This window comes from Chlorocebus sabaeus, chromosome 15 (genome assembly GCF_047675955.1).
Source record: "Chlorocebus sabaeus isolate Y175 chromosome 15, mChlSab1.0.hap1, whole genome shotgun sequence".
NCBI classification, from domain to species: domain Eukaryota; kingdom Metazoa; phylum Chordata; class Mammalia; order Primates; family Cercopithecidae; genus Chlorocebus; species Chlorocebus sabaeus.
Window position 1 is genome coordinate 71,687,169 of NC_132918.1, and position 72,089 is coordinate 71,759,257.

The following is a 72,089-nucleotide window of genomic DNA, read 5'->3' on the forward strand; positions in this document are numbered from 1 at the left end:
TTTATGGCTGCATAGTATTCCATGGTGTATATGTGCTACATTTTCTTAATCCAGTCTATCATTGATGGACATTTGGGTTGGTTCCAAATCTTTGTTATTGTGAATAGTGCCGCAATAAACATATGGATGCATGTGTCTTTAAAGGAGTATGATTTATAATCTTTTGGGTATATAAAGCAATGGCAACAAGAGCCAAAATTGACAAATAGGATCTAAATGAACTAAAGAGCTTCTGCACAGCAAAAGAAACTAGCATCAGAGTGAACAGGCAACCTACAGAATGGGAGAAAATTTTTACAAGCTACCCATCTGACAAAGAGCTAATATCCAGAATCTACAAAGAACTTAAACAAGTTTACAAGAAAAAATCAAACAACCTCATCAAAAAATTGGCAAAGGATATGAGCAGACACTTCTCAAAAGAAGACATTTATGCAGCCAATAGACACATGAAAAAATGCTCATCATCACTGGCCATCAGAGAAATGCAAATCAAAACCACAATGAGATGCCATCTCACACCAGTTAGAGTGGCAATCATTAAAAAGTCAGGAAACAACAGGTGCTGGGGAGTATGTGGAGAAATAGGAACACTTTTACACTGTTGGTGGGACTGTAAACTAGTTCAACCATTGTGGAAGACAGTGTGGTGATTCCTCAGGGATCTAGAACTAGAAATACCATTTGACACAGAACACATTTTTATATAATCAAATGAACGTGCTCACTGGGGGTCATGAAGTAATGTGCTGTATTCTCAGAAGTTATTTTGTTTTATAAGAAAACTACCAGCAATTACTCAATTTTCCAGAGTTACATTTCAGGCTTAATGGGAAACAGGCTATTCTAAGATTGTTTGATTAATAATATTTTCTAAAATAAGATAGATAAAATGCCTTAAAGAAAGAGAAAGAAAACCCATGGTTTCCTGGAAGGTGATCTTTTAGGTCTTGTTGAATTTGCCTTCTATTTCCTGTCCCCCTTGCCAGCCTGTTGGGACTGTCAACTGAAGAATGACAGGGTTCATAAATTTGTAAAGGAGAGATTTATTTCCCTTAAAGGTTTGGAGTCTGTAGGGAGGCCATTCTGAAAGGCTGGGAAGCATAGCCTCCAGCAAGAAGCCAAAAACAGACTGGAAGGGCAATGAGAGCAGGAATTTATGCTGAGTGGGGGAGCTGAATATGCATTTTCAATAAACTATAGGAAGAGCCATGAATATTTATGAAAGGAGAAAGTATGCATATGCAATTAAGCTTCATGCCCCTTCATGGATCCAATGTTAAAAATAAATAGCAGTGTTAGCATGACCCAAGGGTGGAGTTTTCAGCCTTCTGATTTCCAAATGTGAAGCAGAGGACATGAAAATGTGTACTGTGCATCCTCTGTAGAGTGGCTAGAGCCATTCTATGGTTGGTGGTCTCTTTTATTTTGTTTTTATTATTATACTTTAAGTTCTGGGGTACATGTACAGAATGTGTAGGTTTGTTACATAGGTATACACGTGCCATGGTGGTTGGCTGCACCCATCAACCAATCATCTACATTAGGTATTTCTCCTAATGCTATACCTCCCCTTGCCCCTCATCCCCCAATAGGCCCCCTGTGATCTTCCCCTCCCTGTGTCCACGTATTCTCATTGTTCAACTCCCACTTATGAGTGAGAATATGCAGTGTTTGCTTTTCTGTTCTTGTGTTAGTTTGCTGAGAATGATGGTTTCCAGCTTCATCCATGTCCCTGCAAAGGACATGAACTCATCCTTTTTTATGGCTGCATAGTATTTCATGGTGTATATGTGCTACATTTTCCTTATCCAGTCTATCATTGATGGGCATTTGGGTTGGTTCCAAGTCTTTGCTATTGTGAACAGTACTGCAATAAATATATGTGTGCACGTGTCTATATAGTAGCATGATTTATAATCCTTTGGTTATATACCCATTAATGGGATTGCTGGGTCAAATTATATTTCAGGTTCTAGATCCTTGAAGAATAACCACACTGTCTTCCACAATGGTTGAACTAATTTACACTCCCACCAGCAGCATAAAAGTGTTCCTATTTTTCCACATCCTCTCCAGCATCTGTTGTTTCCTGACTTTTTAATGATCACCATTCTAACTGGTGTGAGATGGTATCTCATTGTGGTTTTGTTTTGCATTTCTCTAATGACCAGTGATGGTAAGCTTTTTTAAATATGTTTGTTGACTACATAAATGTCTTCTTTTGTGAAGTGTCTGTTCATATCCCTTGCCCACTTTTGGATGGGGTTGTTTGTTTTTTTCTTGTAGATTTGTTTAAGTTCTTTGTAAATTCTGGATATTAGACCTTTGTCAGAAGGATAGATTGTGAAAATTGTCTCCCATTCTGTAGGTTGCCTGTTCACTCTGATGATAGTTTCTTTTACTGTGAAGAAGTTCTTTAGTTTAATTACATCCCATCTGTCAATTTTGGCTTTTGCTACCATTGCTTTTGGTGTTTTAGTCATGAAGTATTTGCCCATACCTATGTCCTGAATGGTATTGCCCAGGCTTTCTTCTAGGGTTTTCATGATTTTAACTATTACATTTAAGTCTTTAATCCATGTTGAGTTCATTTTTGTATAAGATGTAAGGAAGGGATCCAGTTTCTGTTTTCTGCGTATGGCTAATTAGTTTTCCCAACACCATTTATTAAATAGGGAACCATTTCTCTATTGCTTGTTTTTGTCAGTTTTGTCAAAGATCAAATGGTTGTATATGTGTGGTGTTATTTCTGAGGCTCTGTTCTGTTCCATTAGTCCATATATCTGTTTTGGTACGAGTACCATGATGTTTTGGTAGCCTTGTAGTATACTTTGAAGTCAGGTAGCATGATGACTCCAGCTTTGTTTTATTATTATTTTTATTTATTATATAGTAATAATATATATTATTTTATTTATATATAAATATATATTATTTTAATATATAATATATTATATAAATATGTATTATTTTATTTTATTGTTTTTGCTTAGGATTGCCTTGGCTATGCAGGCTCTTTCTTGGTTCCATATGAAATTTAAAATAGTTTCTTCAGTTCCGTGAAGAAAGTCAATGGTAGCTTGATGGGGATAGCATTGAATCTATAAATTACTTTGGGCAGTATGGCCATGTTCACGATATTGATTCTTCCTATCCATGAGCATGGAATGTTCTTCCATTTGTGTCCTCTCTTATTTCCTGGAGCAGTGATGTGTAGTTCCCCTTGAAGAGGTCCTTCACATCCTTTGTAAGTTGGATTCCTAGGTATTTTACTCTCTTTGTAGCAATTGTGAATGGGAGTTCACTCATGATTTGGCTCTCTGTTTGTCTGTTATTGGTGTATGGGAATGCTTGTGATTTTTGCACATTGATTTTGTATCCTGAGACTTTGCTGAAGCTGCTTATCAGCTTAAGGAGATTTTGGGCTGAGATGATGGGATTTTCTAAATATACAATCATGTAATCTGCAAACAGAGACAATTTGATTTCCTCTTTACCTATTTGAATATCCTTTATTCCTTTCTCTTGTCTGATTGCCCTTGCCAGAACTTCCAATACTGTGTTGAATAGGAGTGGTGAGAGAGGGCATCCTTGTCTTGTGCTGGTTTTCAAAGGGAATGCTTCTAGTTTTTGCTCATTCAGTATGATATTGGCTGTGGGTTTGTCGTAAGTAGCTTTTATTATTTTGAGATATGTTCCATCAATACCTAGTTTATTGAGAGTTTTTAGCATCAAGGGCTGTTGAATTTTGTCAAAGGCCTTTTCTGCATCAATTAAGATAATCGTGGTTTTTGTCATTGGTTCTATTTATGTGTTGAATTATGTTTATTGATTTGTGTATGTTGAACCAGCCTTGCATCCCAGGGATGAAGCTGACTTGTTCGTAGTGGTTAAGCTTTTTGATGTGCTGCTGGATTCAGTTTGCCAGTATTTTATTGTGGATTTTTGCATTGATGTTCATCAGTGATATTGACCTTAAATTTTCTTTTTTTGTGTGTTTCTGCCATGTTTTGTTATCAGGATGATGCTGGCCTCATGAAAACGGTTAGGGAGGATTCTCCCTTTTTTATTGTTTGGAGTAGTTTCAGAAGGAATGGTACCAGCTCCTGTTTTGACCTCTGGTAGAATTTGGCTGTGAATCCATCTGGTCCTGGAATTTTTTGGTTGGTAGGCTATTAATTACTGCCTCAATTTCAGAACTTGTTATTGGTCTGTTTGGGGATTTGATTTCTTTCAGGTTTAGTCCTGGGAGGGTGTATGTGTCCAGGCATTTATCCCTTTCTTCTAGATTTTCTAGTTTATTTGCATAGATATATTTATAGTATTCTCTGATGGTAGTTTATATTTCTGTGGGATCAGTGGTGATATCCTTTTTATCATTTTTATTTGTATGTATTTGATTCTTCTCTCTTTTCTTCTTTATTAGTCTTGCTAGTGGTCTATCTATTTTATTGATATTTTCAAAAAGCCAGTTCCTAGATTTATTGATTTTCTGAAGGGATTTTTGTTCTCTATCTCCTTCAGTTCTGCTCTGATCTTAGTTATTTCTTGTCTTCTGCTAGCTTTTGAATTTGTTTACCTTGCTTCTCTAGATCTTTTAATTGTGATATCAGGGTGTGAATTTTAGATCTTTCCTGCTTTCTCTTGTGGGCATTTAGTGCTATAAATTTCCCTCTAAACACAGCTTTAAATGTCTTCCAGAGATACTGGTACATTGTTTCTTTGTTCTCATTGGTTTCAAAGAACATCTTTATTTCTGCCTTCATTTTGTTATTTACCCAATAGTCATTCAGTAGCAGGTTGTTCAGTTCCCATGCATGTGTGTGGTTTTGAGTGAGTTTCTTAATCCTGAGTTCTAATTTGATTGCACTGTGATCTGAGAGACTGTTTGTTATGGTTTCCATTCTTTTACATTTTCTGGGGAGTGTTTTACTTCCAATTATTTGGTCAAGTTTAGAATAAGTGCAATGTGGTGCTGAGAAGAATGTATAGTCTGTTGATTTTGGGTGGAGAGTTCTGTAGGTGTCTATTAGGTCTGCTTAGTCCAGAGCTGAGTTCAAGTTCTGAATATTCTTGTTAATTTTCTGTCTCGTTTTTCTGTCTAATATTGATGATGGGTTGTTAACGTCTCCCACTATGACTGTGTGTGAGTCTCAGTCTCTTTGTAGGTCTCTAAGAACTTGCTTTATGAATCTAGATGCTCCTATATTGGGTGCATATATATTTAGGATAGTTAGATCTTCTTGTTGCATTGATCCCTTTACCATTATGGAGAGCCCTTCTTTTTCTCTTTTGATCTTTGTTGGTTTAAAGTCTGTTTTATGAGAGACTAGAATTGCAACCCCTGCTTTACTTTGTTTTCCATTTGCTCGATAAATATTCCTCCATCCGTTTATTTTGAGCCTATGTGTGTCTTTCACATGAGATGGGTCTCCTGAATACAGCACATCAATGAGTCTTGACTCTTTTTACAATTTGCCAGTCTGTGTCTTTTAATTGGGGGCATTTAGCCAGTTTACATTTAATGTTAGTATTGTTATGTGTAAATTTGATCCTGTCATTATGATGCCAGCTGGTTATTTTGTCTATTAGTTGATGCAGTTTCTTCACAGTGTTGTTAGTCTTTACAATTTGGTATGCTTTTGAAGTGGCTGATACTGGTTGTTTCTTTCTATCTTTGGTGCTTCCTTAAGGAGCTCTTGTAAGGCAGGCCCAGTGGTGACAAAATCTCTTAGCATTTGCTTGTTTGTAAAGGATTTTACTTCTTTGCTTATAAAGCTTACTTTGGCTGGATATGAAATTCTGGGTTGAAAAATCTTTTCTTTAAAAATGTTGAATATTGGCTCCTGCTCTCTTCTGGCTTGTAGGGTTTCTGCAGAGATCTGCTGTTAGTGTGATGGGCTTCCCTTTGTGGGTAACCCAACCTTTCTCTCTGGCTGACCTTAACATTTTATCCTTCATTTCCACCTTGGTGAATCTGACGATTATGCATCTTCTGGTTGCTCTTCTCGAGGAGTATCTTTGTTGTGTTCTCTGTGTTTTCTGAATTTGTATGTTGGCCTCTCTTGCTAGGTTGGGGAAGTTCTCCTGGATAATATCCTGAAGAGTGTTTTTCAGCTTGGGTCTTTTCTCCCCGTCGATGTCAGGTACACCAATCAAATGTAGATTTCTTCTTTTCACATAGTCCCATATTTCTTGGAAGCTTTGTTTGTTCTTTTATATTCTTTTCTTTTCTCTAATTTGTCTTCTTGCTTTATTTCATTAAGTTGATCTTCAATCTCTGATATACTTTCTTCCACTTGATTGATTTGGCTATTGATACTTGTGTATGATTCATGAAGTTCTCGTGCTATGTTTTTCAGCTCCATCAGGTCATTTATGTTCTTCTTTAAACTGGTTATTCCACTTAGCAATTAGTCTAACCTTTTTTCAAGGTTCTTAACTTCCTTACATTGGGTTAGAACATGCTCCTTTAGTTCGGAAGAGTTTGTTATTACCCACCATCTGAAACCTGTCAGGCCTCTGAGCCCAAGCTAAGCCATCATATCCCCAGTGGCCTACATGTATATATCCAGATGGCCTGAAGCAACTGAAGATCCACAAAGGAAGTGAAAATAGCCTTAACTGATGACATTTCACCATTGTGATTTGTTTCTGCCCCACCCTAACTAATCAATGTACTTTGTAATCTCCTCCACCCTTAAGAAGGTTATTTATGATCACCCTCACCCTTAAGAAGCTTCTTTGTAATTCTCCCCACCCTTGAGAATATACTTTGTGAGATCCACCCCCTGCTGCCAAAACATTGCTGTTAACTCCACTGCCTATCCCCAAACCTATAAGAACTAATGATAATCCTACCACCTTTTGCTGACTCCTTTTTTGGACTCAGTCCACATGCACCCAGGTGAAATAAATAGCCATGTTGCTCACACAAAGCCTGTTTGTTGGTCTCTTCACACGGGCACACATGAGATATTTGGTGCCAAAGACCCAGGTCAGTGGGACTCCTTTGGGAGACCAGTCCCCTGTCCTCACCCCCACTCCATGAAGAGATCCACCTATGACCTTGGGTCCTCAGACCAACCAGGCCAAGGAACATCTCACTGATTTTATATTGGGTAAATGGCCTCTTTTTACTCTCTTCTCCAGCCTCTCTCACTATCCCTCAACCTCTTTCTCCTTTCAATCTTGGCACCACTCTTCATTCTCTCCCTTCTCTTAATTTCAGTTCCTTTCATTTTCTGGTAGAGACAAAGGAGACACATTGTATCCATGGACCCAAAACTCCGGTGCGGGTCATGGACTTGGGAAGGCAGCCTTCCCTTGGTGTTTAATCACTGTGGGGATGCATGCCTCTCTGATAATTCACCCATGTTCCACTGGTGTCAGATCTCCACAGGGATGCCTGCCTTGCTCATTCACCCATATTCCCTTGGTGGCAAGTCAATTGCAGGGACGCCTGCTTTGGCTGCTCACCCATGTTGCAGCCCAGGGCTGCTCTCCACTCCGCTTCTCCGTGTCTCTACCTTTCTCTTTAAACTTGCCTCCTTCACTATGGGCAACCTTCCACCCTCCATTCCTCCGTCTTCTCCCTTAGCCTGTGTTCTCAAGAACTTAAAACGTCTTCAACTCTCACCTAACCTAAAATCTAAGCATCTTATTTTCTTCTGCAATACCGCTTGACCCCGATACAAACTCGACAATGGTTCTAAATGGCCAGAAAATAGAACTTTTAATTTCTCCCACCTATGAGATGTAGATAATTTTTGTTGAAAAATGGGCAGATGATCTGCGGTGTCTGATGTCCAGGTATTCTTTTACACATTGGTCCCTCCCCAGTCTCTGCTTCCAATGTGACTCATCCCAAACCTTTCTTCTTTCTCTCCTGTCTGTTCCTTCAGTCTCCACCCCAAGCTCTGAGTCCTTTGAATCATTCTTTTCTGCGGACTCAGCTGACCTCTCCCCTTCTCCCCCGGGCTGCTCCTCGCCAGGCTGAGCCAGGTCCCAATTCTTCCACAGTCTCTGCTCCCCAACCCTATAATCCTTTTATCAGCCCCTCCTCACACACAGTCCGGCTTACAGTTTCTTTCTGTGACTGGCCCTTCCCCACCTGCCCAACAATTTCCTCTTAAAGAGGGACTGGAGCTGAAGTCATAGCCAAGGTGAATGCTCCTTTTTCCTTTCCTTTTTTCTTTATCCGACCTCTCCCAAATCAGTTAGCATTTAGGCTCTTTTTCATCAAATATAAAAACCCAGTTCATGGCCCGTTTGGCAGCAACCCTTAGATGTTTTCCTATCCTAGACCCCAGAAGAAGGCCCCCAGAGGAAGGCTGTCTTATTCTCAATATGCATTTTATTGCCCAACTCACTCCTGACATTAGAAAAAGCTGCAAAAATTAGATTCCAGCCCTCAAATCTCACAACAGGACTTAATTAACCTCGCCTTCAAGGTGTACAGTAATAGAGTAGAGGCAGCCAAATAGCAATGTATTTCTGAGTTGCAATTCCTTACCTCCACTGTGAGACAAACCCCAGCCACATCTCCAGCACACAAGAACTTCCAAATGCCTGAACCAGAGCTGCCAGGGGTTCCTTCAGAACCTTCTCCCCCAGGGGCTTGCTACAAGTGCCGGAAATCTGGCCACTGGGCCAAGGAATGCCCACAGCCTGAGATTCCTCCTAAGCCATATCCCATCTGTGTGGGACTCCACTGAAAATTGGACTGTCCAACTCACCCAGCAGCCACTCCCAGAGCCGCTGGAACTCTGGCCCAAGGCTCTCTGACTGACTCCTTCCCAGATCTTCTCGGCTTAGTGGCTGAAGACTGATGCTGCCTGATCACCTTGGAAGCCTCCTAGACCATCACAGACGCTTTGGGTAACTCTTACAGTGGAGGGTAAGTCTGTGCCCTTATTAATCCTACGGAGGCTACCCACTCCACATTACCTTCTTTTCTAGGGCCTGTTTCCTTTGCCTCCATAACTGTTGTGGGTATTGACGGCCAGGCTTCTAAACCCCTTAAAACTCCCCAACTCTGGTTCCAACTAGGACAACACTCTTTTAAACATTCCTTTTTAGTTTTCCCCACCTGCCCAGTTCCCTTATTAGGTTGAGGCATTTTAACTAAATTATCTGCTTCCCTGACTATTCCTGGGCTACAACCACACCTCATTGCTGCCGTTTTCCCGCAGTTCAAAGCCTCCTTCGCATCCTTCCCTTGAATCTCCCTACCTTAACTCACAAGTATGGGATACCTCTACTCCCTTCTTGGCGACCGATCATGCACCCCTTACCATCTCATTAAAACCTAATCACCCTTACCCCACTCAATGCCAATATCCCATCCTGCAACACGCTTTAAGAGGATTAAAGCCTGTTATCACTCGCCTGTTACAGCTTGGCCTTTTAAAGCCTATAAGCTTTCCTTACAATTCCCCCATTTTACCTGTCCAAAAACCGGACAAGTCTTACAGGTTAGTTCAGGATCTGCGCCTTGTCAACCAAATTGTTTTGCCTATTCACCCTGTAGTGCCAAACCCATTTACTCTCCTATCCTAAATACCTCCCTCCACAACCCATTATTCTGTTCTGGATCTCAAACATGCCTTCTTTACTATTCCTTTGCACCCTTCATCCCAGCCTCTCTTTGCTTTCACTTAGACTGACCCTGACACTCATCAGGCTCAGCAAATTACCTAGGCTGTACTGCCGCAAGGCTTCACAGACAGCCCCCATTACTTCAGTCAAGCCCAAATTTCTTCCTCATCTGTTACCTATCCCGGCATAATTCTCATGAAAACATGCTTGCTCTCCCTGCTGATCATGTCCAGCTAATCTCCCAAACCACAATCCTTTCTACAAAGCAACAACTCCTTTCCTTCCTAGGCATGGTGAGGTACTTCCACCTTTGGATACCTAGTGTTACCATCCTGACTAAACCATTATATAAACTCACAAAAGCAAACCTAACTGACCCCACAGATCCTAAATCCTTTCACCACTACTTTCCATTCCTTAAAAACAGCTCTAGAAGCTTCCCTGACACTAGCTCTCCCTAACTCATCACAACCCTTTTTCATCACACGCAGCTAAAGTACAGGACTGTGTGGTTGGGATTGTTATACAAGAGCCAGGACTGTGCCCTGTAGCCTTTCTGTCCAAACAACTTGATCTTACTGTTTCAGCCTGGCCCCCACATTATTCCTGATACCACACCTGACCTCCTTGACTGTATCTCTCTGATCCACCTGACATTCACTCTATTTCCCCATATTTCCTTCTTTCCTGTTCCGCACCCTGATCACATTTGGTTTATTGATGGCAGTTCCACCAGGCCCAATTGCCACTCACCAGCAAAGGCAGGCTATGCTATAGTAGCTTCCACATCTATTATTGAGGCTACCACTCTGCCCCCCTCCTGTACCCCTCAGCAAGCTGAACTCATTGCCTTAATGCGAGCCCTCGCTCTTGCAAAGGGACTACACTTCAATATTTATACGGACTCTATCCTGCACCACCATGCTGTTATATGGGCTGAAAAAGGTTTCCTCACTATGCAAGGAATCATTAATGCCTCTTTAATAAAAACTCTTCTCAAGGCTGTTTTACTTCCAAATGAAGCTAGAGTCATTCACTGCAAGGGCCATCAAAAGGCATCGGATCCCATTGCTCAGGGCAACGCTGATGATGATAAGGTAGCTAAAGAAGCAGCAGTGTTCCAACTTCTGTCCCTCATGGCCAGTTTTTCTCCTTCTCATTGGTCACTCCTATTTACTCTCCTACTGAAGTTTCCACCTATCAGTCTCATCCCACACAAGGCAAATGGTCCTTGGACCAAGGACAATATCTCCTTCCAGCCTCACAGGCCCATTCTATTCTGTCATCATTTCATAATCTCTTTCATGTAGGTTACAAGCCACTAGCCCACCTCTTAGAACCTCTCATTTCCTTTCCATCATGGAAATCTATCCTCAAGGAAATCACTTCTTAGTTGTTCCATCTGCTATTCTACTACTGCTCAGAGATTGTTCAGGCCCCTTCCCTTCCCTACACATCAAGCTTGGGGATTTGCCCCCACCCAGGACTGGCAAATTGACTTTACTCACATGCCTCAAGTCAGGAAACTAAAATACCTCTTGGTCTGGGTAGACACTTTCAATGGGTTGGTAGAGGCCTTTCCCACAGGGTCAGAGAAGGCCACCACGGTCATTCGTTCCCTTCTATCAGACATAATTCCTCAGTTTGGCCTTCCCACCTCTATAGTCTGATAACGGACTGGCCTTTATTAGTCAAATCACCCAAGCAGTTTCTCAGGCTCTTGGTGTTTAGTGACTACTGGCTTTACCTCAAGTTGCCACCCTTAAGTCTCTCTTGAAGTGGATAGAAGATCTTCAGTGGCAAGGTACCCTCCAATACTTTCACCCTGATGAAGTCCTATTCTTTTATACTCACTCTTATTCTGGTTCCCATTCGTATGACACCCTCTTCCTCTCCCTAGCTATTTCCACCACACTATCAATGATCTCACTCTCTCCTAGGCATTTCTAATCCTTCTTTAACAAACAGTTGCTGGCTTTGCATTTCTCTTTCCTCCAAAATTGCCACAGCCTCGACTTACTCACTGCTAAAAAAAAAAAAAAAAAGGGGGGGGGGGCTCTGTATATTTTTAAGTGAAGAGTGTTGTTTTTACCTAAATCAATCTGGCCTGGTATATGACAACATAAAAAAACTCAAGGATAGAATCCAAAAACTCACCAACCAAGCAAACAATAATGTTTAAACCCCTTGGACACTCGCTAATTGGATGTCCTGAGTACTCCCAATTCTTAGTCCTTTAATACCTGTTTTTCTCCTTCTCTCATTCGACCTTCTCTTATTTGGACCTTAGTCTTCCTTTTAGTTTCTCAATTGATACAAAACTGCATCCAGGCCATCATCAATCATTCTATATGAAAAATGCTCCTTCTAAGAATCCCACAATATCATCCCTTACCCCAAAATCTTTCCTCAGTTGAATCTCTCCCACCGTAAGTTCCCATGCCACCCCAATCCTGCTCAAAGCAGCCCTGAGAAACGCCGCCCATGATCTCTCCATACCACCCCCCAAAATTTTTGCCACCCCAACACTTTACCACTAGTTTGTTTTATTTTTCTTATTAATATAAGAAGACAGGAATGTCAGGCCCCTGAACCCAAGCTAAGCCATCATATCCCCAGTGCCCTGCACATATACATCCAGATGGCCTGAAGCAACTGAAGATCCACAAAAGAAGTGAAAATAGCCTTAACTGAAACATTTCACCACTGTGATTTGTTTCTGCCCCACCCTAACTGATCAATGTACTTTGTAATCTCCTCCACCCTTAAGAAGGTTCTTTGTAATTCTCTCCACCCTTAAGAATATACTTTGTGAGATCCACCCCCTGCTACCAAAACATTGCTTTTAACTCCACCGCCTATCCCAAAACCTGTAAGAACTAATGATAATCCCACCACCCTTTGCTGACTCCTTTTTTGGACTCAGCCCACATGCACCCCGGTGAAACAATCAGCCATGTTGCTCACACAAAGCCTGTTTGATGGTCTCTTCACACGGACACATGTGAGACAAAGCCTACTTCTGTCAATTCTTCAAAATCATTCTCCATCCAGTTTTGTTCCCTTGCTGGTAAGGAGTTGTGATCCTTTGGAGGAGAAGAGTTGTTCTGGTTTTGGAATTTTCAGCCTTTTTTGTTGGTTTCTCCCTATCTTCGTGGATTTATTTACCTTTGGTCTTGGATATTCGTGACCTTCACCTTGGGTCTCTGAGTGGATATCCTTTTTGTTGATGTTGATGCTATTCCTTTCTGTTTGTTAGTTTTTCTTCTAACAGTCAGGCCACTCTGCTGCAGGTCTGCTGGAGTTTGTTTGCTCCACTCCAGAACCTGTTTGCCTGGGTATCACCAGTGGAGGCTGCAGAACAGCAAAGATTGCTGCCTGTTCCTTCCTCTGGAACCTTCATCCCAGAGGGGCATCCGCCAGATGTCAGCTAGTACTCTCCTGTATGAAGTGTCTGTCGGCCCCTACTGGAAGGTATCTCCCAGTCAGGAGACACGTGGCAGGGAGGGGTTAGGGACCCACCTGAGGAGGCAGTCTGACCCTTAGCTGAGCTCAAATGCTGTGCTGGGAGATCTGCTGCTCTCTTCAGAGCCATCAGACAGGGACTTTTAAGTCTGCTGAAGCTGCACCCATAGCCACCTGTTCCCCCAGGTGCTCTGTCCCAGGGAGATGGGGGTTTTATCTATAAGTCCTTAATTTGGGCTTCTGCACTGATGCCTTTTTTTCAGAGACGCCCTGCTCAGAGAGGAGGAATCCAGAGAGGCAGTCTGGCCACAGTGGCCTTGCTGAGCTGTGGTGGGTTCTGCCCAGTTTGAACTTCCCAGTGACTTTGTTTACACGTGAGGGTAAAACCTCCTACTCAAGCCTCAGCAATGGTGGACGCCCCTCCCCCCACCAAGCTTGAGCGAGCATCCCAGGTTGACTTCAGACTGCTGTGCTGGCAGCGAGAATTTCAAGCCAGTGCATCTTAGCTTGCTGGGCTTTGTGGAAGTGGGACCCGCTAAGCCAGACCACTTGGTTCCCTGGCTTTAGCCCCCTTTCCAGGGGAGTGAATAGTTCTATATCACTGGTGTTCCAGGTGCCACTGGTGTATGAAAAGAAAAACTCCTGCAGTTAACTGGGTGTCTGCCCAAATGGCACTCAGTTTTGTGTTGAAGCCCAGGGCCCTGGTGGTATAGGCACCAGAGGGAATCTCCTGGTCTGCAGGTTGTGAAGACTGTGGGAAAAGTCCAGTATCTGGACTGGAGTGCTCTTTTCATCATGGCACAGTCCCCCACAGTTTCCCTTGGTCAGGGAAGGGAAATCCCCTGACCCCTTATGCTTCTCAGGTGAGACCGACGCCCCATCCTACTTTGGCTTGCACTCCTTGGGCTGCACCCACTGTCCAACCAGTTCCAATGAGAAGAACCAGGTACTTCAGCTGGAAGTGCAGAAATCAAACACCTTCTGTGTTGATCTCACTGGGAGCTGCAGGCCAGAGCTGTTCCTATTTGGCCATCTTGCCAGCCAACTCCCTGGTTGGTAGTCTTTTATCAGGAAGAAATGCTGGTTGGTAGTTTTGCTGAAACTGCAAAAGAGAGGGGCAGCAGTCACGCGGTTGGTTGATATTAGTGGTGGAAGGGCTGAGTTCTGTTTATCCCTTAGAGAAGAAAACGTAAGAACAGTTAGGGAGGGGTATCATGAGGGGTGTCTGACCTCTTATCCCAGCATGGCCGATAACTCAGTTTTCAAAGTTACTCTGGGGTCTCCTTGGCCAAGAGGAGTTCTGTTCAGTCAGTTGGGTGCTTAGGATTTCATTTTTATTTCTCAGGCTTCACATCATTTGTTTTTTAATCAATTTCTTATTTTATTTAATTTGCCTTTCATACCGTTCATTCTCAAACTTCTTTGGGATCTAGAATCTTAGAAAGGTCTCCAAGTTGAAGGTATCTGATGACTTTCTCCTCACTCTCAAGAATGTGTTTAGAATTAGTCACAGTAGCCTTGCTGGAGATGAGCTCAGCAAGCCTGGCAATTTGCCCCTCTGTAGTCCTGCAAATATTATTTTCATTGAGTATGGAATACACCTCAAATACAGGATTGACTTCTAAGTTAATCAGAGAAGTTCTAGAAGTAGCAGAAGGGGGCTCTTCAGAAGCAAATGTAGACTCTGAAAGTGAGAATACTGCAAATTAGTTGCCTTATGACCTGGGCCTTCCTGCCAGTTATAAACAGCAAATCCTCCAGTTTTTTTTTAACCCTTTAAACATCATCTACTGATAGAGAGAAATTCTGTCTGTAGTTAAGCCATCAATTAGAGTTGGGACTAAATGTGGTATGAGTAAAATGGCTTGCATCTTCTTGGAGGCAGATAATACTTACAGATTGTGTCTTTTAAAAAATATATAACTGCTTCTTTTTATCACATTTGGATACTTCATATTGCCAGACCATTTTATAAAAACCATCTATAAATAGATAAAAAGTCAGACAGCTAACTGTATACATCAGTAAACAGACAAATGGGTAAAGCCAAATTCCATAGGCAGTAGTTTTTAAAGATAAATAGGATAAGTTGGTACTCTTAACTCAGAACAAGGGAAATTTGGCTTTAGAAAAATGGTAAGTTTTGTTTTTCTCCAAGATGGAGGATTAGAAGCTTTTAGCATGCCTCAGCAACTTGAAAAGAACAAAATAATGTATAAAGACTAACTCTGAGACCTTTAATTCAAGAAGGAAAATGGGAACTCACTGGAATAGTGAAGGACTATTCAGACCCTGGGATGGAGAAGGTGAGTAAGCAGCCTCTGGGACAGCATTTAGCTGATAATTTTGAGTGAAGCCCATGAAAGGAACACACAGTTTCCTTCTATGACTCACCTTTTCACTACGGATCTGTGCAACCCAGGTCAAGGGAAAACACTCTGTTTCTCCCAACCCCTGGAGCTAACTTGGGGAGAAGCTGAGAGATGGAGAGAAGGAAAGACACCAGGAAAAGCTGCAGGCATTTTCTCAGACCTGGGACTGAGGGAAGGATGCCGTTTTTTATTCTAGGCTCATACAAAGTCAGACATTGATGACCGTGTAGTAGTGGCCACAACAGGCATTTTAGTCTCAGACTAGAGATTGCAGTATTTGCTGTGGAGCAAGGGAAGGGACCCCACAACTAGAATTGAGTTTTGAGTGCCCCAGTAACAGGCAAAGGAATTAAGCTTTATCCCATCACAAGACTGGAGGTTCTCTCCCGCTCTAGAACTGCTATGAGAGAAAGCTACTTAAGCCAAGGTTTCCCCCGGACACTGAAACTTGCAGCCAGGAATAGTTTTGTGACCTGGAACCAGTCTGCCTGTGTCATTTATGGACACCATAACCTACTCCCTCAGTCACTTGGGGAACAGTGCCCCATCAGCTATAAAGAGCAGAAGGGAGGTGAATCCCAGACCCCTGGAGATCTAACTCTCAGAATGATCTGCCCCTAGGGAAGAGGGAAACACAGCCTACCAAAGCTCTATCTGGGTCAAAAGAAACATGAACGTGGGACCAGCTGCCAAAGGTGGCACCACCAAACCCTGGTGGGAATGGATGTGGAGAAGGGGTCATCTATTGTCCCCTGGCCCCTTCTCAAGGCACTGTTACAGAGTTGGCAGTAGCTCTTCCCATCAGCCCTAGGGGGCATGGACTGAAAGAGACCACTTCTTGGCTTCTACAGTGGTTTCACTCCCACTAAAGGTGAACTGTGTGCTGATGGAGGGTGTTTTTCATGCTTTTCCATTGCCTCCATGCCCACCCCTACCTTTCAGCTCTTGCTCTTAGGTGCCATTTACTGGAATGCAGCCTGTATTACACCACCAAATAAAAATGTATTGCTGCAGGCAATGTCTGAAAAAGCCACTGCACAAACTTATCTACAACCAAAGAAACTGTACAGAGCCCCAGCACCCTGAGAGCACACAGAAACAAAAATAACAGACCATACACAATATACACCACAATCATACTCCAAGGGAAAACAAAATTAAAAAATCAAGAAGCTCCATCCAATAGTAAATTAAGAAAAAAAAAAAAAGCATCAGATTCCTCAGATGAGAAGGAACCACACAAGAACTCTGGAAATACAAAAAATCAGCATGTTTCATTCCCTCCAAAAGATTTCACTATCTCTCAAGCAATGGATACTAACCAGAATAAAATATTGGAAATGACAGATACAGACTTCAGAATATGGATGTCAAAGAAAATGAGATCCAAGAGAAAGTGAAAATGCAACACAAAGAAGTCAGAAAAGCAATCCAAGATTTGAAGAATGACACATCTATATTTAAAAAGAACCAACCAGAACTCCTGGAATTGAAAAAATTCACTACAGGAATTTGAAATACGATTGGAAGCCTTAATAACAGATTATATCAAACAGAAAAAAGAATTTCAGAGCACAAAAATCAATCCTTTAAATCAGCCCACTCAGACAAATTAAAGAAAAATGAATTAAAGAGAGAAAAGCCTTCAAGCTACATAAATTGGTCAAATCTATGACTTACTGGCATTCTTAAGAGAGAAGAGAAAGTAAGCAACTTAGAAAACACATTTGATAATATAATTCAGAAAAATTTCCCCAAGCTTGCTAGACAGATGAATATATAGATACCAGAAATCCAGAGGATTCCTGCAAGATACTATAAAAGATGACTATCCTCAAGGCACATGGTCATCATACTATCCAATTTCAATGTGAAAGAAAAAAAGTCTTAAAAGCAGCTAGAAAAAAAGGCTCATGTTATCTATAAAGTGAAATCCATCAACCTAATTGTGGACTTCTCAGCAGGAAACATGACAAGCCAGAAGAGATTTGGGGCCCATTTTTAGCATTCCTAAAGAAAAGAATGCCAGCTAAGAATTCTATATCCTACCAAACTAAGCTTCATAAATGAAGGAGAAAGAAAGTCTTTCTCAAGCAAGCAGTCATTAAAGGAATTTTTCACCATCCAACCAGCCCTACAAGAGATGCTTAAGGGAGTTCTAAACATGGAAATTAAAGAATACTTGCTTCCACAAAAGCACATATAAGTATGTAGCCCATAGACTGTAAAAAGCAAGTACACAACAGCCCTCTACAGAATACTACATCCAGAAATCACCAAATACACATTCTTCTCATCTGCACATGGAACATACTTTAAGAATTACCATATGCTTGGTCATAAAACAAGTCTCAATAAATTAAAAAACTTCAGAATCATACCACGCATCTTCCCAGACCACATTGGAATAAAAATAGAAATCAATAACAAGAAGAACTTGCCAAATCACACAAACACATGGAAATTAAACAACTTGCTCCTGTATGTTTTTGAGTAGGCAATGAAATTAAAGCAGAAATCAAAACATTCTTTGAAACATATAAAACTAGAGACATAACATACCCAAACCTCTGGGATATGACAAAAGTGGTGTTAAGAGGAATGTTTACAGTACTAAACACCTATATCAAAAAGATAGAAAGATCTCAAATTAACAACCTAATTTCAATCTATAAGAATTGTGAAAACAAGAACAAACTAAATCCATGGCTAGAAGAAGAAAAGAAATAACTAAAATCAAAGCAGAACTAAATAAAATTGAGACTTAAAAAACCATGCAAAGAATCAATGAAATGAAAAGTTAGAAGTCAGACAATAACAAATGCTAGTGAGAATGTGGAGAAAAGGGAACCCTCACACACTGTTGGTGGGAATGTAAATTAGTAAAACCACTATAGAGAACAACATGGAGTTTCCTCAAAAAACTAAAAATAGAGCTACCATACACTCCAACAATCATACTGCTGGGTATATACCCAAAGGAAAGGAAAATAGTGTGTTAAAGAGACATCTGCACTCTGATGTTTGTTGCAGCACTGTTCACAATAGCCAAGATTTGGAAGCAACATAAGTGTCCATCAGCAGATGAATGGATCAAGCAATGTGGCACTTATATTCAATGGAATACTATTCAGACATGAAAAAAATAAAATCATTGACAACAGCAGGGACGAAACTGGAGGTCATTATGGTTAGTGAAATAAGCCAGGCACGAAAGCACAAACATTGCTTGTTTTCACTTATTTGTAGTATCTAAAAATCAAAAGAATTGAACTCATGGAGATAGAGAATAGAAGGATGGTTACCAGAGGCTGGAAAGGATAGTGGGGTTGGGGGAAAAACAGGGGGAAGTAGAGCTTGTTAATGGATACCAAAATACAGTTAGAAAGAACGAGTAAGACCTACTGTTTAATAGCACCTACAAGGTGACTTTAATCTATAATAATTTAATTGTACATTTAAAAATAACTAAAAGTGTATATTTGGATTAATTGTAATGCAAAGAAAGGATAAATGCTTGACGGTATGTATGCCCAATTTTCCATGATGTGATTATTACATATTGCATGCCTGTAGCAAAATATCTCATGTATCCTATGAATATATACACTTACTGTGTACCCAGAAAATTGAAAAATAAAAAAATTGAAAAAATAATATGAAATGATATGACATGATTTGAAAGGATAAATAAGATTGATCGACCACTAGCTAGATTACAAAGAAAAGACAATATCCACATAAGTATAAACAGAAATGACAAAGGTTATATTACAAAGATGCCACAGAAATACAAAAGATCCTCAGAAATTACTGTGAACATCTTCATGCATACAAACTAGAAAATCGAGAGGAAATGGATAAATTCCTAAAAACACAACCTCCCAAAATTGAACCAGAAAGAAACAGGAATCCTGAACAGACCAATAACTAGTATTGACATTGAATCAGTAAAGAAAACCTACCAATCAGTAAAAGCCCTGAAAGAGATGGATTTATATCTGAATTCTACCAGACATACTAAGAAGAGTTGGTACCGATATTACTTAAACTATTCCAAAAAATCAGGGAGAAGAGACTCTTCCCTAACTCATTCTATGAAATTATTATCATCCTGATAGCAAAATCTTGTAAAGAAACAACAACAACAAAAAGTTACAAGTCAATATCCCTGATGAACATAAACACAAAATCCTCAACAAAACACTAGCAAACCAAATCCAGCAGCATATCAAGAAGTGAATTCATCATGATCAAGTGGGCTTTATTCCTGGGATGCAAGGTTGGTTCAACATATGCATATCAATAAATCATGTGCATTACCTAAACAGAACCTTAAACAAAAACCTCATGATGATCTCAATAGACACAGAAAAAACATTCGATAAAATCCAACATTCTTTCATGATAAAAACACTCAACACACTAGGCATCGAAGGAAAGCACCACAAAATAAAGCCATCCATGGCAAAGCCATGGCCAACATTATACTGAATGGACAAAAGCTGGAAGCATTTCACCTAAGAACTGAAACAAGACAAGTTTGTCTAGTCTCTCATTTCTATTCAACAAAGTACTACAAGTTCTAGCCAGAGCAATTAGGCAAGAGAAAGAAAGAAAATGCATCCAAATAGGAAAAGAGGAAGTCAAATTATATCTCTTCACTAACAATATGATTTTAAACCAATCCTCTGCCAAAAGATTCTGCCACAAGACTCCTAGACATGATAAAGTGCTTCAGTGAAGTATCAAGATACAATATCAATGTACATAAATCAGTAGCATTTGTATACACCAGTAACATTCAAGCTGAGAACCAATTCAGGAATGCAATATCACTTACAATAGTCACACACATAACAATAAAATACCTAGGAAAACATCCAACCAGGGAGGTGAAAGATCTCTACAAGGAGAACTACAAAATACTGCTGAAAGAAATCATAGATAATGCAAACAAAATGAAAGGCATTTTATTCCCATGGGTTGGAAGAATCAATATCATTAAAATTTCCATACTGTTCAAAGCAATATGCAGCTTCAAAGCTATTCTTATCAAACTACCAATGTCATTTTTCATAGGATTAGAAAAAACTATTCTGAAATTTATATTGAACCAAAAAAGACCCTGAATAGCAAAGCAATCCTAAGCAAAAAGAAGAAGCTGGGGGCATCCCATTACTGGAGAGTAAATATACTACAAGGCTACAGTAACCAAAACAGCATGGTACTGGTACAAAAATAGACACGTAGATTGATGGAACAGAATAGAGAACCCAGAAATAAAGCCACATACATACAACCAACTGATATTTAACAAAGTTGACAAAAATAAGCAATGGGGTAAGGATACCCTATTCCATAATGGTGCTGGGAGAACTGTCTACACATATGCGGAAAAAATGAAACTGGACCAATACCTCTCACCGTATACAAAAATTAACTCAAAATGGACTAAACACTTAAATGTAAGACCTTAAACTATAAAAATCCTAGACAAAAAAGTAGGAAATACTCTTTTAGACGTTCACCTAGGCAAAGGATTTATGACCAAGTCCTCAAAAATCAAAAAGAGCCCAAAACTGACAATTTAAACCTAATTAAACTAAATATCTTCTGCACAACAACAGATATCATCAACAGATTAAACAGGCCACCTACAGAATGGGAGAAAATGTTTTCAACTTATGCATCTGATAAAAAAACTGTAATATCTGTAAGGAACTTAAACAAATCAACAAAGAAACCCCCATTAAAAAGTGGATAAAAAGCATAAACAGATAATTCTAAAAAGAAGACATACAAGTGGCCGAAAAACTTAAGAAAAATGCTTAATATCAGTAATCATGATAGAGAAGCAAATCAAAACCACAATGAGACACTATCTTACACCAGTCAGAATGGCTATTACTAAAAAGCCAAAAAATTAGAGATGTTAATGAGATTGTGGAGAAAAGAGAATGCTTATACATTCTTGGTTGGAATGCAAATTAGTTCATCCCCTGTGGAAAGCAGTTTGGAGATTCTTCAAAGAACTAAAAGTAGAATTACCATTTGACCCAGCAGTCCCATTACTGGGTATATACCCAAAGGAAAATAAATTGTTCTACCAAATAGACACCTGACTAATATGTTTCTCAGAACACTATTCACAATAGCAAAGACATGGAATCAACACAGATGCCCATCAGTAGTGGACTGGATAAAGAAAATGTGGTACATGTATACCATGTGATACTATGCAACCATTAAAAAGAAAGCATGTCCCTTTTAGCAACATGGTTGCAGATGCAGACCATTATCCTAAGCAAATTAACACATAAATAGAAAATCAAATACCGTATGTTCTCACTTATAATGTTGAAGCTAAACATTAGGTACACATGGACACAAAGATGAGAACAATAGACACTGGAGATACCAAGAGGGGAGGGAGAGAGCAGGGCAAGTGTTAAAAAACTACTTATTGGTTACTATGTTCACTGTTTGGGTAACAGATCATTAGAAGCCCAAATCTCAACATTATACGGTATAACCATGTAACAAACCTGCACATGCACTCCCTAAATCTAAAATCTTTTTAAAATGAAAAATGGGTGGTAGGATGAAAATAGAAGAGCATATCAGAATGAACTAAAATTAGGAATTTGTGATATACAAAGTTACACATTAAAACTGAAGCTTGGTGAATAATAAAATGTCCCTGATGCTTAAGGCCAAAAAAAAAAAAAAAAAAAAAAAAAAAAAGAAAAGCCAAAATAACAAGAAAGAATAAAACTCTCTATATAGTAAGAAGAAGGGGAATGTGGTGGCAATTATCAATCTGGGAATAAACCAAAATAAATAAATAAGTATAGAGTAGCTCCTGGAGGTAGAGCCTGTATCTTATAGTTCCTTGTCTTTTGTAACCTCTTCGCCTATAGTGGTAGATTGATAAACATTCATTCTTTAAATAAAATATGGAGATGGCAAAGATGATATATACCAATGAAGATGGAAACTGGATGGTCTAACTATAATTATAGTCAAAGATATTACCAGAAAAAGGAAAAGCAGGTTTTTATAGGAAACTGGCTGGATACAATAAGAAACTAAAATATGGTTGAATCAAATCATTCAGTAGTACATGAGAGAAAGAAAAGGGATTTTGAGTAGGGTCTGGGTGAAAACAGGTAAAAGAACTATAAGTGAGCAAGGAAATTGTTCTCCCAAAAATGTGCTTTTGTTTACTGAGGTGATTACTGTCCTGAAGGCAAATCTTGCATTGGCCAATTGGTAAGAACGCCTTTTTCAACATAGGCATGGATAATATGAGTGCATTTGTAAATATTTCATGAAGAATAGCTGCATGAGTGAAATATAGGGAGAGAAGATGGTTGCCCCACCAAGTAACTCAAGGCTAAGAATATTTCTGAAAATTACACTAGCACAGTCTGAAAGTGAAAGAGACTACTTCAGTAAAATAAAAGATTCATCATCACTAGGGATATTGGTAGTTATTGATGGAATTCAGGCATCTGGTGTGGACTGGGTTACTGAGCCATTGGTTTCCCTCTTGACCCTAAAAGCCTATAGCTTGCTACTCATCAGTGAGGACTCATTGTTTAGGAGCTCCTAGGTTCCCACCACTCATTTTCAGCAGCAGTGTACAGTCCCCTTCCTCAACTAGTACAGTAGACACTGCAGCCAATTTAACAACTGTATCACCCCCAGTGATTAAAATAGTCTCAATTTGTAGCATTTGCTGATTTCTGTGATATAAATACTGCCATCATGGCCAGTTTCAAGATACCAATGTGATATCACTGAACATGCAGTAAGAAAGAGATGCTCACAATTGCCTTGCACAGACCTGTACAAGCTGGCTCCAGCATTTCTCTGAGTACCTTGCTCCAGAATCCATTATATTTTTTAGAAAATTGTGGCCAGTTTCTAAGTTGTTGGTGGCTTCCAGGTGACTCAGGCAGGCAGACCATGGGGGATGAGAAGAACTCAATCCACTTGTTCTGTCAAACAAACAGTTCATATGCTCCATACCTTTCTGCCACTGCTACAACCATCAGTTCAAAATGGTGGAGTTATTGATATAGTTTGCTTGTGTCCTCACCCAAATTTCATCTTGAATTGTAGCTCCCATAATCCCCACACATTGTAGGAGAGACCTGGTGGGAGGTAATTGAGTCATGGGGCTGGGTTTTCTGTGCTGCTCTCTTGATAGTGAATAAGTTTCATGAGATCTGATGGTTTTATAAAGGGTAACTCCCCTGCACATGCTCTCTTGTCTGCTGCCATGTAAGACGTGCCTTTGCTCCTCCGTTGCCTTCTGCCATGATTTTAAGGCCTCCCTAGCAATGTTGAACTGTGACTCATTAAACCCCCTTTTCTCTATAAATTACCCAGGCTCTAGTATTTCTTCATAGTAGTATGACAACGGACTACTACATTACCTCTTCTCATTTCCACACTCAATTTTTAGACTCATCTTTGATGAATTTCCCCTTGGTGTGTGTTTTAAAAGATGTAAGTGAAAACGTGTATGATATCCTTGGTGCAGGTTCTCTCCACTCCTCTTTGAAATTGATCTCTGCTTTCCCTAATTCTCTGGACTTTCTTAGAAAAATTTTAATGTAACTTGTTGAGTTTATTGCCACTGTCCCCTTTGTCTTCTTTGTGCCTTCCATGTGGTCTTCTGTGCTGCTCCCTCTCTCTCCTGCACAGTTACAGAAATTAATTCTTACTGAATGCTTATCATGAGCCAAACACTCCTCTGAATAGTTTATTTCTATTAACTCCTCAAATCCTCCTAACCATTGAATGAGGGTGTATTACTATAATTCACAGATTAATATACATGATATACAGATGAGAGAAATGGGGCACTGAGAAGATAAATACCTTGCTCTAGGTCACACAGTCCCTTAGTGTCACAGCTGGGATTTGAACCCAAATAGGCTGGCTCCAGAGTTTTGACTGTCAGTGGGAAATAATGGGAGGTTTTCTCAACAATGCTTTGAGTTCTCTGGAGAATAGTGTGTAGGAATCTGACAAATTGTAAGGAAAGTACTTCCCTGATAGATAAAGTAGAAAAAGTGAGTTGCTAGAAGAATGGGCCAGATTTAGGGACAACTTTGCCTCTGCTTTGAGGAAGATTGTAGGTCAAACAGCTCATATGACTAGAATCTCATGGAAATGAAATGATTTGCTCCTGATCACTTACTTCATTTTATCACCTAAACCCTCACCTGGGCATTGGATGCAGCCTGCCTGATTCACTTCTTGTATTTAATAGGCTAAACTGAGGCTCTGAATTTTAATGGTTAGATATCTTTCCAAATTTAAATACATGTGTAAGTGATCAATTTGTCTTATTATTTAATAATAAAACATAAATTATTATGAGGAATATCAGTAATCATTGTGGCAGTTGAAAATATCTAGACTTGAAAACTCAACCAATATCAGTTTTTTTGTGGGGAACAATTGCTAAGTTCACTGGACAATTTAGACCAGATCAGAGACTCAGGAATTAATCCATCACTGATGGCTTCTTACTGAAAACCCGTCTACTTACACAGTAATAGAACAAAGAGTAAAATCTCATTTATGTATAACTTAGCTCCCTAGCAATGGGACTTATTGAGAGATAAAACCAGTGTTTTCAGTTAAAATTAGGATCAACTGAATATAAAAGAAAACAACATGATCATGACTTAAACCTACAAGGTTTCATGTTTATTTCACATAACTAAGTCTGAAGGTATGCAGTTTCATATTGGTACAAGAGGTCCGTAATTACCAATATCCTGGCCTCCATCTCATTTTCTGCCACATCATCCTTAGCACATGGTCATCTCAAGGTTCAATCCATTGAACATTTAGATGTCGTGTTGGTCCTGTTGCCATCATATCCAAATACCAGGATGAGCTAAGTAGCTGGAGAAAAAGCAAAAAGGCACACTCTGGCCACCCATCCCCTTTCTGAGAACTCTTCCACAAAGACTCCTCTAACACATCTCCATCTCGTTGGCCAGAATGTAGTCACATGGCCTCACCTAAATAAAAGGCAGACTAAGAAATGTGATACTTTAGCTGGGCACAGTATTCCCTTAAAAAAGATTAAGGTGCTTTGCTTTGGAAAGAGCAGAGAATGGATAGTGGGTAGAGAGCAGGCAACTATATGACATCAGAAATTTCTGAGCTGCTGTAATTAATGTGACATGATTGGTGCATTTTCCTGATGAAAGAAACTCTGAGGATATCCTCCAGAAATGATTTACTCCTTCTTTCATTGAGCTCCATCCACTTTGGCATGTACATATTATTAAGGTACTAACTTTCCACTTGCTAGGGTGAAACTAATGCAGGTTCTTTTCCTTCTAAATGAGAGATAACAGACTCACAAAATGCAATAAAAAATAAAAGCAAACTTTGGTGCTACCACCCAACTTTCCCAAGGCCCAGTGAAGAAGAAAGGGGAGGAACCTCTAGACCAAAGGAGTGGACAGAGGGTGATGAAGTTAAGCCACAAAAAAAGAGAGTGGACCTTATTTCCATGAACTGCAGGTTCCCCGGGTAACTGGATCTTGCTTCAGGCCATCAGAGACTGAACACAAATTGTCCTGTGAGTATATATCAGGGCAAGGGCAGGGGAAGCTTGGTACCTTATGATCAAGCTGTCCTGGAGGGAAAGACCATAGAGCTTTCACTTGATGGGACTAGCTGGTATAATCTTGGATCTTATCCAGCATTACCTAATAAGCAACCTCCCAAACTTCTTTGTTTTTCGCTTTTATATTATTTTTTAATTGACACATAATTATACATATTTAAGAGGCACAATGTAATACTTTGATATATATTTATGATGTATAACGATCAAGTCAGAGTAATCAGCATATCTATCACCTCAAACATTTATCATTTCTTTGTGTTGAGAACATTCAAAATCTTTTCTATTTGAAAATACATAATAAATTGTTAATTATAGTCACCTTAGAGTGCTACAGAACACTAGATTTATTCCTGCTATCAAGCTGTACTTTGTGTCCATTAACTAACCTTTGTCTGGTTAATAGACACAAAAGTACCCCCATTACATTCCCCTATCACTAGAAACCACTGTTCTACTCTACTTCCACGAGATCAACAATTTTAGCTTCTGCATATGAATGAGAACATGTGACATTTATATTTCTGTGCCTGGTTTATTTCACTTAATATAATTCCTCTAAATTTATCCATGTTTCAGCAAATTACACTATTTTATTCTTTATCATGTCTGAATAATATTTCATTGTGCACACATAACACATTTCTTTCTCCATTTATTTACTGATGGACACTGTGATGGGTACTATTAAGTGTCAACTTGATTGGCTTGAAGGATGTAAAGTATTGTTCCTGGATGTGTCTGTGAGGGTATTGCCAAAGGAGCTTAACATTTAAGTTAGTAGACTGGGAGAGACAGACCCACCCTCAATTGAGGTGGACATCATCTAATCAGCTGCCAGCGCAGCTAGAATAAAGCATTTAGAAGAAAGTGGAGTGAACAGACCTGCTGAGACTGTTGACCTTCATCTTTCTCCCATGCTGGGTGTTCCCTGCCCTCCAACATCAGACGCCAAGTTCTTCAGCTTTTGTGTCCTTTGACTTACACCAGTGATTTGCCAGGGGCTCTCAGGCCTTTGGCCATAGACGGAAGGCTGCACTGTTGGTTTTCCTGGTTTTGAGGTTTTGGGACTCAGAATGGTTTCCTTGCTCCTCAGTTTGCAGACAGCCTATTGTGGGACTTCACTCTGTGATCATATGAGTCAATTCTCCTAAAAAACTCCCCTTCAATATGCACATATCCTATCAGTTCTGTCTCTTTAGAGAACCCCAACTAAGACAGACATTAGGTTGATTCCATATCTTGATGGTTATGACGAGTGCTGCAATAAACATGGAAATGCAGATAATGCAGATATTTCTTTGACAAACTGATTTCCTTCCCTTTGGATAAATACTCAATAGTGGGATTGATGCATCATATGGTAGTTCTAGTTTTAGATTTTTGAGGAACCTTTCCATTATTTTCCATAATGGCTGTACTGACTCACATTTCTACTGACAATGTATAAAGGACTCTGATATGGTTTGGATGTTGTGTCCCCTCCAAATCTCATGTTAAAATATGACCCTCAGTGTTGGAAGGGGTCTAGTGAGAAGTGTTTGGGTCATAGGAATGGTTCCCTTATGAGTGGCTTACTGCTTTCCCTCATGGTAATGAGCTCATGGCAGTCTCATTGTTTAAAGAGCTTGGCAACCTCCCTCTCTTTCTCTTTCACTCCTCTTGCCATGTGGCATATCAGCTTCACCTTCACCTTCAGCCATGATTGTAAACTTCCTGAGGCCCCACCACGAACAGATGCTGGTGCCTTGCTTGTATAGTTTGCAGAACCATGAGCCAAATGAAACTCTGGCCTTTGTAAATTACCCAGCCTCGGGCATTCCTTTACAGCAATGCAAACAGACTAACACAGATTCTGCTTTTGCTGCATCCTTGCTAGCATTTGTTATTTTTTTTTTTTTGTCATTTTTGATAATAGCTATTCTAACTTGGGTAAAATGATATCTCATTGTGGTTTTTATTTGATTTCCCTAATGATTAATAATATTGAACCTTTTTCCATATGTCCATTGGTCATCTGTATGTCTTCTTTTGAGGGATGTCTATTCAGCTCATTTGCCCATTTTTAGATAGGATTATTTTATTTTTTGCTTTTGAGTTGTTTGAGCTTTCTAAATATCCTGGATATTAATCCCTTGTTGTAGAAATAGTTTGCAAATATGTTCTCCCATTATTCAGGTTGTCTCTTCACTATTGATTATTTCCTTTCCTGTGCATAAGCTTTTTAGTTTGATATAATCTCATTTATCTATTTTTGCTTTTGTTGCCTATGCTTTTGAGATCCTCTTCATAAAATCTTTGCCCAGATAAATGTCCTAAAGCATTTCACTAATGTTTTATTCTAGTATTTTCATAGTTTGGGGTCTAGGATTTTAATGCTTTAATCCATTTTGAATTGCTTTTTGTCTATAGTGAGAGACAGGGGTCTAGTTTTATTTTTCTGTATATGGTTATCCAGTTTCACAGCATCATTTATTGAAGAGACTATCCCTTTCCCATTGAGTGTTTTTTGAATCTTTGTCAAAAGTCACTTGGCTGTAAATACATGGATTTACTTCTGATTCTGTACTCTGTTCTATTGGTCTATATGACTGTTTTTAGGAAAGTACCATGCTGTTTTGGTTACTATAGCTTTGTAGTATATTTTGAAGTCAGGCAGTGTGATGCCTCTAGCTTTGTTTTGCTCAGGATTGCTTTAGCTATTTGGCTACAGGATTTCTGTTTGGTTTCATTTAATGATTTCTATCTCTTTGTTCAATTTCATGTTCATATTGTGAATTGTTTTCCTGATTTCATTGGATTGTCAATGTGTATTTTACTGTATCACATTGAACTTCCTTAAGATCATTGTTTTAAATTTCTTTTTCTGGCAATTTATTGAATTCTTTTTTATTGGGGCCTGTCACTGGAAAGAGATTATGTTCCTTTAGTGATGTCATATTTCCTTGCTTTTTCGTTTCTTTGTGTGCTTGTGTTGATAATTCTACCTGTGGTGGAGCAATTACCTCGTCCAAACTTTCTAGAATGCTTGTATCGAGAAATGTTTTCATCTGCAGTTGGGAAGGGGGTGGTGACACTTTTCATGTAAGTGCAGTGGTATAGTTTCCATGTAGCTTCTTCAGCTGCATTCAGTGTCAGCAATAACTGTGAGCAGCCCAGGGGCTTAGGCTACAAAAGTTTGTGATAGTAACCATGATCGTTGTATTAATTCATTTTCACATTGTTATAAATAACTGAGACTGGATAATTTATAAAGAAAGAGGTTTCATTGACTCATAGTTCTATATATTGTACAGGAAGCATGGCTAGGGAGGCCTCAGGAAACTTACAATCATGGCAGAAGGTGAAGGGAAAGGAGTCATGTCTTACATGACTGAAGAAGAAGGAACAGGGAGAGAAGGGGGAAGTGCTACACCCTTTTATAAATGAGATCTCATGAGAACTCACTCAGTATTATGAGAACAGCAAGGGAGAAATCTGCCCCATGATCCAATCACCTCTCACCAGGCTCCTCTTCCAACATTGGGGATTATAATTTGACGTGAGATTTGGGTAGGGACACAGAACTAAACTATATCAACAGCAAAGGTTGGTCATATCTTTGATGTCAAAGGCTTTTGGAATTTTATCATCATTTTTTCCACAATTGAGAGACATAGCTCAAGTGATCTCTTTTGGTGTCAGGTCTGACAAAGCATACACACAGCTTTAGTAGCCCTGGGTTCCTGGTGCTAGCACTTGGAGGGCCCATGGGCTGGGGTCCTAGGCTCTGGGTTTCGTGAACCTAGTGTGGCACCTGGGTCTTGTGTAAGGTTCACTCTCTGTGGCAGGGTTAGATGTAGATTGCCCACAGAGCCACGGTCTGTGTCTCTGAGCCACCCCTAGCAGCTTGAGTCCAAGGAGCCAGGTTGTAGCTGTGATTCTAGTTTGGGAGAAGGGCACAGTACTCGCCTGACTCTGCAGAAGAAGAGGTGTTCTGGAGGATTGGGCTGGGGAGTGGGATACAGCTACCATTTTGGAACCTGCACAAATAGCACTCAGTGGCAACTTGGGTTTCAAGAGATAAGGTACCAAGTGATGAGGTGACTCTAGACCCTGGGATTGTGAGGCTCGGTAGTATCCCAGACTCTGTGAGGCCAAGTGCAGTGGCAGCAAGTACTCCAGAATGGTAAAGCACAGGTGTTATTTAAGCCCTAAGGGACAGGGAACAGCACAGCAATGACTTCACTCCCTAGGGAGAGGGGAGTCTCAGCATCTCAGACTCTACGGGAGTAGTCCAACTCCAAGGAAGCAGTGTAATACAGTAGTTTGGCTTGTAGGGCAGGGTGTCTCAGCTCAGCCTCTGCTCTGTTTATATAGCATGTGGAGTATTATTTCAGGTCAGCCCTGAGATGCGTAGCTGCTCAGCTCAGCCAGGGCACCAACTCCTCAGGGGATGATATGCCACTTTACTTCAGACCTGGAGATTATGACTATTCTGGGTGGCCCAAGCCCCATTTCCCCGAATACAGGACACCACTTCAGTTTAGGTACTGTGGTGCATGACCACGCTGGTAGTCAAGGAACCATTTCTTGGGATGCAGGGCACTGCTTCAACTTGGGCACAGGGAAAGTGTGACTGTTCTGAGTGGCCAAAGTACTGTGTTCCCAGGAGACAGGGTATTGCTTTAGCTTTGGCCTGAGGAGAGAGAAGAAAGGGTAGATTGAGTGACTCCACTTCCACTTAGTCCCATAAAAAAGGATGTAACAAGTGTTCAAAGCTTGGCTTAGAGAGGTTGGGCCACCAGGTAGGGGTGCTTTGGTAATGGCTTAACTTCAGGATTGAAGAGGTTCCATGGCTACTCACCCCTGAAGCAAGTCTCAATCCAGCCATAGTTCTGTATCCAAGATGACATAGTGTAGTAGCTGCTTGGGCCAAAGAAGGCAGAGTACAGTGTTGGCTTCTCTGGGGGAGCACAGCTATGAGGACTTTATGCCGCTCTCTAGGTGAGGTTACTGCCTATGAAGATTATAGGGGACCCCAGTGGTAAGGTCTGTAGGTGTTCAAGATATTGACGGGGGTTGTTGGGATCTTCTTCCTTACCTCCTCGCCATAGGGAAAGGTTATCCCTGGTTCTTAGTTCATAGAGTGGTAGAGGCCCAGTGTTTCCTTTCATTCTCGATGTGGCTATTCCGAGCTTCTGGGCTCACTAGAGTTTCTGTCATTCCTTTGATGCACTGTGGTGCTCTCCTTCAGTTATGTTCATTAAAATGTAGTTGTTTATTCTTTATTCTGTCTGTTATTGTGAAGGGGATGAGTGCTACAGGCTTCTAATGGCTCATCTTTTTGACATCACGCTCCCCTCCCAAATTTCTTATAAACTGCTTCGAAAAAGCTGTAATGTCCTTATATTTCAACTACATACTTGTTCATAAATTAAAATTGTACCATTATGTTAAGTTGAATCAGCCAATGTTTCCAATTAAGGCCTAGATTCTTTAATAAACTTGAGGCATACCATGATCACCAAAATCAATGGTTTGCCAACATGAGCATTTATTTAGAGGGGGCAGGGGCACCTAAAAGTATTTTCCTTGACACTTGTAGCATTACATATAGTTGACTTATTGTAAAATTTTGTTGCAGTACATTAAAGGAGAAAATAAAAAGTGGTATTGTTAGACTTAAGCACATCCAAAATGCAAATGTAAATACTGATAGCCTGCTATCAAAGAATGAGTGAAAAATACATATAAAATGGCAAATGCCTATATGTTTGAAAAAATCATGATATGCTTTTGGAAAAATTGGGCAGATTAAATGAAAATAAGTTTCAAGTTGGATCATGTAGCATTGGGGCAAACTGTCAGTAGACTGAATCATCATAACACAGATATTCAGCCAAAATCACTTTTATTGATAAACCACCAGGTTAAATTATATTCAAAACACATGACTAAATAAAGCAGAGAAGTATTTTGAGAAAAATTTCACCCCAAATTGTCAAAATTTATTTTATTGTTTAAAGAGGGTGATAAATTCAACCATTACTCATTCACTAAGAGCTTTAGTCTGATAAAACTCTACTGCAACATAGCAGTTACTTTTAAGCAGCTTTAAAACGTTACAATGCTGTTAAGTCACATTATGCACTTTGCAAACTTTCGATGAATGTGCTGTTAGGTAGCATCATACTTATTTGGTTGATAGAAACTATTGACCAAATTGTTTAAACAATTTCATTAAAATCACAGAACACCAACCATGGTGGTAGAACTAGAAATCACATCTGTTGAATGACACTTGGGTATGTCCTAAATTTTCTGACCAATTTACATCCAAATATATATGTCTATCTGTATCAACTTTAGAGAAAAAAAAAAAAACGCTTCTTTTTTTCTCTAAAATATGTGAAACCAAAGTCATTGTATCTCCCTATGTCTGTTCTTCACTCTGCCCAAGCTAGGAACCTCTCAGTTTTCCCAAACTCACCTCTACAACCCATATGTCAGTCACCTACTGCTACTACCTAATACTATAAATATGCCACCTGGACAGCTTCTGAACTGATCCCCTAGAGTCTTTCTCCAATACTTTATCTTCTCTAGCCTTGTCTGTGATTCTAACCTTAACTCCTCTTCAGGCTTTTTTCTCTCTTCACTCCATTTCCATTAGATATATCTATCTGTATCATTTTATCGTTAACATTATTTTCTCTAGATTCAAATCTAATTACTTTTACTCCCTCACTTGAAAACTTCCAGGGCTCCTTATTGCCTACAAGAAAAGGCCCAAATCTCTTAGTATGAGCTGAAAACTTTTCACCACATTGCAGCCTGCCTTCATCTCTGACTGTCCTCTGCCATTTTTTCACATGAATGCCCTACACCCTGTACTCTTATATGCTCCTTCCTGACTTTGTACTTGCTGTTCTGTCTGCCTGTCCATGCATCTGTTTTGTACTTTATATGCTCCTATTATTGCCTACAAGAAAAGGCCCAAATCTCTTAGTATGAGCTGAAAACTTTTCACCACATTGCAGCCTGCCTTCATCTCTGACTGTCCTCTGCCATTTTTTCACATGAATGCCTTACACCCTGTGCTCTTATATGCTCCTTCCTGACTTTGTACTTGCTGTTCTGTCTGCCTGTCCATGCATCTGTTTTGTACTTTATATGCTCCTATTATTCTTTTCCTTTGCTTAAATTTGATCCTGCTCAAGTGTATATTTATTTGTGTAGATTTACTGAAACCCTCCAGGGAAAATTAGTTGTTCTGAGTTCCTTGCCTTCAAAGTGTTTATCTACCTATTTTCTATTACATATTATAGCATATCCTACCTTTTACCCTCTATTTATGCATATTTCCCCTAGACTTAGACCTTTATTCAGCTCAGTATCTTCAGCACACTAGCACAGAAACTCGTACATAGTAGATTTTTAGTAAACATCTTAGGAGTGGATTTATCATTTTTTCAGTACTTTTGAATAGTAAAAGAAAATGCTTTCTCTCAGTGTTTGTCCCTATCTTATAGGGGACTTGATTCTCTTTTGAATCGTATGTTATAATTAAGAGTAAATGGCATCCATGTTTTTTCATTCTCAACTTCCTATTATCATCAAGCCAATGAAAGTGAGCTGATACCATTGCTCTATTATTAACTATGTTCCATAATTGGTCAGGAATTTCACATTTTATTAACACAAGTTGCTGTACCTTTCCCACTGGCATGAATTATTGAGTGTTCAGTATGCATGACTCACATGGCTAGGAAAATTATATTTGGCATGCCTGGAAAAGTCAGACTATGATCTTGAAGTAAGTTAGAATAGAATTAGAATTAGTGAGGGATATTAAAATATGTAAAATATCATAGTTCATTTTCCTGAAAGGAATCTAGAGACCCCCACATCTCAAGTTGTTCTAAATATGATGCCTGAAAGTGTTACTACTAGGTTTTTAAGTAGCAGGGCAAAATTAGGAACTGCAAATGTTTGACAGCAAATACTTCCTTTTTAAACACTCATCACAAATGAGCTAATTAGATTTACTCTAGGAAATTTCTGACATGGTTAAAGGCATGTGAAAAAGACCAAAGAGAAATCGGGCACATTTGCTAGATCTGGAGTAATACAAATAAAATACTAGCGTGTTAGATTAGGAAATTTCCATGGTATTGCTTTTAAAAATTTTTAATGGACTTTTAAATGTTCAGGGCATATACAGTTTACATCCAGGAACTTTGGATGTCTCCTTTTAATCTCTCATAGTATCAGTAAAGTGCATTTTTATGTAATTCCTGCTGATCTCTTGTAATGTTTATTCCTAGAATGATTAGATGGTTGGTTGGATGAATGGAGAGAGAGATGGATTTTAGATCTCTGATGCTGTTGTAAATGGGATCTTTTCTATTTTCAAATTGCTTGTAAAGGTGTAGTATATTCATAATTTTATTCACAGTATATTCACATGTACATAATATAGATTGAAAAATATTATAATTAATTTGATCTTCCTCAATAGCCCAGACTTATGTGAAAATAAAACTTCTAATTATTTACAATTTAAAAATTCATCTATTCTGTTAATTAAATAGTACTTTTAGTTTTTATTTTATATCTTTTTTAAACAAAAAATATTTTGAGATAATCATCAATTCACATATATTTCATATGCAAGAAATAATAACAAGAACTCTGTATACTCTTTCCCATTTTCCACAATGGTAACATCTTATAAAGCTGTGGTACAATATCCCAACTAAGATGCTGTCATTGATACAGTAAGATACAGAATACGACTATCACTGAAAGTATCACTCATGTTGCTCTTCTATAGCCAAATCCACTCCTCTCCCAGCTCCACCCCCTCTTTAGCCATCGGCAACAAAAAATCTGTTCTCCATTTGTATAGTTTTGTCATGTCAAGAATGTCATATAAATGGAACCATATACTGTGTGACATTTGGGGACTGACGTTCTTAGCATTATTATTTTTTTAAAAAAAAATTTTAATTTTTGTGGGTACGTAGTAGGTTGGTGTATATGTGTTTATGGGGTACATGAGCGGTTTTAATACAAGCATGCCATGTGTTATAAGCACATCATGAAGAATGGGGTGTCCATCCCCTCAAGCATTTATCTATTGAGTTGCAAACAATTCAATTACACTCTTGAATAGTTCTTTTCAATGACATTCGTAATTTCCAGATTTCTCTATCCTATCTTCTTTCTTTTTTTATCTTTTATTCTTATCTGAGATTTTATTATAAAAACATATGCTCATTGTAAACACTTCCAATAATACAGAAATAAACAATGAGAAACTGGAACTCTGGCAATGTCAGCTTGCCTTATGTATTCTTGTCAGCGCCTTATGTATTGCCACAGAAACATTTTTGAAAGGGCATTTGTATTCTTGTTGGGATGCCTGGGTCAGTTTCTGCAGGTCACTTCAGCAGTCCTACAGGCTGAATCCCATCTGCTCCCATTGTTACTGGGCAGCCCTCATTGTCCGCTTCTTGGACATTCACAAACCATGCTCCTGGGTGAGGATACCCTCAGTACGATGTGGACAAATGGAGTCTTGACCAAGAACATCTCCATCACTGAGAGAAGGCTATCCCCCATTACCCCCCAACAGCCAGGTCCTGCAACCCTGGCCCTTCCCACAGGGAGGGACTTTCACACTTCCCATTCCTGATATTTCCAGACTTTCTTCAGGAAGCCTGCTGTTCTTTGCTCATTTGTGTGTGTGTGTGTGTGTGTGTTGGAGGCTGCTACAAGGAGGGAGACAGGGAGCACATCTTGCAGGTGAGCACATGTTGGAAGGGCTCAGGGGGTGCATAGGACAGGCTCCGCTGGGTCAGACCAGGTACAGTCTCAGACCCTGGCTGCCCTCACTTTCCCTCACCAGGGAAGAGCAACCCTGAGAAGCTATTGAGTACAACTCTGACTCATGCATGCCCTGGCACTCACGGCCAGGCCCCTTCACCACTGTCTTGTAATTTTTCAGTGGGTGAAATGATTGTCTTTGTTTCCTCCTCTTTTCAGCTTTGGGGTCCTTATTAACAGGGATTCAAACCAGAAAGTTACAAACACAACTCCTTCATTGCCGTCAAATCCTTTCATGGTTTTCTTTTTTACATACAAAGCTTATAACCTTTATTTTTTCCAATTGGAAAGCCAGTTGTTCCAACACCTTTTCCTCAATAAATTATTCTTTTATCATATGCTGAAAGCCGTACACATAACAGTCTCACTTCTGGCTTTTGACTCTGTTCACTGACCCTTAACAGACCTTTTGATGATTTTATGTGAAGGGGGTGCCTTTAAAGCTTCTTCAATTATAAATTCTCCAGAATCTTCGGATGGGTCAAGGTTAGAGGTACCACCATGGATTGGTAGAAGGCACCACGCCAGTCACCGGCTGTGGCCGCCCTGATGTGAACAGGAACAGAGTCCTCCGGATAGGCACCAGTGCTATCAGCACATAAGGCGGGTGTGGGAAGGCATGGAGTCGGACGCACTTCTTCCAAAGGTATCCTCGGTCCCTGGTGGAGCACATGGGCCCCAGGAACCCATGGACAAGGCTGGTCCCAGCATGTGCACGCGGCTTCCAGGGTCCAGGAGGTGGTAGGTCAGAGGCTGGCTGCAGCACAAAGCCCATGCAGAAACCAGGGCGTCTTGTTCCACTTGACAGAGACCCCCGAAGGAGCCAAGGGGGCATCATTAGAGCCTCGGGCTCAGGAAGGGTAGACTAGAGCAGCTGTAGGCCATTGGCCAGGACAAAAGATTGTGAGTGGAAAACATGAGGCACATGGAGAGGCCCCAGAAGGCGTGTACAACTCGGAGTCCTGCGTTTGTCATTTGTGTTTCATTTGGTGATTCTGAAACCAGGTTTTGTTTTTATTTTTGTTTTGAGATGGAGTCTTGCTCTGTTGCCCAGGCTGGAGTGCAGTGACTCGATCTCGGCTCAATGCAACCTCCACCTTCTGGGTTCAAGTGATTCTCCTGCCTGAGACTCCCGAGTAGATGGGATTACAAGCATGCGCCACCACACCTGGCTAAGTTTTGTAGTTTTTAGTAGAGACTGGGTTTCACCATGTTGGTTAGGCTGGTCTCAAACTCCTGACCTCAGGTGATCCACCCGCCTGGGTCTCCCAAAGCCCTGGGATTACAGGCGTGAGCCACTGTGCCCAGCTGAAACCAGGTTTTTATCTGCATCTCTGAGAGTTGTATCTTCTTGGCCAGCTTCTTCCACTCCAGGTGGCCCAGGTACTGGTGGTGCTGGAAGATGCCCTCCGAGGTGTGGACCTGTCCTGTGAAGAAGGCTGTGCAGATGCGCAGGGCCCACCAGGGGTTTGGCTCCTTGCTCAACCCAGTCACCGGGTTGAGCACAGAAATATATGAGAACTTAACCTCCTTGATGCTGACGGTGTGAGGAAGGTCCCTTATGCTGGATGCCTGGCCTGTGCCATGGACGCTCCATGAGAGACTTTAGCAGGCCTGGAGGTATGGATCGGCCCTGAGCAGCTGCCTGAGAGAGCCAGTCCACTGAGCCAAAGCTGGAGGGCTGGTGTCAGCCATGGGGCAGGACAGAGGAGAGAGGCATGATGGTCAGGTGGACTCGCCAGGAATGGCCCGGTGGGGCTGGAAGGACACAGGATCTGCCCTGTCTTCTTTCTAAAATGACATGTGAACCTAGTGCATTGAGGGAAATGAAGCTTACGTAACTCTGTGAAGAGAATAGTGGAGATCCTCAAATGTGTTTTCCTAGGGCTTCATGGTTCTCAAAGGCGATGTCTCTGTTATTAGCTGATTACTGTTCGTCCTGCAGCCACTCCCTACTGAAGCTGACAGCTGGAATTTAGGATTTGTCTTTCTCAGATTGGTGAAGGAAATTGGTAACTCCCAGTTAGCGACCAGATCAGCCTTTGGCTTCTGCTGACTCCTAAGTCTGTGACATAGTCACCCCCAGCTTCTTTAAAGTCATCTCATCCCTCACCATGATTAGTGTCATAGCAACGATGGTGGCTTTCAACTTGGCCACCTTCCAATTCTCCCCAAGGGGCTGAAGGAAGTTCTGGATCCGATTGATGCAGCCCCTAAATGAGAAAAACATCAGGCTTTTGTCTGCCAAGTTTAGTTGATGGTTATAATAATGAGAGATACCACTATTGAAACAGGTTTCCTCATTTCTTTAGAGCTCATAGAATTCTGGGGCTGATGATAGAGACAAATCATCTACAAAATGCCTAGAAAGGAATGGTCTCATCACAGTAGCAAAGCTACGCTAAAAATCAGAGTGAATTGGCCCTCAGAGAATTTTGAAAGTAAGTTATAGATCATGGAATTCCTAAGACCAAAATAGAAGGTCAGTCCATTAAAATCTTTCTTGGTCTGAATAACTGGAAAAACACATCTGAAAAAGAATGACTCGCATTACCATCCTCAGAGCTGCTTAATAAAATGACAGTTGGGTCCCTTTGAAGAAGGACTGTGTTATAACATCTGAACTTGGTAATACAACTTTTCAGTCATCTGCAAGGACACCTGAGATCCTTTACTAATGTGACTGTGCCTTCAGGCAAGGGACATATTTAGACTTTGTGTGCAATACTATAGATTAATTTTATTTCTAAAAATGCTTAAAATGTTTGATTATTTTTGAATAACAAGCAAAAATGATACATATTTATAGTGTAAACATGATGTTTTGGTATTTATATACATTGTGTAGTGGCTCAATCAAGCTATTTAACATATGAATTACCTCATATACCTTTTACTTTTTTTTTTTTTCTTTTTTTTGAGCCAGAGCCTCACTCTTTGTTGCCCAGGCTGGAGTACAATTGCTCAATCTCAGCTCACTGCAACTTCTGCCTCCCGGGTTCAAGCGATTGTCTTGCCTCAGCCTCCTGAGTAGCTGAGATTACAGGCGCCCGCCACCACACCCGGCTAATTTTGTATTTTTGTAGAGATGGGGTTGTAGCAAGAACACTTTAAATCCACTCTTTTGGTAATTTTCAAATACCCAATATATTGTTGTTGACTGTAGTCACATGATATACAATAGATCTCTTTTGATTCCTCCTCAGTTGTTCCTCCTGTGTAACTGAAATTTTATGTCTTTTGACCAACATCTCCTGAATCTCTCTACTACTCAGTCTCTGGTCACCACTATTTTTTCTGACTTCAGCATTCATTTGGAATGAATGAGAATTCTTTGAGATTCCCAATGCTTCTGAGGTCCACTGGTCACTGGGAGGCTCATGAGGATCAGTTGATAAATGGAGTTTTGTTCCAAGTCTATCTCATGGTAGACTTAGCAGGGCCATTATCCAATATTAGATATTTTCCAAATTTCTGAATGCATACTTGGCAGGATCCCCATGATGGCTTTTTGACTTAGCAAGAAAAGGTTTTTATAGCACGAAGGATCAAATGGAACTCCCTGGAGTGTTCCTTCCCCATAAAAATTATACCACAAAGTGATACTGCATCTATGGGAGAGTCATAAAAATCAATGCAATTAATAAAGATTTGGAAGATAAAAAGTCATACTCTCTATCACATCCTCATTTAAAGTCCTTGATTAGCCTCTGCTGAAAGCAGATGGATTTTGAAGAATAGAAGACTACTGAGAACTCAATAGTGACTTTAATAATAGGGATTGTTCCAAATGCACTTTTTTTGTTTTCCTGGAACACATACCCTGGCACCTGTATGATAGTCTGAATGTTCTACTGATTTGTATTTCAATTAATGAATTCTTTCTTCTGCTGGGTCAAGCCTGTTGTAAAAAATCTACTGCATTTTGTATTTTTGTTGTTGTATTTTTAATTTCTAGGCTTATTTAGGTTTTTTCTGGTTTTGTTTTCTTTGAGACAGGGTCTTGCTCTGTGACCTAAACCAGAGTGCAGTGGCACAATAATGGCTCATCGCTTAATGTTTTTTTTGTTTGTTTGTTTTTTGAGACAGAATCTCCCTCTATCACCCAGGCTAGATTGCAGTGGCACCATCTTGGCTCACTGCAACCTCCATCTCCCGGGTTCAAGCGATTCTCCTGCCTCAGCCTCCTGAGTAGCTGGGACTACACCACACCTGGCTAATTTTTTGTATTTTTAGTAGAGACGGTGTTTCACCATGTTGTCCAGGCTGGTCTCGAACTCCCAACCTCAAGTGATCCACCTGCCTCCACCTCCCAAAGTGCTAGGATTACAGGCATGAGCCACTACATCCTGCCAATTAAAAAAATAAAATTTCATTTAGCTCATAAAGAACTCCGGAATGTATTAATCACAGTTATTTCCAAGTATGTACCTAATTACTTATAACTAGGTAACCTGTGGTTATAGTCGATTGTTTATTTTTGTTCTCTGGGTCTTATTTCATGATATGCCTTATTTATTTAACTCAGTACTTTGTGTATGAAAAATTGTGGATGCTCTGGATGATATTGAGGCAGATCAACTTAATCCAATCAAGGACAGAGCTGGCTCAGCCTAGGTTTTTGTAAGGCTTAGTCTATTTCTGATGTCCTTTTATTTTTAGAATATATCTCCCCAGGGTTTTCAACTGAGAGCCTAGGGACAATGCTACTTGGGAACTAAGTCTGGAATTTCAATTTTTAGCTCATTAGCACCATGAAACTGCCAGAAACATCTCTGTGCATTTCTTAGGCTTTGTGCATGGAATTGTAACCTCCCTGATTGAATGGCTTGATAATTCAGTAAATGTTTTTGGGGGAAACCAAAAAGTGTCACTATTCTGCACTATCTTTCTCTGGGGTCTTGGCTCCTCCATTCCTGACTACCTTTGTCAGTCCTGAATTCTATTTTTTTCTACCAATTCCTGAGAGATTGGCAAAGCCTTGCTGATTTTTCTGCCTCTTTTGAGTATTCATTTGCTTGTATCCCCAGGCTTTCCATTCCTGTTCCATGAGTCAGCAGGTGATCCAAAGAGAACAGCAATATACATAGCATCAGCTCACCTCTTAGGGCTTCTTTCTTTCTGGTATTTTGGTTTTCCAAGGCCTAAATGCCTTTGAAGCTCTACAGTTGCTTTACAAAGATGTACTTTGAATTGTAGCCTGAGTTCTAATTCTTGATGAGATCATCGTTTCTACATGCTCCTTCATCAAAGGTAGATGCAGTAATCCTGATTTAGTCTGCAATTGGGCATCACTCTTTTTAGAAACCCTAGATGATTTTCAAGTGAAATCCAAATTTACATAGTTTCTTTCTATTTCACAAAAAATTCTTTTTGTATTTTACTGTTTTTTTGTTACCATATCATCTGGGGTCAATTTACATTTTCACAGACTTTCAAATTAATGTATGTATGTAGAGTTGAATAAACCTATTCCTTACATTTAAATTTTTTTCTTTTATCTGCAATTATTTTTCCCATTCTTTCATTTTTAATATTTATATTTGTACCTTTATGGCTTGATAGCCATATGTTGGTTTATTTTGTTTTCTAAATATCAACTCTTTGATTATCTCTATTTGATATCAGCTCATATATTTTGTCTAGTTTTTTCTAGTTCATTATTTTTTGTTTTTTAACATTGTTAAATTGATTCTTCTGCCATAGTTTTATCTGCTTGTTTTCTATAATTGTTTTACCTGGATGTTAATTAATTTTATTTTTATTAATTAATATACATATTTAAGGCTATGAATTTTTCTCTGAATACACATGCAGCCACATCCCGTAGGTACTGATATATACTAGTTTCATTAGCATTATTTTCTGTAAATTTTGAACCTGTGGCTATTTAGCCCATAGTAACATGCTTCCAGTGGGTTTAAATTTTGAATAACATTGAATGTTTATGAAGAAGGTCTTATATTAATGGAGTTTTCAAACCATTTAAAAAGGAACAGTTTCCATAGTAATGTGAAACAGAAATTAGTCCAAGTTTTGAGTAGAAAAGGGATCTAATCACTGTTTAAAAAGATTCTGGGTTTTTATTTTAGGTATCCTTCGAAAACTTAGTGCAGTCCACCACTTAAAAATTACTTGTTTAGTTTTTGGCTTTACTTCCTCTTCTGAAATAGGAGGGCCAAGAACTAGTCATGGCTACGTAGCAGTTGGGTCCATCATAGTCAAGAGAAGTGAGCCTCAGTGTCTGCTGGAAGTCTCATAACTTTTGTCTTTAAAGAACTAGTAAAAATATGATTTGGGGTTGAAAGTCAGGTTTACTTCTCATTATTGTTTAGTCCTCATCCTTCAGTGACTTATAGATTCTTTGATGATGAATGTTAATTAAAATATATTTGCAAAAAGAAACACAGATTTTTTTTAAAGGAAGGAGTAGAGATTACAGAGGGATTTATAAGTGCCCAATACTTTGCTTTTCTTCCTATTGATTTGTCACCATATTTCTTCAATTTACTTTTTCCTACGAAACCTTTCCTTATATTTTTAATTGTTAGTATTTACTCAAAATGATATTGATTGATAATGTACTAAACAACATTACATTATATTTACAGTTGGCCCTTCTTATCCACAGGTTTTGCATTCTTAGATTCAACCAACCACAGATTAGAGATATTAAAATATAAATAAATGTTTATACTAATAATACAACTCTAACAATAATACAAGTAAAAATACATATAGCAACTATTTACATATCATTTATATTGTATTAGGTATTATAAATAACCTAGAGATGATTTGAAGTATATGTGAAAAGGTGCATAGGTTATATGCAAATACTACACCATTTTATAAAAGGAACCATGAACAACTGCATATTTGGGTATCCTTATGGGGGTCTTGACCCAGTCCCCCACAGATATTGAGGGAAAGCTGTACTACAAACTGAACTGAAATGGTACTTGACAGCTATAGAGGGTATGACACTGGGGATAAGGAAAAGGCAAAAGCCATTGCCAGAGAGGAAAATCAAAGGAGAAAATATATGAATAGCTTCTTACCTAGGAGGAGAACAAAAATAGTTACTGCTTTAATTTGATCTGAGGCAAATCCATAATTGACATTAGAGTGAAGGACGTTTGTGGCTTGTCCCAGGTGATTTCATTTCAGAAACATTTCAACTAGGGCAATAATTCATTACTTTCACTTTTTGAGCTGTAGTCAGAACTGTGGTCAATGATATCATAAAGAGTGATCCAGAAAACAGAGTCCTTGGAAAAACAAATCTCTCTCTCTGTCTGTCTTTTTTATTATTTTTTTTAAGCTCTTTGCACATTTAGATAGCCTATCTGTCATTGCACTAATTCCTGGGGAATCAAATAAGGCAACCACTCAATTGACTCTTTAATTTACTCATCAGGACACTCAGGAAGAGGCTGAAGGAGATCACTGGGTCTGCAGGGAACAGGAAATAACAGTATGAAGAAGCGAAGTTATTGTACTCACCAGGAAAGCTGTATTTGCTGGTTCAAGATCATGTATATAACAAAAAGGAACCTTGCTGTGAGTTTAAGATAGGTGTAAGATTCTATTGGCACAGGAGTCATTTCTGAGGGCCCTCAGACACCCAGCCACCAGCTGGATTGCTCTGCTTCCTTTCAATATCTTGGTAGGTCAATGCATATGAGATTATATAGCATGTATTAAGAAGCACATATAATTATATCAAGAGTAGAGGTGGTTGAATCTTCAAATTCTGTGAAAGTCTCCTCATTTAAACCTTGGTTTTTTCACTTTCTTCTCTGTCCTTGACATTATAGAATTTGACAGATTCCAGTGAAAGAGTGGTAAGGACAGAGGCGAAATATTTTAAGGTGAAAGGGTGAAAGCACATGGTTAAAAAGTGCTAACCCAGATCATTGGAAGGGAAATCTTTCCATTTTCAAGTAATAAAATTTGCTTCTTCTTTCCCCTCCTCCCTGTTTGCTGGAAAATCCTTTTTCCACATACGAAATTTCTAAAAGTAGATGATAAATTTCCATAAGGCATAGACTGAAGGACTGTATTCTTTCTTCAAATCTCTTCTCTTTCGTGTTATCCTCAGCTCTCCTTCCATGCACATTGACACCTAGTGTAAGGTATGAGAAAAAGTAAATCAATTGATTTTTCAAATAATCATATACCTTTTACATCCAGATTAGTGTTTCAACCTTCCATGTGACCCTGTGTGGTGCTATAGGTATTGCAGTAGTGATGCCCGTGTGAAACCATTCTGGATTCTGCCATTATGAACTGCCTTATGCTTGTGCAGCAGAGTTTATAAAATCCTTTTAGGTAGCAAAAATCTTCATTGACTCAATATGCGTTTTTAAATAATGTCTATTATATCTCTGCATCTATTGTAGCTCTGAAATATGCATAGAGACTCTATTACGAACTTGTACTTATGTGGAATGCAAATGTCACCTCCGTGGCTTGGGACCCTTCTGAAGAGTCTGTATCATGATTTTTCAATGCATCAGAACTTGTTTCTATACTGAAGTGGTAGTGTTTCCTCCCACATGCCTGTCATTACAACTTTAAAAACAAAAAGTTCTGTTAACATATTAATTAAGCTGTATTATTATGTAACATATATCAGTCATATGATAGATTATAGGTAAGAATGCCCAGGCAACCTCGATATTTTGAAAACACTTCCATTATTTTACTCTAACTTACTCTTGGCCCCATACTTTAGGATATGTGCAGTTTCATCTTGATTTTTCTAAGCTTGCCTATTTTGGTCTTTAAGACTTTTGTCAGTCATTATTTTACATACAGCCTTTGCCCACGCACTTCCTTGAGGTGGTACTGACAAACAGCACATGCGTGTTTTTGGAGATAGACAAAAACCAAAACAAAAAACCACTCAGATTCATTCTAGGCAAACCAACTGTATTAGTCAGCTCTCATTCTGCTAATAAAGACATATCCAAGACTGGGTAACTTATAAAGGAAAGAGGTTTAATGTACTCACAGATCCACATGTCTGGGGAGGCCTCACAATTATGGTGGAAGATGAAGGAGGAGCAAAGGTATGTCTTGCATGGCGGCAGGCAAGAGGGTGTGTGCAGCGGAACTGTACTTCATAAAACCATCAGATCTCTTGAAACTTATTCACTATCATGAGAACAGCACTGGAAAAACCCACTCCCATGATTCAGTTATCTCTCACTGGTTCCTTCTCACTACACTTGGAGATTATGGGAGCTGCAAGTCCAAATGAGATTTGAGTGGGGACACAGCCAGCCAAACCATATCACCAACGTTATCTGGACTTTCTGTAATAGTCACCATAGCCTTCCCGCCTTCTCTCCTCTCTCTCTCTCCCCCAATCCCCCACCACCCCCACCCCCACCCCACTGGAAAGCCAGTCAGAGCCCACAACATGGCTCTCCTCTGGAGTCAAGTCCAGTAATCTCTCCTCAGTTCTTCTGGGTTACACACACAAAAATTAATGAGACATGCTGTCTCCCAGAAAAACATGTCTTTCTATAATGGATTTGATTTTGAGAGAATCAAATGCCTTTCAAGACCAAGTCTAGAGAATAATTTAGATGATCAGGTTGAGGAATTTCATCATTTAATTGAGTTTTTAATGTTTAAAAAGCATTATTGTATTCCAGGCTAGGTATAGAGTAGTAAACAAGTAACATTACATCTATACATATGGAGTTTTTAATTAAAAGAATATACACTTGTCCCTCAGTGTCCATGGTGGGTTTGTTCCAGAAACCTTGCAGATAACAAAATCCACAAATGCTAAAGTCTTTTGTATAAAATGGTATAATATTTGCATCTAACCTACACACATCTTCCTATATATTTTAAATTTTGTCTAGGTTACTTGTAATGTGTAATACAGTGTAAATGCTATGTAAATAGTTGTTATAACATATTTTTAAATTTTTTATTATTATATTGTAATTTTTTACTTTTCTCAATATTTTCTATCTGTGTGTGGTTGAATCTGAAGATGCAGAATCTATGAATACAGAGAACTGACTTTACACATACCTAAAAGTTAGGACTTTCAATGGCTTCTGCTTTTCATCTGGCTAAAATAGTGTTCATGATGTCTTTGCTAACCAGTTGTTTACCAGACCAGCAGTTCTAACACCTTCCAATCACTTTGATTTGTTCACTTTCACTAGTTTTGAAGGATAATTAAAATAAAGCAGGGCTCTATTTAAATAGAACTGTTGCACTGGGGTTATAGCTGTGTAAGGCAGTTCTTATGCCATTTTGCTTTTTATTGTTGTTGTTCATGAGGATGAATGTTGGGGTGGCAGGAAGGGGTACAGGAATAATTAAATCTCTACATTTTGACATTTGTGAGCTTGAGTGATTTACCTGGGCATGAAATTGCTTTTTCACTTACTTACAATTTCTAGGAAGAAATTAGAGAGAAGGAAGAGAATATTAGAGTCAATAGGAATTACATTGAATATTTGGCTGTGTCAGCTCTGCTATTTAGCAGAGTATTATTGCACTGGGTTCTTTGGGAAGTGACACTGAATTCTGAGTACAAGAGGTTTATTGGGAGTAAAAGATAAAAATGGAGGAAACCAGATAGTACAGGGAGATCTTCAGATGACATGCAGACCTAACAACTATTCAGTAAAGGCTCAACCCAATGGGGAGGTCTACAACAAAGATTTTCCTTAAGAGAAGCCCTGTTTCAGGTGGAAACAGCTAGGCCCTAGACAGCTACTGTGGTCAGTCATTGACTGGAAGGGCTACAGGAAGAGCAAGCCCTCAGCTTAAGATCCTGTGAGCTCCGTAGCTGAATGCTGTCAGCTAACTTTGTACCTTACAGCTGAATGGTAAGGTCTTTCTTGAAAGGTTGTCCAAGCAGCACACTTCCATGGCTGCCACAGTCTCAGGTATACCTTTCAGCCTCTGTTCCTTCCTCCACTGGGGCAACTGGACCTTGCAGACTTAGGTAAGGATGTCATACAGGAGTATGGAGGGTAAGAAATAGTCAAGGCTTGGCTTTGAATCCTAAAATAGACTTTTGATATGCATGACTGTGACCCTTGTTTGAGAGAAAAGTTGTTATATTTATCAAAAGCCTATATCATAGTCAATGAAATGTAGAATAGGAGAATTTGGTGACCAAAGAAAGGTATTGTCCCCTTCTAGATTGTTCTTGCACATCTTGGTAATTTTTCCATAAAGAAGAAACACTTTTTTCTCTAATTTCCACAATTTTCTTATACATTAGCAGGGGCTCTGCCAATACACTGCTTTCTGTGGCAGTCTGAGAAAATCACAAGGACTTAGAAGTCTTTCCATCCAGTCAAGGTACAGATGAGTAGAGAATAAATGTCAGGTGGATTATTTATGATCGCGGGCCTGAAGGATCCTCATCAGGTCTTATACAATCCAGCACAGTGCTGGGAGGCATAGAATATCTCCTCCTGAAGTCGAAAGAAGGGCTGAGGTTGTGCTAGAGCCAGAAGACCTGTAGAGATCTTAGAACAGAAGAAGGAGCTTTTCTAGAGAAGTAAGGAACTGAGAGCCAAAGAACATATGAGAGTTAGCGTATGGCAAGTGGATAAGTAATGTTAACTTAGAGTACATTTTTCCCTAATGAGTACCTGGGGGACTCAGTGACAGCTCTGGGGAGAAATGGGAAGGATCTTAAATTGATGGAAAAAACTCATGTATGTCAAATTACCTAAATTCACTGAGGTTAAATATATGCCATTCTGAAAAATATGGGACTCAAGTATTAAGAGTTGAGTGGGAGAAAAATGACAATATTTACATTTGTTTTCACAGCTTAGTATTTGACTTGAAAAATTAGAACCTCCTGCACATTGATAAATAACTGAGGTTCCAGGTTGAAGTGAATTGCTTAAGGTATCAGAAATAGTAATGTGAAAGTGCAGGACTTGGACTCAGACTTTCTGACACCAACCACAGTGCTCTTTAACATACAGCATCCTGCTTTCTCTCTGCAATCTGTTTGGAAAGCCAGCTAGTGCTGTGCAGTGTTTGGCACACAGCAGGTGCTAGATAAATGCATGTTAGTGAATGTTAATTGACTCATTTATTGCATCCATGAAGGTTGAATTAGCTGCACACATAAGGCTGAGAGGATTTAGTCCCATGCTTTCATAAGCAAACCATGACAAGTTAAAGTGCCTTAGAAGAAGGGAGAGAGGCAGTTGAAACCAGGATTTTAAACAATTGGAACCACTGATCTGTTTACACACATGACGCCAGGATCTCACTGGTGAATATTACAGAAGCATTTCCACAGCCAAAGTACCATGCACAGAGCTAGCACCCTGCAATGACAGCTAGAGCTGAATTTACATCTTTTTTTCAGGAGGATACCACCTACCATTTATTCCAGACAGCAGGCCTCTCAGTCCTGTGAGGCTCTTTCAGCATACTGTCTCCTTCCGCCCCCTTATGTCTACCCCACCGCCATGAAGTCTGGGAGCCAGATCCACTTATTGTATATTTCAAAAGCAAAGGATTTAACGTTCTTACATTGATTCACAAAGTAAATTTCACTTTAATATGCATGTGCACACATACACCCAAAGCAAAATGTGCATTTGCTGATAGGTTTCTTTTTTAAATTTAAAAAAAGTGTGTTTATTTTTTTAGAGATGGGGTCTCGCTATGTTGCCAAGACTGGACTCAAACTCTTAAGTGATCCTCCTGCCTCAGCCTTTTAAGTAGCTGGGATGACAGCACACACCACCATGCCTGGATTGCAGACAGATTTCTTAATTTGTGGATCCATTGTAAGAGCAAAAAAAAAAAAAAAAAAAAAGTGTTTAAAATGAGGTAAAACCAGAAAAAATCCAAATGTCCATCAACAGGGGAATGAATATAGAAACAGGTGCATTTGTACGTGGAATAGTACTCAGTAATACGAAAGAATAAATCACTTACACCTACAACAGCGTGAATGAGACTCAAAAACATTATGCTGAGCAAAAGAAGCCAGGAACACAAACACAAAATACTACACTTATATAAAGTTGTGGGATAGGCAAAAGAAATGTTTGTTAAAAAATAATAGGAAGGTGGTTGCCTCTAGAGTGAGGGTTGCCTGGAAAAGGGTACAAGGTAACTTTCCGGAATGATAGAATTATACATTTAGGATCTGTGAATTTTACTGTATGTTAATTATACCTGAAAACAAATAAATATATTGAATTTAAAAAGTAAAGTTCTCAAAAGAGGCTGGAGAAATGGCTGCAAATGATGTTAAGAGATGGCCACGTGGTGATTTCCATTATCTGCATTGTCTCCAAGATGATATCTACTTTCTTTGGCAATACTGCACTCCATTAATAGAAGTGCTGGATGGTTTTATAGTGGACAGAGATAAGGTAATATAACTCTTTGAATAATTCATCACTGGCTCCATGGAGAATATTTTAAGTCATTTTTTAAATAAAGAAAGCTCATTGTATGTTTTATGTGACAGGGAATACCAGTTTAGAGCAGGTATATGTCATAATAATCAATTAAACTTTTAAAAAATAATTCACCCATTCTTTTATTAAAGAAACTCAGGGTCAAAGATTTCAACCTGTTGTGATATTTTAGTCTCGAATGAAATCCTGGTTTTTATTTATGACTTTGCATATGATAGTACTTACTCAGTGGTTGTTATAAGGATCAAATCAAGTGTCATGTATAATAGCACCTTGTAAATAATAAAGCACTACATAAATGTACACCACTTAAATTAATGTGGAAACAACAAACCTTTTTTTTTTTTTTTTTTTTTTTTTTTTTAAGATGAAGTCTCCCTCTATTGCCCAGGCTGGAGTGCAGTGGTGCAATCTCGGCTCACTGCAACCTTCATCTTCTGGGTTCAAGTGATTCTCCTGCCTCAGCCTCCCAAGTAGCTGGGACTACAGGTGTGCACCACCACGCCCAGCTAGTTTTTTGTATTTGTAGTAGAGATGGGGTTTCACCATATTGGCCAGGCTGGTCTCAAACTCCTGACCTTGTGATCCACCTACCTCAACCTCCCAAAGTGCTGGGATTACAGGCATAAGCCACCGTGCCTGGCCAACAATCAGACTTTTTACCTTTAAGTTAGAAGAATGCCAGGGATACCATAGGAATAACACATTAAGTAGACATGCTATTCTCCTAAAGTGATTCTGACCATTTTCATATAAAAATTGTGATGTATTACATTTGGCTATGTATATATTATATTTACTCACCCTCACCTAACGCTCCAGTACATTTCCATTCACCCTAATCTTTAGTAATTATCTACAAAAAAAAAAAAAAAACAACCAATTATGGTATACATCTTCATTGAAACTCTGTTTTGACAAGCACCAGGTACTTAGTGTGGGGTTGGTATAGGGGTATAACATGAAGGGGAAGGATACATTGGCTTTTCTTTTTTTCTTTTTTTGAGACAGAGTTTTGCTCTCGGTCGCCCACTCCAGGGCAGTGGCATGATCTTGACTCACCACAATCTCTGCCTCCTGGGTTCAAGAGATTCTCCTGCCTCAGCCTCCCGAGTAGCTGAGATTACAGGCATGTGCCACCACACCCAGCTAATTTTGTAGTTTTAGTAGAGATGGGGTTTCTTCATGTTGGTCAGTCTGGTCTTGAACTTCTGACCTCAGGTGATCCGCCCGCCTCAGCCTCCCAAAGTACTGGGATTACAGGCGTGAGCCACCGCACCTGGCCTTATGTTGGCTTTTCTAAATCACTGCCTCAGCTCCTTTCAATGTAAAGTACTTAGATTTTTCATTTATGCTGTGTCCGCCCATTTGTTTTATTCCTCCAATTGTTTTATGATTGTTGCCTTTGCTGAAAGTATTTTACTTCAGCTTCACAAAAAAAGAAGTATCAGGTAAGTAGAATTTGGCACCATCTGCTTGGAACTTAGTTATGATGTATTGGTGCCTTTTTCTAGATGATAAAAATTTGGAAATGGTAAGTGCACATTGAAAGCAATATTGCAGTAATTTAATGCACAGGTGTCTAAGGCATTGCTGGCAAGATGGACAAGATAATTTAAATACTGAATATAACTGCCTCGGGCTTTAGAAAATTAAAGAAACCCAATGAGACAAGAAGTTTTTCGTTGTAATCCATATGAACTATCTCAGAATGTATTTAGTGCACATTATTTGTTAAATATATCTAGGATTTTAGAATTAATTGAAGTGAACAGATTTTTGTAATGCCCATGAAAGTTTAGAGGCTGTCCTCATAAAATAATGTTCAAAATGAAATGCTGCAGAAAAATGTTACTGATAATTTGTCAATAAGGTGAAAGGCAGTTTGCTAAAGTGTTTTCAAGTATGGATTCTGGAATTTGACAGACCTTTCTTCAGCTGTTTATTCTATCACTTCCTTGGTATGTGATCTATCATTAACTACACTCTCTTAAGCCTCAAGCTTTAGTTTCTTTATCTATAAAATGGGCATATTAGTAGTAACTATTTCAGGTATTGATTGTTGCGGAACAAAGCACCCCCCAAATACATATATTTATTGATTTATTAACTTTTAAGTTCAGGGGTACATGGTTAGGTAAATTTGTATCATGGAGGTTTGTTGTACAGATTATTTTGTCACCCAGGTATTAAGCCTAGTACGCATTTGTTATTTTTCCTGTCTTATCCCTCCTCCCACCCTCCACCCTCTGGTAGTCCCTAGTGTCTGTTGTTCCCCTCTATATGTCCATGTGTTCTCATCATTTAGCTCTCACTTATAAGTGAGAATATGCAGTATTTGGTTTTCTGTTCCTGAGTTAGTTTACTAAGGGTAACGGCGTCCAGCTCCACGTATGTTCCTGCAAAGGACAAAATCTCATTCTTTGTAATGGCTGCATAGTTTTTCATTCCCAAAATTTAAAATAACAATTGATTACATCATTATTTGGGCTGAGTTGGTTTTATTTTTTTTTTCTTCATGAGGTGTCAACTTGGGTGCTAGAAAGACAAGTCATTGGAATCTCAACGCAGACTTAGAGCTGGAAATTGGGGGCCCTTGGTTCTTTGCCGCATGGCTGCTTGGATTACCTTGCCGAGTGGCATCTGAGTTCCTTGATGAAATAGTCCAAGAGTAAACAATCCAAGAAGGAGAAAGTGGAAGCTTTCAGGCCAGTTAAGAGTGGGCTCAGAATTGCTAACACCATTTCCACCATATTCTATTCACTGATTGTGAAGATTAATAACATAAAATTTAAGTAATTTACACAGACCCTAGTTCATAATAAACCTTTATTCAGGTTTTGCTAATGTTGATATGATACCAGTATACGGTTATAACTAAGATTACAGGAAATCGTGTCAGGACAGCTAGATTGAGACTTAAAATGAAACATATGTAGGCACTATAAATGGAGAGTCTTTAAAGGTCATCTGGTCAACCTAACTCACTTTATAATTCTATAAAAGGAGTCTTAAAGAGGGGCAGGACTTACTCACGGTCACACAGTTTATGGAAGAGTTGAAAGTTAGGCTCCTACCTAGACCATTGTTTTTTTAGAGTGGACAAGTTTCTTCCTTTCTCTGGGACTTCGGATCCTCCATCTGTAAAATGGAGATAGCAATAGTACTTCTCTTAAAGTAGTGTTGTAGGAATTTCATGAATTGATATATGCAAAGTGCTTGTTACTGTGTTTTAAAACTATGTTCAATAACTGATACCACTACTACAGCAATTCTTCTAATATTATTATTTTCATCGTTATCATTACTCCATGCTGATATAGGAGCTGCTTGAGTACATCTTGGTTGAACTGATGTTATTCTGGATTTTGAGTCCAAGTTTTATTTCACAATATGCCCCCAAAATAGGAGTTTGGCATTAATTAAAGATGAGATTAATTTTACACAGTCAGCACCCCTGCCAGCTCTGTATCCTTTCTTTTCTACTTGTGAAGAGGCCACAAGTTATTCAGTGCACTGAAGGTCTGCCAATTAATAGTGAAGCTGGTTTGAGTATTTCCTGCCACCATGAGAGAAACCATCCCTGTGACCTTAAACACTATTTTTATTCCAACGATCTCTATGTTAGTAGATGCAGTCTGGAATTAAATATTCCACTGCCTATTCAACACCACTCTTTAGATGTCTAAGAGTCATCTCAAACACCAAAATTGAATTCCTGATTTTTCCACTGAAACTGATTCCGTTTCCCCAATTCAGTTGATAACTTTGTCTTTCCATTTGTGCAGGCTAAAAGGTTAGAGGTCCAAAAACCTTTATATTTGACTCTTATCTTTTTCTCACACTCTGTCCAGTATTTTAAAGACCTGTTGTCTCTCTCTCCAAAATATACTCAGAATCTTAGGAATTCTCAATACCTTCAAAGATACCACCTGGCCTAACCGATTATCATGATCTCTCTGCATGGTTTCTGTGATAGCTTCCCAGTTAGTTCCCTGTTTTCCCTCTTGCTTTACCCAAAACTTATTCTCAACGTGGTAGCTGTAGAGATCCTTCTAAAATGTAAGTTGGATCTTTTCACTACCCTACTCCCCCATCTGCCTTTTTCCTTCTCCCCATTTTGCAACTTCCTCTCTTATGACTCTTCCTCTCATTGCTCACTTTTTTACAGCCACACCACCTACCTTGCTGTTCAGCAAACACAACAGGGATAGTCCAACTTGGTCTCTTTGCTTACCTGATCTTCCACTTAGGACATTCTTCTACCAAATATCTACTTAGATAACTTATTAGCTCTCTCTTTAAGTCTGTGCTTGAAACGCATTTTTGGCCGGGCTTGGTGGCTCATATCTGTAATCCCAGCACTTTGGGAGGCCGAGGTAGGTGGATCACCTGAGGTCAGGAGTTCATGACTAACCTGGCCAACCTGGCGAAACCCCATCTCTACTAAAAAATACAAAAATTAGCCGGATGTGGTGGCAGGCATCTGTAATCCCAGCTGCTCGGAAAGCTGAGGCGGGAGAATTGCTTGAACCTGGGAGGTGGAGGGTGCAGTGAGCTGAGATTGCACCATTGCACTCCAGCCTGGGGGATAGAGCAAGACTCCATCTCAAAAACAAAAACAAAACAACAACAAAAAAAGAAACTCATTTTCTCAGTGCCACCTGTTTTGATCATCTTCTTTTATAATGCATTCTGTTTCTACCCTACTGTCCTCCGCACTTCTCATCCCCCTTTTCTACTCTACTTATTTTTTCTTTTGCCATAGCACATATCACTGGGCAACATACTGTATAATTTACTGATTGATTATGTTTATTTTTTGTCCTCCTACATTTGAATATAAACTTCACGAGGTAAAATGTATTTACTCTGCTTATTTACAAGTATATATTCCAAGTGCCTAGAGGAGTGCCCAGAAGATAGAATTGCCTAATAAACATTTGTGAATGAATGAACAATCTTTTGAGTTTCACTAAAATAAATTGCCATCAAACCAGGAAAGCTGTAATGTGTCTTATCTTATCCACTCATGTGGCTTCCATACAAGTTCTACATAATTACTTCAACAATTCTTCCATCTCTTCTCTCTTTCTCTTTCTCTTTCTTCCATACTCCAACTTTAATATATAGCTCCTGACAAACTATTTCCACGTGGATAACCCAAAAACATATGAAATTTAACAAACTTGGATTCTTAATACACTGTATTCTCTTCCTTCTCTTGTGTGCACTATCTCAGCTAATGACATCACCATCCATTGAATCATTTAATTCAAAAACCATTGATGTAGAATATTATTAACCAGAATGAGGCCTCAGAGTTATTAGAATTAGTCACAAACACAGAAGCAAAATAACACCATTTTTTGGTCACTGTTTCAGATAAAAAGCGGACAAATACTTATATTTAACCATGGCTGCTCAGACGATGCAAGATGAAGAACTAAAATTGTATGCAAAGGTATAATTTTAGTGATGGGCCATCAAATCTCATTTAGGTAAGGAATAAATTGAGTACATGGGGGTATTGTACAGTAAAAAGAGGTTCAACAATTAGATTAAAAGTTAAAGTTGGTGGAGTTGAATAATTGTTAGAATCAAGATACTAAAGTTAGAGAGCTGGAAATATAGGCAAGTTTTGAAATTTTGATTTTGGAAATGGTACATCTATTAGTAATAAGATATAAGTTATTACTTACATTATATATTAATCTTATTACTAAATTATTTCCAAGTTATAAACATGGAAAATGAGTGGGAGCAGTATCATGGAAAACAAGAAAATTGGAGGTGAGGATGTAAAAAAATCAAGAGGCTAGAACACTGAATATGCTGTATTTGGGGTTATTGATTTCATTAAGGAAACGACAGCCATATTAGCAGAGAGGAAGATAGTAAGCGGGATGCCATTTTTCAGTGGCTCTGAGAAAGTGACTGGGATGCAGTGGATAGCTTTAGACTTCCATAAACCAAGAGTTCAACCAAATTCCTTAAACGTGGTCTCTTCCCGAGATGTATTTATTGATTTTCCTCTAATATAGCTCTAAAATCAGTTCATTTTTCTCCATCTTTTCTGCCGCTGTCTTGGTTCACATTCATGTAATTTCAAACCCAGGTTATTACAATAGCCTTTTAATTGTTTTGTAAACCTCTGTGAATCCCAAACAGATTTTTTTTTAATACAAGAAAATTTGTTAAACTAATAAATGAATAAATAGCATTTTTCTTAGTTGGTGATAATATAATATAGCCAACACTACTTACTACCTCTCCAGAATGCATTGCCATCTTGTTTTTCCTTAATAGCAAAATCTTTTTATTTTTTTCAAGTATCTGCCCTACATTCACGTGCTTACAGACAAACTAAAACCATTTCCTGTGCAAAGAATGCCAGATTAGGTCATGGTCAGTGTTTCTCCAAAAGGATCTCTTGATATTTTAGGTGGTACTATTCTTCCTTGTGCAGGGGTGTTAGTGCATTGCTGGATATTTAGAAGCCCAGGTATTTTCTGCGACATATCAATAGAGTATCCAGACATTGTGACAAGTAAAATGCCTCATAGTATTATTGTCTAATTGTGAACCATGAGTCCAAGCATGCAGAGTAGTTATGGGATCCAATACTGACTTTTTTTTTTTTTTTTTTTTTTTTTTTCCTTTTGAGACGGAGTCTCGCTCCGTCGCCCAGGCTGGAGTGCAGTGGCGGGATCTCAGCTCACTGCAAGCTCCGCCTCCCGGGTTCACGCCATTCTCCTGCCTCAGCCTCCTTAGTAGCTGGGACTACAGGTGCCCGCCACCTCGCCTGGCTAGTTTTTTGTATTTTTTAGTAGAGACGGGGTTTCACCGTGTTAGCCAGGATGGTTTCGATCTCCTGACCTCGTGATCCGCCCGTCTCGGCCTCCCAAAGTGCTGGGATTACAGGCTTGAGCCACCGCGCCCGGTCTCAATACTGACTATTAAGAAGTAAAGAAAATTGTATTGGGAAACACCTATGAAAAGTTTATTCATATTTTCTGGAAGACATGCCCTTTTCCTCTGGAGTATGTCAGGTCCATATTAATCACTTTGACTGCTATCTTACTACCATCCTGGAAATGAAACCATCCCCAAGCATGTTGAACTGGAAGAATACCAAAACCCGGGGTCTTTGAATTGCTAAATCAAATAACTCTGAGGTTTGTACTATCTTGGGATTTCCTTTTGTGTCAGATAACAAAATTTTTCACATTTACACTAGTTTCAGTAGGGATTTCTATTACTTATAGCTCAAAGCACCCTAAGTAATCCATATAATATACTTGGTCCTTAAACTTACCTGAATAAAAGGGAAATTTTCAACCGAAAAGCTTATTATTGTTGAAAGGTAAAACCAAATTTGTATTGCAAGATATTTCTCTCTCTTTCTCCTCCTAATGCATTCAGATAATTGATTTAAAGGCAGAGAAAAAAAAATATTTGGAAAAAATAACAGGCAGCTTTGTTGCTTCAACCAAATATATATCGATTTCTTTGCTAGAGGAAATGAGAAATAAGCTTCTGTCTCCTACAGCTTATTGGTAAAATCAGTCCTTTGCTATTTCTAGATTGATCCATTATCTTCATTATCTTTCCTCCTCTTTTTTTCTTTAAATGAAAAGAGGCTGCTTTTAGGGAGCAGTTGGATACAAGGACCAACCAATGTATCAATTTCAACTTTTTAGTGGACACAATGGAATAAGTCCAAAGGACTTTTTGGTTATCACCAGAAAAAAATTATTTCTAGAGAAGTTTTCTGCACCCATAAGCAGAAGAAAGGAGGCTCTAACCAGTCTTTAGGGCCAATTTCACAGTTCAGTTTGTCTTTGACCCACTAGCCACAGGTAGGAACAATGCACAGCAGAAAACCAGAGAGAAAAGTAAAGAGGGAAACTTGGCTGAAAGTAAAGAACTTTTACAAGGTCAGGTCTTTTTTTCTGAGTGATTCAAGGTGTAACTTACTTGAAAGCACTGATGATAAAGTTAACACGTTGTTTCAGAACTTATGCAGAAATAGAAACTGCATCTCTTTGATGTATTCCTTTTGGACAAGCCTTCATCTAGTAGATCACAGTGGAGGAGAGTTTTAGTTCTCCCAGTCTTATTCTGTCCCTTGAAGAGGTTAGGAAACAGGGCTATAAACTTCTTCCTGGAACATGTAAATGAGAGATAAATCTACATTCCTTTGAAGACTGTTTGGATATTCATCAGGCATTCCTGAAATGTAGTCACTCTATTTAAACAGCACTTAGATAGTTGAAGTTGCCTGCCAGTAAAAGGAGGAAGTGGGGGGACAGGGAGAAGCTGGCTTGGATTACAGGGATGAGGGTTTTAGGGATGCTGGAGGTCCTAAAACTGTCCTCCAAGAGCCTTGACTATAATCATTCTCCTTCCATCCTTTCAGGCAGTTTCCCAGTGAGCACTCTCTACTTTTATGCAGTGACATCTCCCCGTTTCTAGCAAGCTCTACTGGTAACAGAAACAAACTACATAATATTCCACTCCTGTGATAAAAAAGGCCTCTTAGCTTTTCTCAGCTTGCTTCAATATTCATCTGAGTAAAACTTAAGTTTTTTATTTTTATTTTTTAAATGATATATTATCTCCTTCCATTCTTCAAAGGGTTAAGACTGTTGTCTCTCGTAAAAACTTGTAGTGAATATTTGTCTTTTTCTTTTCTCTCTCTCTTTTTCTTTCTCTCTTTCTCTCTTGCTCTCTCTTTTCTGTCTCTGACTTCCCAGCAACTCCTCCTTCTTTCTCTTATTGGAAGGTTTCAGAGCCCACTTATTACTGTAGAAACCTAAAATTGGAGATCCTAGTTTCCTATTCACTCTTTTAGGAAGGACTCAGACATGTGACATAAGCTTAACAATCAGATAAACTTGAACCTAGAGGTAGTTATACAAAAGAAGGTAGAGGGGAATCCCTTTTGTTGTTGGTCCATTGGTATCCTTTCCTGGCGTGTGCTGCCAGCAGCAGTAGGCTGTGTCTCCTCCCGGCAGCGGGAGGCGCTGTGCAAGGTGAGGCATCCGGTATTGGACTGTAGTTGCTGCCGTGCTCACAGGACTGATTCTGTGGGATGGTTTGACTTAAGAACATGGCTGCCTAACTTACCGTATTCTGCCTGTTTTCTGAATCATATTCTTAAGGCTGCTTTCCTCAGGTATATATATGTGACCATTTTCGACATCTTTTAATATGTACCTCATGATTTATCAAAGTTAATATTTTCACTGCCTCCTGAATTCATTTTCAAAGTAAATTCAGTCCTAGTTCACTATCAGGTGAAGAAACTTTAAATCAGTGGTAATCAACTAGGGATGATTTTATTCCAAGGCAGACATTTGTAAATCTATGCAGATAATATCGGTCGTGTTTTTCACAGCAGAAGAGGGTGGTACTGGCATCTAGTGGGGAGCACAAGACAGTCCCCCACAACAAAGAAATATCTACCCCAGGCTTTATTTTGCTGAGGGTGAGAAACCCTGTTTTAAAGACAGACAGCTGTAAGCTTCTGTCAGTGGCCTGGTTCTTTACAGTTGTGTGATCTTGAACAGGACATTTAGCCCCTATATGTAGTTTCCACATTTGTAAAGTAGGGGTCATGTCCATTAGAATCAAATGAGAATGTATAGAAAATGTCATGTCCTTGCATAGCAGATGTGCAAGCAATGAGTGTTGGGTTGCTTTCTCTCTTCCCGTCTTTCCTTCTTGGTCTTTTCCTATTACACAGAAAGGAGTTTGGAAGTTATTTTAAACTCTCTTGTCACCAAGATTCTTCTATTTTAATCTTGCCATCTTTTGTAATTCAGCTTCACTTTCTCAAGTATCCCCAGGAGAAATTTCTTTTATTAGCTCCCTATGAACCATCAAGCAGTACATATAGTACATAACTTTGTTTTTAATTTCAGTATCAATTTTATGTGTGTACATCTCCCACTTAAAGCAAAAGTTCCTTGAGAGCAGGGCTCACATCTTATGACATCATAGAGTTTAATACTACACAATTGTGCATGGTAGGTGTTAAATGTTTGCTGTTATATCTGTTGAATAAAATAATTCATTGGCTAGCCCCCAGTGTAGATATGATGGTTCAACTATGCAATCGTTCTGGCAAAGGGCAACACTTTTGAAGGTATTTCCTGTATCTCACCACTTCCCTTCCAGTTTACACTTCATTCTGGCAAATCCTGCTTTGCAAATACCATTTTATTGCACCTTGTTTTGGTTATAAACCTAAGAAGTAAGACAAATTTAGAAAATGGAGTTGCTCCTTCTTGCCTCCCTTTTTGCAAAGCCAGGTCAATGTCTGTCCATATATATAGAGATGATACATATAATATGCTCATTTTAACAATGGTTTCCTATTGTTTTATGCACAGTGCTGATTATAATGGGAATGGTTTTAGGTTAGAGAAAGGAGGGTGGATGGTACCATCGTCAATTTGTGTCATGCATGGATGGCTGTTGGTTGGGCTCCAAGTGAATTGTAACTACAGTTGAATTTACCTGATTATTTCTATTGCTTCTTCCACCGTTTGGTTCCAATCTGTAACTCAAGTTCCTCTGATTTGCCTCTTAAATATAAAGTTACCAATCTGTATGTCTCTCTCTCACTTTATTTCTGTCATCTATCTTTAAAATCCCTCAATGGAGTTTCACATTTTAGCAGGGACTGGGAAAGTGGGGAATAAAGTTAAATTTCCTATCAGGTCTTCCCAAACTGCTTTTGGATCATCTATCCAAACCCATTTATAGCAACTTACCATTTAATAACTTTCCCTCTAGAAACAGTTATTTTTATATTATGCTTCCTTCATGCACAACATACACATGTGAAAAAACACACACACACACACCTCGTGCTGTTATACAATCAGTGTTTTGCTCATGCCATTTCTTCCTACTTGAATACCTTTTCTTCTCTTCTGTGCTCAACTCCTCCCTGCTCATTCATATGCCATTTGCTCTATAACCATCTCTACCATAGACTTAACTAAGTACCCTACTTTAGTGCTTCTGCAACTGAAATTATTTTTTTCCCTGGTGCTGAAACTAATTATTATAGAATCTGTCTTCCCTTCTAGACTGTGATGTCATGGAAGGCTCTAAATTCACCAGTGACCAGGGGAAAACAGGTTGTTGCATAAAACTGAACATGCAATGAAAACCAGGGGTCTGTTAGCTGCATGTTTGTTTTGTGGTGGGACGGTTGCCTAAGTGCAAGTGGGAAAATATTATCTGTTATCAGTGAATTTTTGGAGTACAGTGTAGAAGAAATCTGATGCCATGATTGACTGGTAATGTCTGCCTATGGGCAGAAGTGCAAGTAGCAGGTTTGTGAATGGACACTCTAAATATCAGGTGTTTAGACCCAAGCCTCTGAAAAATGTATACACTTGGGTTAAAATACCATCTTCAAACCCTGTTTCTTTTATTTTGTAAGTGGTTATCAGCTATCACTGTTGTGACATACATGTAGAAGTGGTATTAATAGGCACTTTGATTTTTTGCAATCAAAGGCATCATGTTTTGTTTTTCTGGCCGGGAATCCTGTTAAAATCAAGGAGTAGGTGCTCAATGCTTATTCTCAGAAGCTTATGGGGAAACTTCGAGAGCTTACTTTGTATTTTAAGACTAAGCATTTGGAACTACAGAATGACCCTGAACCTCGAGTGCTTGAGTCCCCACAACAGACCAGGGGAGAAAATGTGGCAGTTTGGTTTTTTGTGGGTCTGTGACTACCTTTGTTGTCCTTTCCCTGCAAAATCTTAAAAGAGGCAAGCCTGTACCTCTACTATCTTCCTACTGTTCAGATGTACTCAATTAGACTAATTTATCAGAGACAGATAACTAAAGCAACAAGTTATGCTACATCCAGTATGACAAGAGATGGCTATATTCATATCTTTGTTTAGATTTTCAAGAAAATTGATATAAACTAGTATGCTATGTTCCAAATTTATAACTCCAAGGACAGAAATAAAGGAACAGAATGACTCAAGTCTATTACTGCTATGTTCAAATGTAATATTCAAAGCTATGAGAAGGGAAACAGCTTCAACCTAAAAAGGCCAGACGCTGGCCAATGAATGTTTTTCACACCTGGGGAACAGTGCATTCAGAAATGGAAGACATGAGCAAATGAAAAGATTAATGTATCAGTGATGTGCAGGAGAAATGAAGCAATCTCTAAACTTGTAGCACTTATATTTTAATGGAGGAATCAAGACATGTACATAATTAATTGTAAAGCAGACTAGAGTGTGTATTATACTAGCAGTACAGGTAAAATGCTGAGAGAGCACAGTGAATGAAGACTGTGGAAACCCTCAGGATTCAGTATCTATATAATCTTCAATAGGAGAAGGAGGAGAGAAATTGAATTCTGGATTGAATAAGTATCTGAGCAGAGGTATAGAGGATTTTAGATCAGTTCTCAGACTACTTTCCATGTGTTAAGTACTGTGCTAGGTCCTAGAAATAAAGGGATATAAGTAAAATATAGTTCCTGGCACTAAGGGAGAATATTTAGGCCAGTTTGGATGAAATATTGACATAAAGGATAAGTAGTTAAAAGATAGAGTATAATTAGATAATTAAAAGATTTGAATGAAAACTAAGAAGTTGAGTTTACTTGATTTACTTGATTCTTCTTTGCTTATTAAAGGCTTTGGGGAATGGAAGTGACATGATTTTTTTTCTTTTCTTTTTTCTTTCTTTCTTTCTTTTTTTCTTTTTTCTTTCTTTTTCTTTTTTTGAGACAGAGTATCACTCTGTCACCCACGCTGGAGTGCAGGGATGCAATCAAGGCTCATTGCAGTCTCAACCTCCCGGCCTCAAACAATCTGCTCACATCAGCCTTTCAGGTAGTTTGGACCACAGGAATGCACAACCATGCCCAGCTAATTTTTTTATTTTTAAGTTTTTTGTAGAGATGAGGTCTTGCCATATTGCCCTGGCTGATCTCAAACACTTTGGCTCAGGCAATCCTTCTGCTTCAGCCTCCCAAAGTGCCTTGGGATTGCAGGCATGATCCACCATGACCAGTCATAATATTTTTATTTGTTTTAATTTCATGTTATCTCTAATGTTACTTGAAACTCTTTAATGAAAGCTATTTAATTATTTAAAAAGTATACTGAAGTATCATTAATTTGGATTCTGTTTTTTTCATAATTCCAACAGGTTTGCATTAAAATTTACTTCTGCATTTTCTATGAGGAAAAGATTTGATTTTCTAAATGACAAATAACATAATTGAGATTCTTGGAGGAATGTTTTCATTTCAAACTTGTTTTAAGCACTTAAAACATTTGTTTGTGTGTCCATGGTATATTTGCTCATGGTTAGAAGTTAATTAATGCTGAGTTAGTTAAAGATTAATATAATTAATGATACAGCCTGGCTCTGTGTCCCCACCCAAATCTCATTCCAAATTGTAATTCCCAGTGTTGGAGGAGGGGCCTGGCATGAGGTTACTGAATCATGGCGGTGGACTTCTCCCTTGCTGTTCTTGTGATAGAGTTCTCACAAGATCTGGTCGTTTGAAAGTGTGTGGCACGACCCTTCTCTCTCTCTCCTTCCAGCCATATGAAGATGTGCTGGCTTCTCTTTCACCATCTGCTATGATGGTAACTTTCCTGAGACCTCCACAGAAGCAGAAGCCTGTACAGCCCACAGAACTGTGAGTCGATTAAGCCTCTTCTTTTTTTTTTTTTTAGTAAATTACACAATCTCAGATATGTTTTTATAGCAGTGTGAAAATGGACTAATTAATTAATGTATCCTATAATCTCGGTTTTAAGTTATTTCATACCATCATTTCAGAAAAAAACTAATTGGATTGGTGAGTTTTTTAACTTTTATATTATCTTTTAAGATAGAACTATTTTGGGAATTTACATCTAGTTTGAAGCTAGGACTCTAAAATAATCTTATTATTTCATGGGAAAGCCCACATATCTACCACCTATATGACTTCTTCAATAGTAGTAAAAAGCCTACCAAACAGAAAAAGTCTAGGACCAGATGGATTCACAGCCAAATTTTACCAGTGGTACAAAGAAGATCTGGTACCATTCCCACTGAAACTATTCAAAAAAATTGGGGAGGAGGGACTCCTCTCTAATTCATTCTATGAGGCCAGAATCATCCTAATACCAAAACCTGGGAGACACAACAAAAAAAGAAAACTTCAAACCAATAGCCTTGATGAACAGAGATGCAAAAATCTTCAACAAAATACTAGCAAACTGAATCCAGAAGCATATCACAAAGCTAGTCCACCATGATCAAGTAGGCTCTGTCTCTGGGATGCAAGGCTGCTCAACACATGCACACCAATCAATGTGATTAATCACATAAACAGAACTAAACACAAAAACTACATGATCATTTCAATAGATTCAGAAAAGGCTCTCAATAAAGTTCAACATCCCTTCATGTTAAAAACACTCAACAAATTAGGCACTGAAGGGACATACCTCAAAATAATAAAGCCATCTATGAAAAATCCACAGTCAACATCATACTGAATGGACAAAAGCTGGAAACATTCCCCTTAAAAAACAGAACAAGACAAGGATGCCCTTTCTTACCACTCCTATTCAACATAGTACTGGAAGTCCTAGCCAGAGCAATCAGGCAAAATAAATAAAAGGTGTCAAAATAGGAAGAGAGGAAGGCAAACTGTCTCTGTTTGCAGACAGTATGACACTATACCTAGAAAACCCCACAGTGTCTGCCCAAAAGCTCCTTGATCTGATAAACAACTTCAGCAAAGCTTTAGGATACAAAAATCAATGTAAAAAAATCAGTAGCATTCTTATACACCAACAACATCCAAGCTAAGAGCCAAATCAAGAATGCAACTCCATTCACAATTGCCATGAAAAGAATAAAATACCTAGGAGTACAGCTAAACTGAGAGGTGAAAGAGCTCTACAATGAGAATTACAAAACACTGCTCAAAGAAATCATAAATGACACAAATGGAGAAATATTCTCTGCTCATGGATAGGAAGAATCAATATTGTTAAAATGGCCATACTACCCAAAGCAATTTAGAGATTCAATGCCGTTCCTATTAAATTATCAATGATATTCTCCACAGAATTAGAAAAAATTATTTTAAAATTCATATGGAACCATAAAAGAGTCCAAATAGCCATGGTAATCCTAAGCAAAAAGAACAAGGCTGAAGGTATTACATTACCTGACTTCAAACTATGCTAAAAGGCTGCACTAACAAAAATAGCATCATAGGGGTACAGAAAACAGGCACATAGATCCATGGAACAGAATAGAGAGCCCAGAAATAAGGCCACACACCTACGACCAGCTGATCTTCAACAAAGCTGACAGAAACAAGCAATGGGAAAAGGACTCCCTATTCAACAAATGACATAATTGGCCAGCTATATGCAGTAGATTGATATTAGACCCCTTCTTTATGCTATATATAAAAATCAACCTAATGGCCAGACACGGTGGCTCAGGTCTTTAATCCTAGCCCTTTGAGAGGCCAAGGCGGGCAGATCACCTGAGATTAGGGGTTTGAGACCAGCCTGGCCAACATGGTGAAACCCTCTCTCTAACTAAAAGTATAAAAATTAGCTGAGTGTGGTGGCACATGCCTGTATCCCCGCTACTCGGGAGGCTGAGACAGGAGAGTCACTTGAATCCGGAAGGTGGAGTTTGCAGTGAGCTGAGATCGTGCCACTGTACTCCAGCCTGGGCAACAAGGTGAGACTCTGTGTCAAAAAAGGAAAAAAACAAAAAGCAACTTAAAATGGATTAAAGACTTAAATATAAAACCTAAAACTATTAAAACCCTGGAATATAACCTAGGAAATACCATTCTGGACATAGGACCTGGCAAAGATTGCATGACAAAAAATGCCAAAAGCAATTGAAACAAAAGCAAAATTTGACAAGTGAGACCTAATTAAGCAAAAGAGTTTCTGCACAGCAAAAGAAACTATCAACAGAGTGGGACAACCTACAGAATGGGAGAAAATATTTGCAAACTGGGCATCTAACAGACATCTAATATCTAGAATCTGTAAGGAAGTTAAATTAACAAGCAGAAAACTAACAAGTCCATTAAAAAGTGGGCAAAAGACATGAGCAGACACTTTCCAAAGATGTGGATGTAGCTAACAAGCATATCAAAAACTGCTCAACATCACTAATCATTAGAGAAATGCAAATCGAAACTACATAAGATACCATTTCACATCAGTAAGAATGGCTATTATTAAAAAGTCAAAGAATAACAGATGCTGGTGAGGTTGCAAAGAAAAGTGAATTCTTACACACTGTTGGTGGGAATGGAAATTAGTTAGGCTATTGTGAAAAAGCAGTTTGGGCCGGGCGCGGTGGCTCAAGCCTGTAATCCCAGCACTTTGGGAGGCCGAGACGGGTGGATCATGAGGTCAGGAGATCGAGACCATCCTGGCTAACCTGGTGAAACCCCATCTACTAAAAAATACAAAAAACTAGCCGGGCGCGGTGGCGAGCGCCTGTAGTCCCAGCTACTTGGGAGGCTGAGGCAGGAGAATGGCGTAAACCCGGGAGGCGGAGCTTGCAGCGAGCTGAGATAGGGCCACTGCACTCCAGCCTGGGCGAGAGAGCGAGACTCCGCCTCAAAAAAAAAAAAAAAAAAAAAAGAAAAAGAAAAAGCAGTTTGGCAATTTCTCAAAGAACTTAAAACAGAATTACTGTTTGAGACAGTAACTCATTACTGGGTATATACCCAAAGGAAAATACATCATTCTACTATGGGGACACATGCACATGTTCATTGCAGCACTACTTACAATAGCAATGAACTCAACCTAAATGCCCATCAATGGTAGACTGGATTTTAAATAATGTGGTACATATACACCATAGAATAGTATGCAACCATAAAAGAGAATTAGATTCTATCTTTTGCAGCAACATGGATGAAGTTGAAGGCCATTATCCTAAGCAAACGAACACAGGAAGAGAAAATCAGATACCACGTGTTCTCACTTACAAGTGGGAGCTAAACATTGAGTACATATGGACACAAAGAAGGGAACAACAGACACTAGGGCCTCCTCAAGGGTTGGGGGTGGGAGAAGGGCGAGGATTGAAAAACTACTTATTGGGTACTGTGCTTATTACCTGAGTGATGAAATAATCTGTACACCAAATCTCCATGACATTAAACTACATATAAAATAAAGGTGCACATGTACCCCTGAATCTAAAATAAAAGTAAAAAAAAAAAGACTTCTCCAACAACCATTTAAATAAAATTTTATTTTATTTTTAATTGACTAATAATTGAATATACTTGTAGGGTACAACGTGATATTTTTATACATGAATACATTTTGGAATGATTGATTCTGGCTAACTAGCATATCCATCACCTCATATATTTATCATTTCTTTGTGGTGAGAACTTTCAAAATTATCTTAGCTATTTTGAAATATACAATGCATTTGATAGTCATGGTCATCAGTGTTTTGGGCTCAATGCAATCAATATTAAAGCTTGGAAATAAAACTTCTAATCCAAAAGGGATCAGACTATCCTACTATTCTACATTAGAATCCTAAGGATCAAAGATACCAGTATCACATACTTAATTAGCGTCTTTCAATGAGCCAATGAAATCATTTACACTCTTACTGACAACACTTTAGTAGTTGGAAAGATACTAAGAAATGCCCCTTTGTGTAAAATTATGGCTGCTAATTAATTGTCAGCATAACAAGTAATAATAACTTGTAATAATTGGTACTAACTGCTAATCTGCTAATCACTGGTAGCAGTAAGCACACTAGACAAAATTCATTCTCCAGGATTTGAGTTCATGGCCTTCAGACTGATCATTATCATTCTCCATAGAAATGAATAGAGCTCTTAAATAGTAAATATTTGAAAAGTGAATGTTATAGAAAACTCAACAATTTGTTAAAAATCAACAGATATTGAGTACTGTATACTCAATGTTAGAGGCTCATAAGAGGAATTCAAAAATGATGTTAAGGTGAGCAGCCTTTAACTTACCCATTTGTCCTAAGTATTCTCACTTTTACCCCCATGATAATGCTTTATTATGGTTCATATTTTGGAGGACCCTATGATAAATGTTTCTGATTACATTCTGTATTTCCTTTATAATTTTCTTTGGTGGTTTTGATCATTTTAAGTAGAGTTTTTCATCTTCTCCATATCTGCTGTGAAGGACATATATAATTTTATGCATGAATGTGCTCCATGGGAGGACATGAATTTTTAATTATTACACCTGGCACCAAGCCATATGACCACTGAAATGCTGACTGAGGCTGTCAAATACTGGCTTTCCTATGGCTGCATATGTGGTGTTTCAAGGATGCAGGAGAGAAAGGTTGGTCTGCATATTTGAACATCTCAACTATAAACCCCAATGCTCACCACCTTCACCATCATTCCAATTACTCAGTGAAGACTATGAATGAACATTCAAGTTATAGAAAGTTAACATAAAAGTTCAATTGAGCAAACTTTGTAAGCCAATGGAAAGACTGAACTTCCTTCTTCAATTAATTTCCAGGGACTTGAGGTTATCTTAAAATGAGTAAACATATCCAGGTATCTAATTTAAGACTTTGTTTCCTTCTTGTGCATCTAGGTAGTTTTAAAACTACCCTTGCTAATTCCCCATATTCTTTTTGATTATTGCCTTTTAGAATATTAGAACTCATAGGGTCCCCTAGTATAGTAAACTAAAGCATATTGGAATTGTTAAATATGATTTACTGATCTTTGCTTTAACAAGTTTAAAATGGTCAGAAATTTCTGAACGTACATTTTGTTTTGTGTGTCATACAAGATATATCATTCTGAAAAAGACAGACATTGGTTTCCTCTTCCCTTTTTCCCTTACCCTCGGCCCCTTCCCACCACAGAGCTATACAAGTAGAAGAGGATTCTGTGATCCATATAAACTGGGTCCAAATATATTCCTTTGAAATAAGCTTGAATACTTTATTGCTTTCTCTTGATGAGACCTTTGGTTTCACAAGGGTAACATTTTTCTCTTGATACTATATACTGGCATTTTAGCAACGATGATGGGAAGTTACTAAACTAGGAAAAAATTGTGAATGCTGCAATTCTTAGGATGTTGTCACCCTTTGCTCTTCCAGAGGGAGATCCTCTACTCCATTATTAACTAGTTTTCACAGTAGATGGAGCTGCTAAGTGATTGGTAAGCTTGGTGCATTCATTGGGTCACATTTTATTACTAAGCCAGGTCCAATCCCAGACTTAGAGTCTGCTCTGGGGACATAGATTTAGGAGAGAAGAAAACTTAATTTAACTTTGCAAGCCTAAGTTAATACACTAGCAATGCATACCATAGGACACCCACGGAAGAACAGGCAACTGTTTCTTGTGTATTCCTCAGTCATTAAGAAACTGGTGTTGGCTGGCGTGGTGGCTCACGCCTGTAATCCCAACACTTTGGGAATCCGAGGCAGGCAGATCACCAGGTCAGGAGTTCGAGACCAGCCCGACCAATATGGTGAAACCCCCGTCTCTACTAAAAATGCAAAAATTAGCTGGGCGTGGTGGCACGCACCTGTAATCTCAGCTACTAGGGAGGCTAAGGCAGGAGAATCGCTTGGACCCGGGAGGCGGAGGTTGCAGTGAGCTGGGATCGTGTCACTGCACTCAAGCCTGGGTGACAGAGTGAGATTCCATCTCAATAAATAAATAAATAAATAAATAAATAAATAAATAAATAGAAAGAAACTGGTGTTATTGTTCTAGTATGTATCACCCCATTAGCAGACAAAAGGAGGGGAGGAGGTGTGACAGGCAAGTATATAGGAAAACAGAGAGAGGTTTGTTCCATTTGAACTGCTATGAATTCTTATTCTTTCAAAGTATGAGAACAGTAATGCTTTGTCAACCCTTGTGATGCCAGCTGGCATTCTGATTTCTGTAAAGTTTCCTAAGATTCAGAAATCCAGATGAATTTCTGCCTTCACAGTGTTACCTCATAACTACTGGGTTGGTTCTATTTCTGGTAACTCAGACACTCAAATGTGTAAACATGAATAGAATAAGGCCATTTTGAGATAAGTTTACAGTTTTTTTTAAGGAAAGAAGAGAAAAACCATATAAAATAAGTAGAATACAAGGCAGAATTAATTAGTTGTTAGGTAAATAGCAGGAAGAAAAAAGAAATGAGTAGTCTTCGGGGACTGGGGTGGGGAAGAAAGGACTGATTCACAGAGGAGGAGGAATAGTTGATAGGAATAGTTGATAATTAGCTAGGCAACTCTTGCACTGTTGGTGGGAGCGTAACCTAGTACAACTGTGTAGAAAAAGTTGGTAAAATGTATTAAAATTATATATGGGTATAATTTTCTATCCAGTAATTACCCTTCTTAGAGGTTATCCTGGGAAACATCCACAAGCTCACAGGGAAGCATGCCCAACAACATTAATTCTAACAGTGGCTGTAACAGCGGAAACTGGCTGTAATCTATGGATTTCTAAGGAAATGACTATGTAGATAAACTAAAGCATAGCCACACTACAGAGTCTTACACAAGTATGAAGAATAATCAGATAACTCTACATTAAAAATATTATAAGACATCTAAGACACAATGTTAAATAAGCAAAATCACATGCAAAATGATAGCACATAAAACAACATGCATGTATATGCAAATACATAGAAAAATCAGGAGGTGCCACAACAAATTGTTGTCAAGTGGATTCTTTCAGAAAGATGCCTAGGATTGAACCTATGTTTAAATGGGACATAAGCCTTAGCTGTATATATGCTTATATTACTCATATAATTAAATTTTTGTAAAATAATTTTTCAATGAAGAATCCAAATAAGCAGGAGAAGAAGCTGGGAAGGAAACAGCAAGATACCTGGGAGAAAATGCAAATGTGCACCCAAGCTCCAAACTGATCCTTAATTCCTTATTGCCCACTCTTCTAATCTGGTTCATCTCAAGTTTTGCTATCTAAAATGCATATATGGTTGGGTTACTCCCCTTCTTAAAAGGGTTATACAAACTCCTTCTGAAGGCCTCCAAAATCTTACTTTACTGCTCCTTTTCAGTTTCACCTCTCTCCAATTCCTTTCCTGCATTTTCAACTGCAGCTGGACCAAACCACTTGCAGTTTGTGCCTGCACCACCCTAGTTGTACCTCTGTGACTTTGTGCATGCTGCTGGAAAGATCCTCTCCTCTTTGGTCACCTAGTAATCCTCAAGGCTGTCAAGTCCTGGGTAGAAGGCTTTCCTGAGAGCATCACCTCTGTCACTATGAATTACCATATCCTTCTTTTTTGCCTGTATCATGGGCTGTATATACTTCGGTCACCTACATCACTCTCTTGGATGCCTTTTTCCTTGCCTTTGGACAGTTTAAATTTTTTATGGGTAGGGACTATGTGTGTCAAAACTTTATTCATTCACTCACTCTTTTATTCAACCAAAAATTTAGTGCCTCTTACATTCCAGGCATTATGCTGGGTGCTGAAGAAGACAAAATAGAATAAAACATATTTTCCCGTCTCAAGAATCTCTTAACAGTGGGGTAAAGGAAGAAATGGGTGGAAAGGTAAGAGTAAAATTAAGATGGTGTTATACCATGGGAGAAAAAAACTTTAAAACCGAGGACATGGTGGACATTGGACATTGCTTTAGCAGGTCACTTCCCAACCTCCCATTTCTTCACCATGTACTGACAACGTCACCCACATTGCGTTTGACTTGCCCCACCTATTAGCAGGCATATAAGCCAAGCAAGGTCAGACACTTCTTCACTCCTGTCATTATATTCTTGAGTAGTGGGACATGGAGACAGACATCTTGGCTGCTTCCAGGGCAGCAGAAGCAGCCCCATGCCGTGTGGCCCAGTGGTTCCTGCAAGGGTCTTATTTCTTGTTGTCCTTCTAGTCCCAGCCTCTTGCCTTCTCTTGACTCTGTGAGGTATCGTGCATACAACCCTATTTCCTTTTCCACTGTAATTTCCTGGGGAGTTAGTTTCTGTCACTTATAACCTATAGCTCTATCTGACATCCTGGGTGAGGAGTAGCTGATGCCACAGAATGCTCAAGAGTCTAAAGCCTGAATAATGACATTTGGATTCCAATAGAGGGTCATAAGTGACTTCCTTTCTAAGACGCAATTCAGGTTTTTAGTTGGGTCAGAGCTTGATTATAAGGTGCAGTCAACCAGCAGGTTTGTGAACAGATTACTCATCCCATCATGCCTCACTGCATCTTCTCTTGTGATTATTTGCATTCTTGAAGATTCTGATGAATATGGAGGTAAAGAATTCCAAGTAACTAATTTCTCTACAGGCTGAATGTGCCTATTGGTAACTGTCCAAAGGTCACTAATATAATACATGTCTTTTTTACAAATATGACCAGCCTGGGGTCAGTTAGCTTGCTTTAGAAGCCAAAGGGTGCTGACTTTCTCTGGAATTTGTCTTACCTGAGCAAGTACTTCTTGTTAAATCAGCTAGTTTATTTGCCTTGGCTTGTTTTGGGAACCAGTCAATTATTAATAAGGCTTTAAAATGCCTCATGAATTTGATGATAAGGGAGAAGTCTGGATTCCTGACTGACT